The sequence below is a fragment of the Azolla caroliniana genome, unplaced genomic scaffold (assembly GCF_043228905.1).
Source record: "Azolla caroliniana isolate FFs.n. ecotype wild unplaced genomic scaffold, voAzoCaro1.0.p SCAF_17, whole genome shotgun sequence".
NCBI lineage: Eukaryota > Viridiplantae > Streptophyta > Polypodiopsida > Salviniales > Salviniaceae > Azolla > Azolla caroliniana.
In genome coordinates, this window is record NW_028230452.1 from 885350 (window position 1) to 957438 (window position 72089).

The window sequence follows — 72089 nt, forward strand, 5'->3', positions numbered from 1 at the left end:
TCGACTTCCACACCGAATAGTTGGAGCCGGTGAGCTTGAACATGCCTCCCAATGATTCGTCCATTTTCTGTGTCATTTCGCTCTGATACCACTTTGTCAAGAACTACACGCTCCCGATGAACAACGGTCGGCCACAACCAAGCTTAGAATCAAACACAGAAAACAGGAATGACTGCGCAACACAATGGAGAGAAGAGAACACATGATGTTATCATGGAAAACCCAAACTAGGGAAAAACCACGGCAGCCCACAGACTGCAAACTATCACTATATCAGAATGTACAATAGTAAAGCACCGAGGCAACGACCTCGAGCTTGCTATCTTCGCCACATGCGGCGGTTACAACAAAGGCAACGACCTCTTCCTCTCTCTCTCTCTCTCTCTCTCTCTCTCTCTCTCTCTCTCTCTGTGTACACTATTACGCTCTAATCTTGCGCAAACAAGAATGACAACTACAACCTTATTCTCAGTTTTCCCTAAGTCATATTTATACTAAAATGACTTTTCGGCTATTTACAAATATAGCCCCGATGGACTCTCAGAAACATATTTACGAATATGTCCCTTCATCCGGTGAGCACTCCTCACCGGGCTTGCATCATCTGGCGCTTGCCGGGCACTCATCATCCGGTTCTCATCGGGTCTTCCGTTTCCAGGTACTCATCATCTGGTTCTCATCGGGTCTTCCGTTTCCGGGTACTCCTCATCCGGTTCTCACCGGGTCTTCCGTAGCTGGGTACTCCTCATCCGGTTCTCACCAGGTCTTCCGTAGTCGGGTACTCCTCATCCGGTTCTCACCGGGTCTTCTGTTGTCGGGTACTCCTCATCCGGTTCTCACCAGGTCTTCCGTAGCCGGGTACTCCTCATCCGGTTCTCACCGGGTCTTCTGTAGTCGGGTACTCCTCATCCGGTTCTCACCGGATCTTCCGTAGCCGAGTACTCCTCATCCGGAGGGACCTGTTTCCTAACAAGGACAGAGAATCCATTTCCGACACAGAGGGTGACTTGAACAAAGGGAGAGGCTGGCAGAGTAGTCCCAGAACCGAGGGTCAAAGTCGAAGGGAAGGCTCACGTGCTTGTACTGTGGGAAGTTAGGACACTTCCAGAAGAACTGTCGACACTACCAGAAGGACAAAGGCGGAGCTGTTGGTGTTGAGCCGAAGAAGATTCCGGACATCAAGAACGCCCCAGCCATCGCCGCGAGCAAGGAGGAGTTGTTGTTCATCAGTGAACAAAGTGAAGTAAACCTCGCCATCAAAGAATCGACATGGGTGGTCAATTCTGGTGCGTTGTTTCACCTGACCCCCAATAGAGAATGTTTCTCATTGTATATAGCCGGTGACTACAGCTACGTGAAGATGGGGAATGATGGTGCATGTTGTGAAGTTTGCTTACATCAATGGGTGACATAATGATATTGAAAGAAGTGGCCCAAGTTTTGGATATCCAATTGAATCTGATATTAGTCAAACGGCTCGATGACGAAGGCTATAGTGGTAACTTTCAAAATAGCACATGGAAATTCTACAAGGGAACCTAATCGTGGCCCATGCCATGAAGCAAAACACTTTATATGTGATGCATGCACGGTTGAACCAGAACGAGGTGAATGTGGCAACAGACACAACTAGTGAGGTGGGGCATAAGAGGCTATGCCACATGGCTCAAAAAGAAATGCACATGCTAGCCGAAAGAGAACTCCCGCCGGAGGTTAAGAAAGTGCATCTAGAGAAATGTACTGACTGCCTAATCGAAAAACAGAACAAGGATGCCTTTCGTCCTAGGCCTTCAATGAGGAGGAAGAACGCTCTGGAACTTGTGTATACGGATGTGTGCCAAGTTGATACAAAGTCACATGTTGGTGCACAATACTTTGTGGCTATAGCCGAAAGTTGTGGGCTTTCACAATGAAGACAAAGGACCAGGTGATATCCGTCTTCAAAGACTTCCAAGAAAGAGCGTAAAGAGAATTTGAACAAAAGGTGAAGGCGGTTCAGACTGATAATGGAGGGGAGTATTGAGGGCAATTCGAAGAATACTGCCAATCTCAAGGTATCCAGTTGGAATACACAGTATCAAAGACTCCAGAACTGAACGGAATGGCTGAGAGGATGAACCGAACCGTGATGGAGAGAGTCATATTTATGTTGGCACATGCTAAGTTGTTGAAAACCTATTGGGCAGAAGCGTTGAAGACAACGGTCTATGTAATAAACAGGTTTCCCTCGGTGCCTTTGGGTGGTGATGTACCACAGAGAATGTGGGCAGGCAAAGAAGTGTCATATCGACATCTGAGGATGTTTGGTTGCCTCTCTTATGTACACATTACCAAGGACCGGAGGGGCAAACTTGATCCCAGGGGCTGACTGTGCATATTTCTCGACAGCGGCGAAGACAAATTCGGCTACCAGTTATGGGACCCAATTGACAAGAAGTTCATCAGGAGCCGAGACATAGTCTTTATGGAAGAAAAGACTATTACCGATTGGGAAAAGAAGGGATCACCATCCTAGCCAACTGGAAGAGAACAACTGGATGAGATATGCAGTCGGCCGGTTGGAAGCCTGATGCTAGCCGAAGAGCTAAGTGGGCCAGTCGGATTCAGATGAGGAGTTGGATCGGCCGAAAGAGAACCTAAAGCTGGATTCGGACAAGATTTTGAATCGGACTCAGATGAGGAGCCGTCAAGAGAGATTGAGGTAGAGCCGACCGAGGAGAACCAAGGCAGGAGATACCCCTTGAGAAACAGGAAGCCCCCCCGGAGATTTCCAAACCGATGAGGGGGAGCCAGAAAACTTTGAGTAAGCTAAGAAAGATGCCCGTAGCAAAGAGTGGTTACACGTCATACAAGACGAGAGGGATTCATGTTGACAATCAAACTCAACTTCCCTAGTGTGTGAACACCCCACCACCTACTATAGTAACTAGTGTGTCATAGAATCTTGTAGTTCTATGACACATATTTAGCATAGTTAAGACTCCGCCTCTCTTTAGTTAAGTGGTGGTTGTAGAAAGAGAATAGTGGGAAGGTAACTATATAAGTGCTCTCTCACCTCCCTTGTAATTGTTGTTGGTTACTCTTGTATTCTACTCCTTGTTAATACAGTTTTTTACTTGTGTTTTCTATATACGTTGAGTTCTCTCTATTTCTCTCCTTCTCAACAAACACATATCACTTTTGTTGCACATAATCACTCTCATTTCTTTACATGGTATCAAAGCGATTGGTATCCTGATCCAAACTTATCTGTATGTGTTGTGTCTCAGTCTACATTCACGAAGAACCGGTCGATCATTGTAGCAGCAATCTGCACAGTTCATATATTCACAGATCAGAAGAAGAAGACTCCAGATGAATACTCAGATGGGAAGCATTCTTCCTATCGAGAAACTGACAAAAACAATTTTGCGTCTTGCCAGGAATACAAGATCCACCAATACCTTGTCGGCCAAGCCTATTGGGGCTACATCGAAGGAGCACAAGAAACGTAACCCAACCTGACACACGCCGACTACCCAGCCTGGGAGTAGGCTACGAGCCGTGTGTTATACTAGTTTGCATCATGCATACATGATCACATACTCGGCTATAATCGAGAGGAAAAAATGTCGAAGGCAACATGGGGGAACCTCAAGAAAATCTCTGCGGTCAATACGGCTACTCGCAAGCTTCAACTCCGTCAAGAGTTTAACAGTATTCAACAGAGGGACGTGTCAATCGACAGCTACACCTTGAAGATCAAGGAGTTGTGCAACACCCTCGGGTCAATCAATGTTAGCATTGACGACGAAGAAATGGTGCAGATATGTGTCAGAGGCTTGGCACCTCGGTTCGGCGCAATAAGGTCGACCGTTCTCGTAAGAGAGAATCCTCCCTCCTTTTTCGATCTTCGGTCAATGTTACTAGTCGACGAAAACCATGTCCGAATGAGGAGTAATGTGCAAGAGAGACACGTGCTCTATTCGAACTTGAATGGAGGAAGAGGACAAGGTCATGGCAGAAGAGGTTGATTCAGGCAAGGCCGACACAACCAAGGGCAATCCCATGAGCACAACTTCTACTATCGACAAGATGTCACGAACACGCGAAGAGGAGCCATGGGTAGAAGGGGGACCAATCATGTTGGACGCAGCCAAAAGAACAACTCCGTCCAATGCGAATATTGTGGCAAATTCGGCCACTACGAGGCAAAGTGCCGGAAAAAAAAAAGTGAAACAGCATTCATGAGCTGACGACTCACAAATTACGCCTCAAATTCCGACTACGACGATCGTGGTGGAATGTTCCTGATGCGGCATAGAGCAAATTCGATGACAGAATCGTGTTCAACCAGCACATCCAGTTCCGTAGATGTATGGTTTGTCAATTCGGGTGTGTCAAATCATATGATGTTTCATGCAGATTGGTTTCGAGAACTCTGAAAACCCGATTGACCCGGCTATGTTGAAACTGGGGATGACACAATACACCCCATTCAGCATGTTGGCAATGTCTCGTTCGGCGAAGAGGGCAATCAAACCTATATCAAAAATGTCTTGCATGTTCCAACAATAACAAAGAATCTGGTCTCGGACGGCCAGATCGTGGTACAAGGCATGCAAGTTCAGTTCAACGATGGAGGATGCTTCATCGAAAAGGAAGGTCAAATTATCTCTCGTGGTCGAAGAGAAGGCCGAATGTTCATCCTCAACTCTCACGAGATGAAATCGACAATGTATGCCAAGGGTTGTAAAGCCAACACCGACATAGAGTTGTGGTACAAACGAATCACCCACATCAATCTCCAAAAGCTCAAAGGGATGCAGTCGAAAGGAGTCATCATCGGACTCCCGACTTTTACCGAAAAGGAGATGGCAAGTGTATGCGAAGCCTGCCAATTCGGCAAACAACATCGACAACCGTTCCCGAAAGAGAGGAACGTGAGTAAAGGGACCCTGGATGTAGTACATTCAGATGTATGGGGACCAACCAAGATGGCAACATTCAGTGGTTGTCGATATTATGTCACATTCATCGACGACTTCTCCAAGCATAACTAGATTTACCCTATGCGGCAAAAGAGTGAAGCGTTTGGACACTTCCAAAAGTTTAAGAATGAAGTTGAAAAGGCAACCGGTCGGCATGTCTGATGCCTTCGATCGGACAGTGGCAAGAAGTATTTCTTTGATGCCTTCACAACATACCTTCGACAAGAAGGAATTCGACGAGAATTTCGTTACCGACATATATTGGAGGTGGCTAGAGCAATGATGAAGGAAAAGAACTTGCCGAAATCATATTGGGCTAAAGCAACGAACACGGTCGTCTATCTAATGAACTGGTGCACATCTCGAGTCCACGATATCACCCCCTACGAAAACTTTTATGGAAAGAAGTCAAACTTATCCCACATTAGGATATTCGGCTCGATCACATTCGTACATATTCCCGATGAAAAGCAACAAAAGCTCGATCCGAAATTGGAGAAGTGTATCCTTGTGAGGTACTCACTTGAACAAAAAGGGCACAAGTGCTTCGACACATCTACCAAAAAGGTACGAGTGAGTAGGGATGTCGTATTCGATGAATCGGCATCCTGGTACTTGGTCGACTCGGCTCCATCCGATCATCCAATCGAAACCGATTTCTATATAAACTCGGAGTGGACCACAAGAGCCCTCGAGCGACCAAAACACGTCATGGTCGAGTCCAAAGATGGAGAAAGGGAAGGCAAAAATTCCTGAGTATGAACACTCAAATAGGAATAGAATCAGAACAGTGAGTTTAGTGGTTTAGATTTGTCAAAGCCGAGACAGTGCACACAAAGACTAATGAAACACTCTGTCGCGCCACCCGAGAAAAGAACATAGTCAGATGATTCGGCTACAATGACTACATGGCATATCATTATGCCTTTATGATGAAGGTGGCAACAGTCCGAGAGCCGAAAACATTTTTCGAAACCACCAAGGACTCATGATGGGTCGAAGCGATGAATGTGGAGATGCAAGAGCTCTGCAAAAACGAGAGTTGGGATCTCGTTCCCTCTTCACCCCACCAGAAGGCAATCGGTTGTTGATGGATATTTAAGGTGAAGCAGAATGTCGACGACACCTTCAATCGATATAAAGCTCGGCTTGAGGCAAAAGGGTATGCACATACACACGGGGTCAATTACAAAGAGACCTTTGCCCCTGTGGCAAAGATGACTACCATTCGAACCGTGATCGCACTTGCAGTAGCAAAAGGGTGGCACCTCCACCAAATGGATGTAAAGAACGCCTTCCTACAATGTGAGTTGCACGAGGAGGTGTACATGGTGCAACCACCTGGATTCGAGTCGAGTATGCATCCGACTGATGTCTGCCGACTCAAAAAGCCTCTCTACGGTCTCAAGCAAGCACCAAGAGCATGGTACTCGAAGATAACCTAATATATTCACCAAATCGGTCTTAAAATGTCCAAGTCTGATAATTCTCTGTTCATTCAAAACAATTCCAGAGGATAGCTATTCATCATAATTTATGTAGACGACTTGGTCATTGGAGGAGAGCACCTCGGGGACATCGAACATACCAAAAGTCTACTCTTCGGTCGATTCGAAATTACCGATATGAAGGAGCTTCATTACTTTCTAGGAATAGAAGTAATTCGGACCCCCGATGGTATCCTAATCTCTCAAAGACAAGTCTATATCCTCAATCTTCTCTTCAAGTTTGGGATGACAGAGTGTAAGTTTGTAGCAACCCCCCTCGATCGCAATAAGAAGATCGATGCCGACTTTGGAACTAAAGTATGCAAGCCAACCCAGTATGTCAACTGGTTAGCAACTTAATTTATCTCTCCGTCACTCAGCCTGATCTAAGTTATTCAGTTGGTCCCCTTAGCCAGTTCATGCAGACACCACGAAACATCCACCTAGACTACGCTAAGCGAGTATAATTACGCTATGTGAGTGGGACGATGGATTTTGGTATTCTCTACAAATCGGGGAATTTGATTTGACTCAAAGGATATACCGATGCCAATTGGGCCGGTTACAAAGCTGATAGGCGATCCACATCCAGATTCGTCTTCTCACTCAGCAACGGTGTCATGAAGATTTCCGGCTACAGTGAGAAAACCGGATGGAACGGGCAAAGTCGTCGATGTGTAACATGTGCACATGTATATTAGGAAATGTGTATAAGGTAATAGGGCAGGAATTATCCCACATTGTAACGCTAATGACTTTCCAAGTTTTACTAAGTACTGAAAGAAGGGAACCTTTATGGTTTGTTCCCCCAAGGACGTATTCTTCATGTTTCCACATCAACCATCTCGCCGATTACCACCAAAATCTTGTACCTACAATAACAAAATGAGTATAGATTCCTCATCTCTACCCCATGAGAATATGCTTTGGCCCCCACACCATCATCACTCATATTTATCAAAAACATAAAATATGCTTCATTAAGTCCACATCAACCATCTCGCTCTCGCCGATTACCACCAAAATCTTGTACCTACAAAAACAAAATGAGTCTATTCTCCTTATGAAAATATGCTTCAGCCCTGACACCATCATCACTTATCCTTATTGGAATATGCTTCATTTTCCGCATCAGCCATCTCGTCAATTACCGCCAAAATCCGATGTACATCAATTGACCATTCCAATATGCCACAACTACCTCCTCCATATTAACTCATGTTGTTTGCATTAAGAACGGCGTCGGTGGTGGGAACAACCAATGATGTGGAACTTAGTTCCACTTAACATCAACACCTGCATCTAACATGATAGGAATAGACAACCAGACTTGTCAAATTCTCCTTCTTTTCCAGTTAGTTGCATTTCTATAAACCTTACAGCTATCATAATCACCTTTTAACTCATGTTGTTTGCATTAAGAACGACGTCGATGGTGGTAACAACCAATGATGTGGAGCGTAGTTCCACTTAACATCAACACATGCATCCAACATGATAAGAATAGAAGACCAGACTTGTCGAATTCTCCTTCTTTTCCAGTTAGTTGTATTTCCATAAACCTTACAACTATCATAATCACCTTTTAATTCATGTTGTTGCATTAACAACGGCATTGGTGGTGGGAACAACCAATGATGTGGAACGTAGTTCCACTTAACATCAACACCTGCATCCAACATGATAGGAATAGACGATCAGACTTGTCAAATTCTCCTTCTTTTCCAATTAGTTGTATTTCCATAAACCTTACAACTATCATAATCACCTTTTAACTGTATATACCAATGAGTCCCATAAGGACTTAACCTAATCCACAACATGAGTTTTTTCATCATTGTATAGCTTGGAACATCTAGATTTCCAAAGAACCCATAAAGCCAAAGAGGAGACAATTTGCCAAACATAACTCCGCGAGAAGAACTTGATTCCCTACAAGGAACTTGAAGTAGAGTACACCTAAAAACTTCTCACATGTAAAGTCAAGGAAGAATGATGATAATGATAAAAGGTCATTTGTTGATCCAACATTCCCCAGAAGACTACACCCCACGTGAAAATAAACGACGTGTACTTACGACCTAGAAGCCTAAGAATTCGAAACCAAAAACTTTTAGCTACAACACATTCCCAAAATACATGATGCAAAGTCTCAGATGCAGACCCACACATAACACGTGATTGATCAGGCATTGATCCCCGCAGTAAGTCTCCTACAAGCAATGTGTAATGAATCATCAACCATTGAAAATGCAATACCTTGTTCATACACTTAATCGACCAAAATGGTTTCCAGAACATCACCATATGAGAAGATGACACATTACCTTCCCCCCAATACTTTTTTCCAGCAAGTACCGACTCAATTTGATTCTACAAAAAGTTTTTACCAAACACCATAGAATATGTGAAGAATGGAAGGACCTTCGTTTGCAAAGTGTCAGACATGGACAACTTCCAACCATAATCAAATGGATCCCACTACATATCAACAATTGGTATACAGTGTAAAACCCAAATATGAGATGAGTTGTTAGCAATTAATGGATTAGGATCGATAAAAAAAAAATTATGTAATCTAACAATTATTTGCACTGGCAAATGATTTGCAGAAGTATTATATGGCCATGTCATCCTTAGTCCATTAACTTTGGGTCTATGCTTTTACGCCATGCAAACAACATTCCAAACGACATATTTCACTACAAAGTTCATCTACACTACACTCAAATGGATACCACAAGCTACCTATTTTTATGACACAAAGACATTGGACCAAACTCTCGTTATTTCCTCGTATTTTTAATGGTGTAGTCTACTTGCAAAAGTTTGGAATGGCTTCTTACATGGTAGGTTAGAATTGTCATGTGGAGTCTAACATATGAAAAGTAAATATTCCCCTCCCACATAAGGTATTACAACTTGATTAGGTTGGGCAATGTTTACTACATCATTTATACAATTGACTCTCGGTATGGCATATTACTTCCTTTGATACATTGATTAACCATTTTGGAAATAGTGAGTGTCAAAGCCACCAGAAACCTTTAACTATGTACGCACGTCAAGCAATGAGTGTGGGTATCTTTTGCTCACCAATTGTGCTGCTAAGAAATATTGGAATGAGATTGATGACACAAACATCCAAAAAGTTTGTACCCATCTTTCCATAATGATGAGGCTTATTGGTGACATGTAATCTTGACTTTTAGTAGTAGCAAGCTATTGGTTCGACAAGTCTAGTTTGAAAACTGGTTATAAAGCCTATATTCAAAGGTTTTAAAAAGATAGTCATTTTAATATTATTCTTATTACTTTTGAAAACAAATGTGTTGAACTTATCTAGCAACACATATCTTCTTAAACAATAATTGTTTAGAGAAACTTAGTTTGAAAAACATTGGCCTTAAGGACTTATTTAATGAGATTAATGTCCAGGATACAAAATAAAAAAGCATATCAACATGTTTGTAAGTATGTCTATATGCTTGTTGGATTCAAAATCCGAAATTCAGTACAAAAAGTGCATGCATAGGCGTTATCGTGTGCACGAGCATTGCCTTTTAAAATATGTTTACAATGTTTACAAGCATAGAGTGAAACTTTGTACAAAATGCACTATGCTAAACCATCTTTTCAATCTTTAGCTTACTAAATTTTGTTTCATCTTCTAGCCGAATGAGGTTACTAAGATGCCCTTTTTTCTCCATATACTATTTTGTGTTATTGTCACGTTTCCTATCCATTTCTTAGTGTATATATCTAAGAAACAAGTGACTCCCACTTTTGTGTTCTTCATTTGTGAGTGTCACACAATCTTTTGCATAATCTAACTTAGAAGCTAATTATCTGGGTTGGGTGTCTTAACCATTACTATGACTTTTCTTGATAATGTCTCTATATTGCAATGTTGGAACTATGTTTCTCAACCCCATAAGACATCAGAAAGACCAAGACATCTCCTTTCTTATAAATGTTTCGATGTCAAGAATGTGTGTTGCCCCATGTATATATGTCATAGTCAAAAAATGTGAACATGTCCTTAGCCTTATATACAATATATATGCATTGAAATTACAAATTCATGTAAGATTATGAATCTAGACCAATTTCTTTTAAATAAATAATTGAAGATGCTTTCAATTATAATGTTAAATGCATTTACGAATGTGAAGATACACAATTTCGAGACATGAAATTAGACAGGGAAATGACATATTAAGCAAGAAATTTACTTTGTTTTCTCTAGTTTGACCATGAACCTAGAAGCTTAGATAAAACATCGTTAGTCTAATAAGTTTTTAAACCTCAACTTGCTTGGGGGGAATATTACATTATTACATTGAAAACAATTGCATTTCTTGGCTATCTCTCCCCCATCCCTAGTGTATCGTGATCCTCTTCCCCATGCCATATTATAAACTTATGCCTTGTCATTGGATAGTGCATACTTGGTTGGTTGAGTTATGTGGCCCACACTTGCTACACACATGACCTCTTTAGCCACCTCACAAATATGATTAGCATTCATATGAAACCTTGAAGCTCTCATTTGATCAATTCCAATCAAAAGACTTGGTTGCACTAATCCCTCTCAAGATTGTGTTGCTTGTAACACCTTCATGTGATGGGCATTTAGTGTTAGTCTCACCTTCGAGGCAAGATCATGATTTTTGGTTTTCTCAATTATGTGCAAATGTACCTATGTTTACTGTTGTGTGAGTAACATTTACAATTCATGATTGTTATATATTGTTCTCGAGAAAGGCTCATCGTGGGGCAAAAGATACCATCCTCAAATACCTTTAATAAGGCACAACATCAAAAGGGAAAAATATGCCACGCTTTTGACTTAAGGAGTCTTGAGCACGTAAAGATGAGTGTGATTAGTGCAAGTTCACATATTATTACTTTTGCCCAAAACAATTTTGATCATGCTACCATCAACATATAATCTCCATGTTAAACCCCGACAATAAAAAACAATATTGTCTCAAAAAAAGAGTTTCCTGAAAGCGTTTTGTAAAGTCATGAATCAACGACAAGAACTTGTAGGCCCATTTTGATGTCACAAGAATATATGCACATTGACAAAGTATAGAGCAAACAAATAAACAATTCATTGGTATAACAATAGATCCAATAGTACATGAAGCTATATGCACGAACACAATGATGAAAGCACATGGAATTTAACAAAAGAAGACAAATATTTTATAATTTCACCTCAAAGTTGAGTAATCACAATCTCATATGCATATGGCAAGGCCAACTATTTAGGGGTTGAGGGCGGATGTCATTCTATGTAACTATAAAATTTGTAAAAGTGAGACGATTACTACCATCATTTAGGTTCACTAGAACACAATGGGTCTTTGGTGACCCTTTTTGCAACAAAAAAACTAGTCCCACAATTTAAGCATTTTTATTGTCAAGTATCTATGTTGTCAAATATTGTCAAGTAAATCTATGCCAAATTTTTTGATAACGATTGCCTATAAAGTTCTCATTCAAAATTCCATGCATAGTGCTTTGGTTGGCCTCCTGATAATACATCAGAACATCATCAGATTCATCTTTGTCTCTCTCTTACATACAAAAGGAGAAACATCAAAATTGATAAATCAATCACTATCAAATGAGATGTTCAGATGATATACCTCTTTGGTGTCCCAAAGGGTAGATGATCAAAGAATACATCGAAAATCACGAAAACATGGTTTTCCATCAGGTTGGGTGTCACATATTTGAAAATAGTTCGTACTTGGACAAGGATGTCTATAAGATCCATTTGAACAGAAATGAGTTTGATATCATCAATTTCAAATGCGTGAATGTGTGTCATGAGAAGAGCTTTAAGTGGATATTGTGAGCATGTTAACAATACTTGGTTGGCATATTATATCAATCTAAAATAGGGTCCTGTTCATGAGGCAATATTACACATGCTTAGAATTGACAACATTATAGGGCATGCCGACTTTGTAACATCAAAATTAGTCGAAGATGAGGGACATATATTATACCAAGATTGCTTGAGATTCAAACCTATCAAGAGCATAGTTTCCTTCTATTTTCACAAAGAACGATGAGTTCGCAATTAAGCTCTCGAAGAATAAACCAAATCTAGGTAGAGCTCTCATTGACAAGTTTGATTGAGCTACATATGACAAAGAAATTAACTCACAATTTATGCATTTCTTATAGAATCTCTTAAATATTTTGCATTACCCTCATATCATACCATACCTCTTTGGGCGCTCCTAATAACGTCTACGAATATAGAAAAAAATTCAAAAAGTTTATAATATTTGCTAATTCAGTTATACTCAAAAACCACTATGGTTTATTCTCACATAAGCAATATTGATATTACTTATTGTTTTCTATAATAGTAAAACAATTGCCGTAGCCAAAATCAACAATATCTTGAAGTTACATGAAATAGGGACAAACTAAAGGAATTACTTTCACATACGTTCGGGAGTCATAAGAAGAATTCAAAGCGCGAATGAAAACAAATACAATATGAAAGGTTGTAACTTGTGTGTGATAAAAAAAGCAAACACTTCAAATCCCACAAAATTGAGCCAAAATAACCATGATAGATTTAAATGGCAAACCACCTCTAGTGCAATTCACAGGAAACCCTCTTGTACAGTTTGTTAAAAAAGCAAATTAGTGGCATCTCATTGATAGAAAGTCAATTTGGGTTTTCCAACCTTTTATAGTTACCTATGATGAGTTTGATTTACCAATAACCATGATTAGAGTTATAATATGTTAACCATTTCCGTCACCTAAATGTTTGATAGAAATGAACAAAGTATAATGCTAGGGAAAAGCACACAGAAATAAAGAGACTCGTAACACAATGTGAAAAGGTTCAACAACATTGTAAAAGCTATAAAAGAAGCAATCTTTTTACCTTTTCCTTCAGGTTTGGTAAACATGAGCAAGAACTTAAGTCTCTCTTGCCATTTGTATCTCTCACTAGTTATAATCTTAATTAATTTAAGTTAACTTCCCTAATAACCCAAACATCAAGCCTTAATCTTTAAGTGTTTGGGCCCATGTTTGTAACTCTTGAAGAGTATAAATTTCCTATCCCTCAATTGAGTGTTTTGTTGCTTTCCTTGATTGTCTTGTTAAGCATTTTAATATTAATATTTAAGTGAATAAGCATGTTAGATTAAGCCTCACCCCTTGAGAGTGCGTTTGATTAGTGTCACGTTTAGAGTTTGCTTGCTTGTTTATTGATATTTTCTAGTAGGTTTGGAATGTGGATTGACAATAACTTCTGGTTGTCTTACCAATAATAGATGAGTAGATGTTGTCCAAGCTCCATAGATATTACACCAACATTTGAACATACGATAGAGGCTAACCTATACAATACAAGAACTAGAAATAAAATCACCACACTCCAACACATTGTATGAAATCTAATACGAGAAAGAAAGTGTGATATAAAGCCCATTACAACAAGGAAAGCCAATTAAAAATGTCTTGCACCTCCAATGAACACAAAATCTAATGAGCGCACCCGTTACCAAAATGTCTAGACTTCCTCCAATGGGCAATAAAATCAACGGATAAGGGTGCCTCATCCTACTATCATAGACACGAAAGAAAGAAAGAAATATCAGCATCTATCATATACCAAAATTAGCCTATGAGACATGTAAAGAATCGATGATTCTCAACCAGACAAATCATGAATACAAATATGGGTGATAAAAAAGCAAAAATAAAAGCTCTAAGTTTCCAAAAGTTCTATGATCACTTCCTTAGTGCATGTGGTGAATGATGTTTGAGATGATTTATGCACACGAAATGAATAGGTAATATGAATGAGAGAATTGGCAATTAAGGCTTGTAGCAAGGGTTAGTTGGTGCTATGAAATATCCATATGAAGAGGTTTAACAAGTGCATTTGGCTGTCCATGTGTGGATTGAACATGGTGAGCAATGATGTCCATGATCTCATGATAGTTTGACCCATATGCCTCATATAAAAGTACTCACAATCTCCATTGTTGTCGACATTCACCTTCTCTCTCTATTATGACTCCTCAATATGTGATGTTGTTTATGTAGGTAAAGAGCTATGGAAGAAATAGGTGATGCTTGATTGTCATTGCATTTTTATGCTAATGTGATGCTTGATTTCCTATATGCTTTATAAGCTTGTGCCAAATTTGGCTAAATTGTTGTGGGTCAACCTTCTCCATAGTTTATTGCGTGGTTGTGGAGCCCACAAGAGCTGGACGGGACACTTCTTGAAATGATTATGATCAAGGATAAAACAGTAAAATTCATATCTAAGACACAAACATAAAGCAAAGACACACGATTTACGTGGAAACCCTAAAACCAGATAAAACCACTAGGCACTGGGCCAGGAAGATCCCACTATAGTTCAAGAGTATACAAATAAAATTACAAGACTCCCTAGCATACTAGGGTGAAATCCAAATCCCAGAGAATACCACAATACTACAAAGGAGGCAAAGCTCACACAATAGTAGTACAATAAATGGCAATATCTGTTTTGGTATAGGTGTACTCCTAGGTCGTCGTTTGAAACGTCGACTAGGGTTTCAACCATAGTTGTGGGCTAACTAAGGCGAGTCACCGCGTTCTACATCAATATGGTTCATCATACCTCATGTGACATTACAGGAGTTGCAAGTTGGAGAATAGGTAAAAGGAAAAGAAGTGTAACTGTTATCATTATGGAGCTAGAGGACATGGTCACATTCGAATGGAGGATGACATTCTACATTCACTACATATACAATGTCTCATGTCATCTTTTTTTTTGTCTTTCACTACCCTTATTTGTGGTTTTCATATGTCATCATGGCTAGAGCCATTGTAATGTTTTCAGCCTAATCATTTCGTCATCTATGCAGAATTTCTACTAACAAAGAATAAATTTTCAAGAAAAAAAAATACTTATGACATACGAACAATTTGTAATATCACATGACCTATAGGTTTATTATTGCATTGCTACCACGGTACAATTAGATGCATATCCCTCGTATATCATTGCACTCAATATATTATGTGTGGTGTGAACTATATAAGTTTATGACACATGAACAATTTGTACTATCACATTACCTATAAGTTTATTATTGCATTGTTACCATGGTACAATTGGATACATGTCCCACATATATCATTGCACTCAATATGTTATGTTGGTTTCATATAAATCCTTTTTGTTAAGGAGATATTTATAGTCTGGAAAAGGCATTATGTATTTGTCTTGCTTCTCTAAAGGGGCTAAACGACTTTTTTATGAATATCACTCTTAATGTCTTGCCATGATTTTGTATGTGTAAACATGAGGCAAGTCCACATACATTTCCATGTGATATATGTGTGCATATGTATGAATCCATGTGTATTTGTATGAACATGGGTGTTCTGGAAGTGTGAAGATTGGAGTGAGTGGTTTAGTTATTATACTTATTTAATTCAAGGAATAAAACTTAAGATTGATACATTCAAGTATTGGGATAGACTTAATATGACACCATCTTTTGTCAAGAGGAGGGCAAAATAACACAAATAACCTTTTGCGACTAGTTTGAAACCTAAATCTTGGAGTACTTGTCAAAAAAAGAAAAGACAACACTAAAACAACAACTAGAGCTAGAAAAAATAGGAGGAGAAATAAATGGGAAATGTTGAAAGGGCCCGATAGAGTTGCTAGAGCATTTGAGAATATGAAAGGCTCCATATCCCACCTAAAAATGTAAGGCCGATGAGTGATCATGGAGTGTACAAGATGTGGAAAAGACCCAAAGTAGAGCACATGCAAAATCGATTGGGTGCATGACCAAGTTTGGGGCATCATAGGATAATAAGAAACAATCGAAGACCAACTTTAGAACACTTGGAATGTTGCAAGAGCCCAAGGCCAACTCTAGAGAACTTGAGGATGTAGTAATGGTTAGAAGCAACTCATAGAACTTGAGAATTTGGAAGAAAAACCAGAATCAAGTTTGGAACATGAGAGAATGAGAAGAGGATGAAAACAAATTCAAAATCACTTGAGAATGTGGGCGATGCAAGTTTGATTATCTAGAGCACAAGAATGCGAAAAGGCTTAGGATCACGTCTCCAACACCTAAACATGAGAATGCACGAATGGCTTACAACAATCTTAGAGTGCTTGAACAATTGAAAGGGCATAGGGTCATGCCTAGAGTACCTAGTGAAGAGGCAATGATAACTCGAATTGAAAGCGTGATACATTAGGGCTGAAATACACATAGAATGGTGTCACATCAAGTCATGGATCAAAAAGCCAAAAACGAGAAGAAAATGACCCATGTTTGAGGATGTCAAAGGACACTACAATGACAAAGAAAAAAGGTCAAGAAATGCTTGAGAGAAGCCATGGAGAAAATGAACAACCATAAGAGCTAATGAACAACATATGAAAGCTAATTCATGATTGACTTGCAAAAAGGCAATTGTAGCTCAATTGTTAAGGTTATGTAGCAAAAACTAAAGACGCTTACTAAAGGTCTAATTATATGATTTATTAAAGAGGTGTGAAAGTTGAGCCTTGAACCCAAGGGTTGGCTTGTGTTGGTAGTCTAATTACAACAACAAAAAATAGAAGACATAAATTAAGAAAACTAACGGAGTTTGTGAGCCCATGGGAGGGAGTACCCAGGATATAGAGACATACAATGTGGCTGGAGGGATAGACAACAATGGAAGAGACCATGTAAATCGAGGATGAATGCTTTCTATATCATGTGCATGAATGATTTCATAGAGAATCAACCGACTTGCTCATGGAATACTACGAGGATGGATTTGCATGGTCCTGCACACATAAGGAGCACATAAACGTAAGGCGGAGGAGGGTAGGACGAGACAAGCAAGAAACCATAGGTGGAAGGAAATCAATATTTAGAACCTCGGCTATGTGAAACAAACAGAGATGGAAATCAATAAGTTAGTACTAAATGGATTTACATGACCAACAAAGGCCGCACACTCGGATAGATATATCGTATTTAGAGCCTCACAAATGGGTGGGCAAAAAAACGGGACAAGTCGAGAAGAAGAGCCCCCCCCCCCCCCCCCCCCCCAAAGCATCTCAATGTACATATTGTGTGAAGAAACAAACAATAACTGCACACCATAACCAAAAACAGCAATTTGGAGCCTAATTTATTAATTATTTTTTGATACGAATATTGTGAAATGCACATAATAATTTAGTTTTCATGGAGGCTAATTTATTTTAGTTTAATTATTGCTTTGATGCTCATATAATTTAGTTTTCATGGAGGCTAATGTATTTTAGTTTAAATTATTTCTTTGATACAATGTAATGTAATATATACATAATTTAGTTTTTCATGGAGGCAATCTGAGGTCTCTGAGTCAGTTGGGGGAGAGGCATTTGATTGGGTTGGACGAATTATATAAATATATCATATATATATATATATGTATATATATATACATATAACAAAACGATGAAGAAGAAGCAGAAGAAGAAGAGAGAGAGAGAGAGAGAAAGAAGCCCAGAAACATACATACATACATAAAAACGAGAGAGAGAGAGAGAGAGAGAGAGAGAGAGAGAGAGAGAGAGACAAGACTCTCCTCTTCTTCTCTCCCCTTTTCCTCTTCCTTCCCTCCGCTCTGCAAACACGCGCAGAGAGAGAACGACACACACACACACACACACACACACACACACACACACACACACACACTCTCTCTCTCTCTCTCTCTCTCTCTCTCTCTCTCAGAGGAACCATGGCCGTTTGCACACAGTTTCTTTGAGACCCCTCCCCCCTTCGCCTTCTTCTGGTTCCTTATATCCAGGCTTTCTTTCTCTGGAAGAAGACTACTCTGCTCGCCCCCCCCCCCCCCCCCCCCTGATCGCCTTCGAATCATCATCGACGTCTTCTTTACTGTCATCATCATCATCATCTTCTTCTTCTTCATCGTCGTCGTTATCATCATCATCATCATCACCACCACCACTTCACAGTACCACTCCTTCTCTCAGGGCATCGCTAGTCTGCTTCCGATTCCCGGACAGGTGGATCTCCAGGTAAGCTTTTATTTTTGCTTCCTTCCCTCTCATGGAGGGAAATATTCCCAATTTCTGTACATATAGCGCTGCTTTTCTGTTCATCTGTGAGCAAGAACGCCTCTCACACCGGCCTTTTCTGAACTTTATATCCTTGCGATACCTTTTATCTGGAAGAAAGAAGTTTTCTTCCGTCGTGATTAAAAGGCTCGACAATGCTTCCAAACCACAATCTGGTTGGAAAAGTCTGAAGGAAAGGCACCGCTTCTCTCTCTCATACTCTCTCTTTCTCTCTTGAGGCAACCACTCAAAGACTTTCAGAGGCATAGTCTAATTTACAAATCATTACTTCTATCTCAGAACTGCAAACAAACTGACCTGTACTCTGGCTTTCCACAGCCTTGTGCCATAGTTTCACTTGAAGCAGAACTTTCTAAAGCTTCATCTCTCTGTAAAACCCGTAAAGAAATGAACCGTTGAGAATGGTTTAGTTACCAAAAAAACTGTGAACGTAAAACGTTAATGGAGGATTGTAGCACATTTTCTCGTCTCTCATCAAGCATCAGTTTCGAAAAACTTTCTTTCTCCTCAACATAGACAATGGTTTAATTTGCAAAACATAAATTTTTGTTACGAAACTATCACTGAAACTTGATTTTTCTACCTCAGGCAAGGTTGGAGGCTGTGCTATTGTCTCTCTTCAATCATCGGTTTCAGAGGTTTTTCATGGCATAACAGAGGCATGGTTTTGGTTTGCATAGCAAAGTTTTCTTGAAATCTGTGAATGAAAGGTTCTCGAGACTTGATTTTTTCTACCTAAAGTGGATTGTAGTATGTTCTACATTGTCTCTCATAAATCATCAGTTTCAAAGATTTTTGAAAGTTTGCATAGCCAAAAGTTGTTTGAAATTGGAGATTGGGATTTGTTTTTTTTTCCCTTTCCTAAGCGGATAATAGTCGGTTGTCTCTCTTGAGGCATCAGGTTTTAGAGGAGGCTTTCAGTCGAGCATAGATGATGGTTTAGTTTAACATTTCACAGCTTTGTGCGAAACTGTGAAATTTGAGGTTTGCTTCTTCTACTATAGGAGGAAGTTGAAACCCATTGAGCTTACCTAGCAGAAACATGGTGGGGGGAGAGCTTGATTCTGCTACCTCGGAATGCAAGTTCCCTAATGTTCGCAAAACATATTGGCGATCTGCTACATGGAATTCTTCTTCATCCACACTGAGCCCAAAATTACATGCATTTCCTTACCAAGTGCAAATAGGAGAAAGCTGCTCATCCTGCAGTGATGGTTGCGGAGTGACAAATATAGCATGCTCACATGAAAGAAGTCAGCTGACACGACCAAATTTACCATTAGAACTGGCGAGTACATCATGTTCACAAGAAAAGACTCGGATAACACGACTAAGGTTACCTTTACCACAACTTCAGTCTTTATCCATAGAGAAGAAAAACCTCGATGAATGGCCGAGCTCAGAATTAGGCTATAGTGGTGAATGTGCCACTCCAATTACGCCCGGACGCAGAAGGATGAAGAATGGTTTTGATATCAAGCTTGATCTGGCATCGATTCAGCGTAATAATGTAGAACCCACGGAAATACAACTGAAACGGGAGAAATTTGCACACTTTGACAAGCAATGCTCTCGAGTTGCTGATTATCACATTTATCTTGGTAGTGATGCGGTTGCTCGAGATAGAGAAATTCTTCGAGCCAATGGAATTACGCATGTTCTTAATTGTGTGGGATTTGTTTGTCCCGAGTATTTCAAGCATGAACTAGTGTATAAAACTTTGTGGCTGCAAGACAGTCCATGTGAAGATATCACGAGCTTACTCTATGACGTTTTTGACTATTTTGAGGACGTAAGAGAACGAGATGGGCGGGTTTTTGTTCACTGTTGTCAGGGTGTATCGCGTTCAACTTCATTGGTGATTGCCTATTTGATGTGGAGAGAGCGGAGAAGCTTTGAAGATGCATTTCAAGATGTTAAAGCAGCGAGAGGAATAACTAATCCAAACATGGGTTTTGCATGCCAATTGTTACAATGCCAGAAGAGAGTTCATGCGATACCTTTGAGTCCCAATGTAATGCCAAGATTCTACAAACTTGTACCTCATTCCGCTTATGATCCGCTGCATCTTGTACCTAAATTAGTGAATAACCCAGGAGTTGGATCACTTGATTCAAGGGGTGCATTTGTTATACATAGTATTCATGCAATTGTTGTGTGGATTGGTCATTGTTGTGACCATAAGATGGCCCAAGCAGCCATTGCATCAGCAGGTCAAATAGTCAGATATGAGAGTACACATGTTTCGGTCAAGGTTTTTGCTGAAGGTCATGAAGACCCAGAATTTTGGGAGAGTTTAAAAGGGAAGGATGAGCATAATCTGAAAGAGGATCAGGATGAAGTGGGTGCCTGGGAATCTGATTGTTTAGAAGACAAACACAAAAATAAATTTGAACTTGAAAGAATTAGACGACTGGGGACTAGGAAAGTCTCGTCTAATGACAAAGAATACGATCTATATCATACAGCAAGGTTAGGCGGTGTAATTCCACCAGTACCCTTTACTTGTATAGATTTCCCTAATACTCCAGCACACATTCCCATAACAGAAGATGGATGGAGTTTACTGAGGAGAAAGTTTTTATGTGGAGATTTATTAGGAAAAGCTAAGGGTATACCTTCTAATGGTATTGTAATTACCAGTGTTTCATCTCCTGATACATCTATGGGTTCTTCATCACCTCACCTTTCTCCATTTTCTGCACATTCTAGCTGCGAGTCTCCTTTCAGTGAATCTCCTACCTTATCTGAGGATCTTACTCTTGATACTCAGCAAAGCAATTCTCAGCTGTCACGTCAGGTGAGAACTTCTGAAGATTTTCCCCCATTTTTTAGGAGTTCATCAGTGACTACACCTAGAAATCCTTCTGTTGAAAGCATTAGAAAAAGTTCAGTATCACGTTTAGCTTCAGTATCATCCTTAGCTTCTAGGAGAGGTAGCATTCCGCCAACCCTTGTATTACCAAGTTTGGATGAGGATCCTCCTCTGGCACCGAGAGGTACATCAAGAAAGCTAAAATTGCCACCACTTATCACTCAAGGGAAATACAATGCTTGTGATGATTCCAGCAATAAATCTGATTCAGTTGGTGAAATGGAACAAGGTCAAATGGATAATAGAAAACTTCAACCTTCAACATCCTCTTGTTCCAAGGAGTTGGATTCAAGAAATGGTCTTTGTGAAAATAACTCTGATATTGGTAATAGTTCTGCATTAGGTTGCTCGCAATGCATTGTTGAAAGAACTCCTCAAGAATGCAGACAAGCACCATTGTACAGCTGGCCAGGATTCGAACAGATTGAAATGTATGATATTGATGATCTGGATTCAGAAGCTGTGTTTGTCTTGGATGCCACAAAATGTTTTTTGGTCAGTGACCCAGGAATGAAGATCTATGTATGGGTTGGAAAGCATCAGAAACCTTGTGATGAAGAAGAGGTAGAATGGTCCAAAATAGGCCAGGATTTTCTTCATATCGTTGAACTTCCATTTAATGTTGCGATCGAGGTAATTTTGTTTTACCTATCTAATGGCATTTTCTGAGCTTGTATGACAGTATATTCTTTTCCCATTTTGACTTTATTCTGTCATGAGCAGGTTGTAAGAGAAGGAGAAGAACCCGATGAATTTTGGGTGATATTTAATTCATTTAATACCGTGTACAAATGAGAGATTTTCCAGATGATAGATCATTGTAGTCTTTGAAATATAGCCTCTGGAAATGGACTTCCGATCACTTTGGTAAGTTATTCTTCACTTGTTTATGTGCTGGCTATATAGTTTCTTTAGTGGGCTTGGTGGGGAAAGCCTCTTGTCTTTCCCAGACTTTTGGTCAGCTTTTTCTCCTTATTTGAATAGAAGTCATTTAAAGTTATCCGTAGTTGAAGAAATACCAAGAAAATATTATATTTTTGCCCTTTTGCTAAGAGTGAAACTACTAGCCTTTTTCTCCACTTAAGATCATACCGGAAACTCGAGATTGTCCGTGCGCGATTCCACTAGGAAATGAGTTAGAGGGCGAGCTTACTTAAATGAACGAGTTCTCTGATGAGCAAAATAATGAAATCTAACACCAGCCCTGGAAGAGACTTTACTACCAAACTCAAGGAACTTATCTTCTTAACATCTAGAACATCGCAGAACCAAGGGACCCTGCTAAGATTCGTTGGGTGTGCTGTGATATTTACTATCACAAATCCTTGGCTCCCGGCTCTTCTTTTCCTTCTCTTGTTCTTTTTAACCATTTTTGACCTTATTTTTGGCCCTTCTATAACAAAAAGAAAAGTTCAACAAAAAAACCTCACGAAATGATACTAGTTACTATGGAAACCTACCTCCTATGCTGGGTAGTTACTGTTAAAGAGAAACCTTTTAATCAGCTAACGTTTGTTTTGTATTTACAGAGCTCCTAAATGATACTTGCCACTGACATACTTGCTCCTTGTTTACAGAGAACTCCTAAGCAAAACTTTTCGAATGGAAAAGAGCACAAGGAGAATATATACTGATATAATAGTTGGAACAACGTTAAATTGCTCATCTACAACGAGGCCAGAGCTACTTGAGACACAGCACTTTGCTTTGGTTTTTGTACTCTTATGTTATGTACAATAGTCACAACTTGGGTTCTTTGAAAGTGACCAAGCGAGTATTAGCTTTGCTAACCACTTGTGGTCCGTCATCACTGCCCAAAAGGCATATTTTGTTTGTTCTATTTTTTGCCATTGCGGTGATAAGCATGGTTAGATATGAAACTTTCCCTATTCTTCTAACAAATGCTGTAGAGACAAGATCGACCCGTAATGTAATTCTTTCTTTTTTGCTAACCAATTGAGCCTATCAGCATCCTTGCATGATGCGTGGGATGGATTCATTTCTCTTTTATCCTTCATGCTATAATGTAAAAAGCCTTGCTTGTTTGAAGTTCTACAAGCTAGAATCAATTGGGCCTATCAGCATCCTTGCATGATGCCTGGGATGGGTTCATTTCTCTTTTATCCTTCATGCTATAATGTAAAAAGCCTTGCTTGTTTGAAGTTCTACAAGCTAGAATCAATGATCACCTTTGGAAAAAAATTTGCCATCAACAATAGTGATGTGAAGAATTATTTGTGCCTGTGAAATGAGGTTAACTAATGCCCTTTGTAATGATGCAAGATGATAACCATTTTGTATCTTTAAAGATGAATGCATCATGCTGTTCTGATCTTAAAGGTGAATGCATGATGAACTTGGGAGGGTAATATCTCATTTATTAGATTAGGGTTTCAGTTTCGTCTGTTTGTTCTGATGATGTTTTTGCCACTTCAGAGTGTGCTAGGTCGTGGATTTTCCAAGATATATCCTCTGTTCAAAATTTGCTTTTTAGGTTTCAAATTAACTTGCAGCAAAGTTGGACCTGAGTTATTTTAAAAGCTATCTCAACGATGACTTGATTTGATATTGTGTCAAATCACTGATATTCAGATTTCGATTCCAAAAAAATAGTTAGGGGTTTGAATTTGAAAGGATTTTATTTTTACCTGGATTTGGTGTAATAAATGCATTGTATGGCTGTAAGTGTTTAAGCAACTCAAAGCAAATTGATGAAAAAGGACTTGATATGATGCAAAATTCGAACCACAATTATAAGTGAAATACATGATCTGAAATTTTGAGCTGTTGTGATTTTAGAGGGAACTTGATGTGTTAATGCACAGAGTTTATTCTAGATTTGAAGGAACTTGAATCAAATCAAAGTCAGCAATTACTCAATTTGAATTACGAAATCTGGACCACAAATATTAAGGGACTTTTAAATGGCTATGACTTTATGACAATGGTGGGATATTAAATGCGTGCAATGGGTCTATGTTTTAAGTGACTCAGACCCGAAAGGAAACTCCAAGACTTGATTCAATGCAAATTTTGGATCACAAATTGTATATGAAAAGAAACTTTACACAAGTGTAACCTTCCCACTATATGAACATGACATATTAAACGCATAGCATAGCATGGATCTAACCTATTTTTGAGAAGCAACTCAAGGCAAAAAGGGATGCCCAATATGATTGGAGGTGTTGGGAGTCACAAATTTGGGAGAACCTGAGTTGGTTGGATCCTTTGGCATGCGCAGCTAGGCAGGCCCGTCTCTTAGATTGCAAATGGTCTTCGATGGGCGTAAAACATATATGTGTTTGTCTATCTATCTATGTCTCTCTTGTTGGTTAGGCGGTGTATGTACACTATATAGCATCAAAGCCATGAATTTGAGAGAACCCAAGTTTGATCCTTGTGATGGGGTGAGGATCCATGCCATGGATCAATCCCGCAATCGGTTTCCTGCATGCAGTAAAAGGATTATCTATCGATTAGCCCATGGACGCGAGGATGTGCGCCATGGATGGATCGCAATTAGTCTCTTGCATGCAGTAAAAGGATTATCTATAAGTTAATCCATGGGCCCATGGATCGATTGCGATCGGTCTGCTACAGGGATTAAGAAGGATTATCTATCAATGAATCAATGGGAGCCAGAGGAGGCCCATTGGGATGTGTCGGCCATATGGCCGTGATGTGTCGACAATATGGAAACAAACATGAGAACAAATTTTGTAGATATTTCGTTGGAAGGGGGGGGGGGGGGGCTATGGCCCATTTTCTTACATATTTGTCGGTAGTTATCTGTAATCACAATAATACTGCTGAGGAGAGAGAGAAGAGGTTCGACGTGGCCGAATGTCGTACATGTCTGAGAGCGAGCTCCACGGCTATGGCGACACACACACACTCACTCACTCAGAACGATCGGAGAGCAATTCTCTTCTCTGACAAGAAGAGGATGAAGGAAGGAGAGATGGCTATGGCTGAGCTTCGCCTCCGCAGAGTGGTATAGACTGCAAGACTGGGAAGCCAAATCTCTTCACTGAAAGAACGAAGGAACTAAGGAAACCATGTCTGTGGTGGAACATCTCTGCACAGTCTGGGAATTTTGAAAAACCAGGGGTTCTCTCTCTGACAAAATCGACAGCGATTTTGCGGAGCATTTCCTCTTTGAGAAATTGTGAAAGGCTTGGAAGCTTCTGATCTCTGACAGTAATCAACAGGACCAAGCTATAAAAGAAGGTGAAGAAGAAGAGGAAATGGAGATGGCGAAGTATCTATCACGTCACAGAGAAACGGTGAAAGCAGAAGCTTCTCTTCTCTGACAGAATCAACAGGCGCTGAAGAAGAGTCAGTGGTGTCAGAATTGGTGACAGAGGAAGCTTCTGCTCGCTGATACAAGAATAAGAACAAGAACAAGAACAAGAAGAGTTTGGAAAACAGGTTTAAAGAGAATGGCAGAACATCTCTTCGCAGGAAATTTGTAAGAGGAAGTGTCTTGTGCCTGGAATTATCAAACCAAACAGAAGAAAGACAAATGGCAGAAACGGTGAAAGTCTAGGAAACTTCTGTTCTCTGACAGAACATCAGGGCCAAGAACAAGAAGTGATGACGATGCAATATGGAGCTCTGCAGAAACCGTGCTGTTTCTGCTTTTTGTTTTCTTCACACCAATCGCCATCGCCACCTCTTCCTTCTCGCTTTCCTTTCCACACATCCATGACCTCACGCTCACGCCTGATCATCAGATCATCGCCATCGCCAACCTCAATAAACTCTTCCATTCTCGATCCTAAAACTTCGCAATCACTGGATACATCTGAAATAACAAAATTACGAAGCAACGAAAACTCAATGGATTCTTCTGTTTTAGATCCTTCTGATTTGCCATCGTACGATACAGCTGAAACAAGAACTAAACATAAGGAGGAGGAGGAAGATGAAGACCTTATCTCTGCACAACAAACAATGCTCACAGCGCTTCAAGAAAGAAGAACAGAAGAGGCTTGGCGGATTTACGAACTTCTGATGAGAAAAACTTCACTACAGAAGAAGGTGAAACAGACTATTGGGATCGAATATTCTGTTTGTTTGAGCAGGTTAGTCTCTCAGCTTTCTTACGCAGGAACTCCTTCCAGTCTCACTAGAGCTCAGAAAATTGTAGCTTCTCTGCAAAGAAGAGGCGTGGTGGATCTTCTAGACTGTAACTGTTTAGGTCTTCTGGCTATGGCGACAGCTAAAGCAGGGGCAGCTCATTATTCTGCGTCTGTACTCAGACTGATGCTTAAGCTTGGTCTTTCTCCTCATGTGAAAGCATGGAGTGCGGTAGTGAGTAAGCTTGGGAAGAACAAAGAAGATGCTCCTCTCGCTTTGCGCATCTTTGATGATATTTGCTCTCTAGTAGAAGCTCAGAGTTCTGATGGAAGCTCGAAGAAACTTTCCATGGATTCTTTGACCTGCTCCATGAGACCTGATACAGGTGCATTTAACGCAGCTTTAAATGCCTGTGCTAACGCAAACCTTGTAGAAAAAGCCCATCAGATATTCGGCGATCTGGCCAAGTTTGATCTGAAACCTGATGTGCTTACTTTCAACATCCTGATCAAGCTTTACGCTATGGCTAATAACAGAGAGAAGCTCTGCACAATCTTTGATCAAATGGAAGAAGCAGGTGTTAAACCATGTTTCTCTACCATGCATTCTCTTGTGGCGGCATTTGTTGGTTTAGATGACCTCCAGACAGCAGTTTTGATAGTCCAAGCTCTGAGAGAAGAAGATGACATTGGTAGCATTCTGATTGCAAGAATGAGGGAATGCACTGAAAGTGGAGAAGCTCCCATGGCTGAAGATGTCATGGATGAATCTAATGCTATGGATGAAGACGCTGCCATAATCGAATATGCTTTAGATGAAGAAGCTCCCATGGCTACAAATGTTATAAATGAAGCTCCTACGAAAACTACAAGCTCTAGATATGAAGGAACTGATGTAAGGAAAATCACTTTGGAAACTGGAGGCTCAAGAACTCGCCAAAGGAAAACTCCTATGGAAAATAGAAGCTCAGGAACTATTCAATCTTCTAGAAGCATGTCATCCATGAGGAATGTAGAATCTAATGTGAAACCACGACAAAAATTTGGCTTCAAGCCTGATACTCGGATGTATACTATCCTCATGAAGGGGTATATGCAGAAGGGCAGGCTAAAGGATGTGATGCAAATACTTAACGTGATGCAAAGTCAAGAAGACATCAATATTCGACCAAATGAAGTTAGCTATACCACAGCCATATCAGCGTTTGTAGACCTTGGATTGCTGGATGAAGCTCGGGATATTTTGCTCCAAATGTCTGCTCAAAATGTACCAGCCAATGTTGTCACTTACAATGTGCTCTTGAAAGGATACTCCAAGGCCCGACAAATCCCAAAAGGACGCCTCTTACTCGAGGATATGAAGAAAGCTTTGATTCAACCAGATGTTGTGTCCTATAATACTCTTATCGACGGTTATATTTGCATTGATGATAGTGTCTCAGCACTAGCATTGTTCACGGAAATGAGGAATGCTGGTATCGCCCCCTCGAGGGTGAGCTACACTATGCTTATCAAAGCTTTTGGTAATAATAACCAACCTCAATTGGGTGCGAAAGTGTTTGAGGAAATGGAGCAAGATCCAAGAATCAAAGTGGATACAATAGCCTGGAACACTTTGATCGAATGTTATAGCAAGTCAGGGAATGTAGGAGGTGCTAAGGAAAGCTTTAGGAGGATGAAAGAGTGTGGATTTGTCCCAACCATAGCTACTTATGGTAGCCTTGTGAAGGCATTTTCAGTCGGTAAGAAGGCAGGAGAGGCCCTAGTACTCTGGAACGAGATAAAAGAACGTCTAGAGTCAAGCAGTGATGAAAAAATGGTGAAGATTGAACCTGATGCAGGGCTTCTTGATGGATTGGTTGATATTTGTGTGAGAGAAGGACTCTTTCTCAAGGCATTGGAGATCTTGGCTTGTATGGAGAAACACAAGATCCCTGCGGACCGCATCAAGTATAAGAGAATGTTTGTTGAGCTTCATTCCAAGTTGTACACTAGCAAGTATACATCACAATCTCGACGAGATCGAACGTCCGATCCAAGAAGAGCTGTTGAGGCTTTCAAGTTTTGGGTCGGTCTTCCGAATAATTATTATGCAAGTGATTGGTCACCTTGATTCCTTCCATTGAAATATTTGTATACTACCATGCAAATTATGTTGTACATTATGTAGACTCGCTAGAGGCTTGTAGATTTCATGATCATTTGTATCCTTACAAGTGGATATCAGTTGATATATCACCATCATTAATGGTGAGAGTAGTGGCATGAATTGCTTGCTTATGTATTTATTATGTATGAGTATTACTTCTTGGTGAATGTGTTATTCACCATTAGAAGATGGGAGTATTTTGATATGGATCCTGTTGATCCATGGGCATAGCCCCACTACCAAGGTGAATGCGTTCATTAATTTAGCCTACCAGATTCCAAAAGGTTGTCTACACCTAAATTGTAGGTATTGGCTATTAAGGCTACTTTTTACATGTATTGTTTGAAAAACAAATTCAATTTTTTGTTTCGTAGAAAATGCATTAACTTCCATAGAGTTTTCTAAGAATGTGTATAAGAAAAGGAAGCATTCCACCTAGCCACGACAAAGGTGGTTAACCTTGGTTTATGATTATGTTGTTTAAACAATGTGTCCATATCAAAATCTCTTTCACATATAATGATGGACAAGGGGTCTAATGCTCATGCTCCTCAAACTATTGTAAGGATAAGCACGAGACAATGATTCAAACTTGTCAATAACTAATAGCTCTCAACATTGCATACTACGACTCCATGGATTTGGATGTTCATGCACACATCTCTTGCTCTATGAACTCTTGGTTCATCTCCCTTTATTTTTTCGTATCCTTCACAATATAGCTCGAAAGCAAGGCTAGTGCATAACATCTCGCCACATCCTACATCAACAAAACAACCACATGGCAAAACTCCAGGGTTATCTCCCTTTATTTTTTTGTATCCTTCACGATATAGCTCCAAAGAGAGGCTAGTGCATAACATATTGCCACATCCTACAAGAACAAAACAACCACATGCCAAATATTCCTCTTCATATTGGATAGGGTCCATACCACAATAATTCATTCACAAAGAAAATAGCCCCTTCCACAAATTAGAACGTTATGGAACAACCATTTAGCATCATCACATTATAATCTATTCAGCCAAACAAAACAAAACAACCAAATTCTAATGATCATTGTTTAGAAACTTTTACTTTTCTTACCATGATTAACATGCAAGCCATTGATCTGATCTCATTCACTTCAGTGTACGAAATGTGTGGTGTGGAAGAGAAGAAGAAGATTATGATGCTGTGAGACACGCAGAAAATCTCACACACACAGCGCTTTGGAATGTTGGGTCGTGAATTTTCTCCCGGCCATATCTCTGCAACCTTCCATAGCTCTCCCTCACAAGAAGGAACCAAGGATTTCATCGTCCAATCGAAGGTGAGAAGACCTAGACCGTTGCTGCTCCCTTGTAACAATAATAGAACACTATTAACAAGATTTTGCCCTGCAAGGTCCTCTGTTATATGTACAAGAAAGCAAGGATCGCTTATTTCTGCAAAGTTTCTCGATGACCACATGTTCGTGTCAGACAAAGACCCTTTTTGTCCGCAGAATCAATGGTCTTTAGTTACGTCTTTCTCTGGGAGGAGAAGAACTCCTCGGACTCTTCTAAATGTGAAGAGATCGTCTTCTTTGAGTGGAGACTTGAAGACATCTACTACTATAAGCAAAATTCAATATGCATTTAGTTCTGATGAAAAAAGACATGGCCTATGTACATCTTCTTCTATATACAAAGGTGAAGGTTCATATAGTTCTGATGTGAAAAAACCGGGCGAATATACAGTTTCTTCCATGAGGAAAGGTAAAGATTCATATAGTTCTGATGTCAAGAGACATGGGGTATATAAATCTTCTTCTATAAGCAAGGGTCAAGATTCTTACAGTTCTGATGCAAAGAGACATGGCCATTATACATCTTCCTCTATGGATAAAAGTAAGGATTCGTTCAGTTCTGGTGAGACTAGGCATAGTTCATATACTTCTTCTGTTAGTGACGGCAAAGATCTGTTTCAATCCAAAGGTGATCAAGGTCGTAGATCATCAAATAAAGGGTTTGATGTACTTGAAGAGCTTATACCTTCAGTAATAGCAAGTCCAAGGGGTTCGACCTTAAATCCAAATGATGTTTGGCGAAAAGCTTTTGTCAAGAATAAGAGCAATGAAAAAAATTCACAAATCGACATGGTCGATCATATTGAAAGACATGGCACTATATCCTCAGTTAGAAAAGGTAAAGATACATACCAATTCAATATGCCTGAGGATGTCATAGATGATGTGGATAATGAGGTGTTAGTTGCAAATGATGGTTCTAAGAGGGTTTATGTTGAGGATAAGGGAAGGAAAATGCCACAAGCTATTATTCGTGATATGGCGAAAAGATATGGACATACATCTTCCATGAGAAAAAATAAAGTTCCAAACAACTCTAAAAGTGATCAAGGTCGTAAATTGTCGAACAAGGGATTTGATAGGCTTAATGAGCTTATACCCTTCACAATGGCCATTCCTGATAATAGAAACAGTGAGCCCAAGACGTCTCCATTAACTGAAGATGGTGATTTGAGAAGTGGTTTTGTAAAAGATAAGCATAGTGGAATTCTACAAACTGATGTCAAAAAGAGGTCTGGTTTTACGTCTTTCATTGGCAAACGTCAAGGTCTGTATAGTCCTGGTGGTGCTCAAGGTAGCAATTCCCAAAATAAAGACTTTGATGTGCTCAATGATAATAACGTAGGTAATGATCATACCAGAAATCGGGAAATTTTGTATTCTAGCTATGGCTCTACAACTGAAGATGATGATGAAGATGAAGAAGATGATGATCGTGTGGAACAACAAAGCTATGGGAACTCTTCATTGTCATCTTCTTCTTCCGCAAATGTGACCAAATCCAACCTTGTTATAACATCTCCTCAGATCCAATCAAATGAGAGGGCATCTCTTCAGAGCCAATCAAATGAGAGATCATCTCCTCAGAGCCGACCAAGTGAGATACCTCTTGAGAAGGCTATTTTTGGATTTAATAAGGGTTTGAAAATAGACAAGCCTTCCCTACGCGGCCAAGAAGTGTTATGGGCTCTACAACAAGCAGCTATAGAGAAGGCAAAACTCAAGCAAAAGAAACGGAAAGGAACAGTTAGAGGAACTAGTGAAGATTTTAAATCCAATCAAGTTGCTCCATCAATGGAAATAAAGAATTGGGAAGATGCAAAACCTATTGTTATCAAGCAAGAGTGGAATATTCAGATTGAAGACTTGGAAAGACGAATTTCAAATCTAAGAAGCGTCAGAACATCATCAAAGCATAAGTTATCATTTTAGTTGGTTGTGAATATCAAACATGTGAGTCTTGGATCTACAAAGTCTTAGAACATCAACATTTCTTTACCTACATTATGTGATTCGTTGCGTCCATACAGTAAAGTAGACATACCACCATCATTATTTTTGTTCATGCAAATCGCATGTATCAATCATTCTTTTGGAAAATGATAGGAGTCTAAGGCTCTGGAAATAAATGGACATCACCTTTATATATATATATATATATAGGGTTTAGATTGTTTCTATGTGCAACTATATTGGACTATGCTGTACAGTACAGAGCTCTAATCCTAAACATCAAGATTTTTTCTATATGCAACTATATTGAATCATGTTCTGCAGTACAAATTACTTGAAGGACAGCTCAATGGAACTTATTCATCCAGATACTAAAATCTAAGTTTCAATTACAATTGAACTGCAATCCCATGTACTGGTCCAAAAGAAGCAAGATCTATAAAGCCGTGTGTCAAACAATAAAAGCCGTGGATTGATAAAAACCAAGCCGTGTAGTTTGTAAATAAATTTGTACAGTATTATATTAAATTATCGTAACTTTATAACAATGGACAGATCAAAGTGAGGTGATCTTTGCCAATACGATATGAGTCAATTGTTTTAGATGCCAAATCACTGGCAGAGAAAAAATTCTACATTTTTTAGTTGCATTGCATAACATAGTCCAAAATGTGAAAGAATATATTGCTAACACAGAAATAACGGGAAGAAAAAAGACACGGAAGTTATCAGCATTTCATCTTGTGCACCATATTTCTCACATATTGTTCTTTGGACTTTTCTCAACTTGCAACAGCAAATAATGAAGAATAGCACTTTCACACTACGCACTCCATCTCATGGGTCAATATTGGCCTCTCTATGGATGATAAAAAATATTTAATCTAATCCAAGATAAAAACTACAGTTAATAGAAGTTTACCAAGCTGAAAGAATATATTACTGCTCACACAGAAATAACAACAAACAAAAAGGACACTAAAGATATCATCATTTTCAACGTATGCACCATATTTCTCACATACCTATTCAATTTCATTATGGCTCTCACAAATTGTTCTTCAAACTTTTCCCAACTTGCAACCACAAATTGTGAAAGTAAGAATAGCGCACACTACACACTCCATCCCATGGGTCAACATTGGCCTCTCTATGGACATTAAAAAATATCTAGCCTAATCCAAGATAAAAACTACAGTGAACAGAAGTTTACCTAGCTGAAAACATCAAATGCATTCAAGAGTGAGTGATTTTCAAAAACCTTGCACCTTACGAGATTTGGATCCATTGACAGAGCAGAAGCAGTTCCTTTTGTGCAGCACCCTAAAAACCCAGATGCAACTCAATATGTGCAAAACCTTCCTACTTTTGCAGACAAATTTTACATACAAGCATTTCCATTCCACCCAGATGCAAGCCATTCCAAAACCAATGTCATTTCTAAAACGAAATTCTCTCCATACAAAATTGTAGGCCCTGAGAGCATTAAAATAAGCTCTTTCTGGCATAGTAGGCTTGATAAGAATAGCATTAACAATCAAAACTTTGCCTTCCCTTATCATCTTTTGCCTTTATGGGTTGGAATTATAGCCCCCATCACTCTGATAATATTTCGAGGATCTCCAAATATAGAGCCTTTTTTCCTTTGAAAACACCACTCCTTAGTCACTAAAACTGAAAGAGCTTAAAAGTGCTTTGAACCTTATCCAGATTTTTTACGGGCTATATTGTTTTAGTATACAGGTTCTCGTTAATTTGTTAATGAGATCCAACAAAATATGGTACAACACATAATGAAAATAGTTAAAAGGCAGTTTTGCTTCTTCCACGTACTATGAAACGACCTATCGACGTACATTCATGTTTTTACACATAATGGGCATTTCAGAGCATTTGGAACCAAGAGAACTCTCCAGTGGTAATAAATTATAATGTTGGTGGTTGTCTAGAATTTCCATTTGTTTGTTGCCTTTCGTTTATTTTAATCTTAAAGTCCTACACAATGTCCTGCCCATCTTTTGATTTCTGTATCTGTTATTTCTTATCAGTGACTTCTGCATCATGTGCAATTCTTGATCCATTGTCTTGACCAAGTCTCCGATCCGCCTCTTTAATCACTCCATAAGTTACCTTAAACATAGAAACTCAATACAATAACCTAACCAAAATCTAAATATGCAAAACAAATGGGAGAATAGAATTCATATATACCTGTTGTTGCATATGTGTGTGTTTCCTTGCCTTCTTCTCTTTCCATGAATTTCTGACGTGTCTCATAAAATTGGAAATCATCCAAGATGGATGGATGTCTTCACATTATAGCTCTTAAAAATATTGAGCATTTCTAGCCCCTGGTTTAAAGGGACCTGCATTGGAAATAAAACTATCATAAAGCTTGATTTTTTCAGAAGGAAACTATATCTGTGACTCTTTGCATATACAGATATAGATATTTAGTCACATATATATGGCGTAAATTAATGTCATATCCATACTATAGAGTTATGTATGACAGATGCTCATTGTCAAACCAAGATCACAACATATTCATGCAAAATTCCATACCAAAACTACAGGCATGGATATGAATTTGCTACCAAAGGATCTATCCGAAATTTGATCTGGTTTTCCTCCACAAAACATAAATTGAACCTTCCAGTTACAATAAACTACTTATTCATCAGCGAATCTCACTATTATGAAACTCCTTCGACAAAATTGCATATGAACTAGCCATCCTATGTTTGATAGCTACTAATGTAAGATTGATTGTGCACGTCTATTTTAAACATTTTTTGAGAAATATATATACACAATCCAAGTGTTTTTATAACTCTGACATGTGCTTGGATGATTGAAAATGACTCAAACAAAACTCAATACAATAGAGAAATGAGCCTCTTTCAATAATGGAGGATTGCTATATGTCAAATATTTTATGAGAGAGACATAATGGGAGTTGTAATATACGCATGAAAACCCCTAATGAGATTGATCATGTCAGTCTAAAGCCCTACTCGCACAACATTCACAATCCTTGCCTTGTGAGTATGAATAATTTTATTTAACTTGGGAGTAACCACATGTAATAATGTTACATAAACATTTAGATGGAGAAAGAGGTTTAGAATTACTAGCGTTAGGTTAGGTTAGGTTAGGTTAGGGAAAAAGGTTATGTAGGTTGTTATAGGCTCTTCAGAAAAGCATCCAAACCACAGGTCAGGTCAATCCATAACATGCAAAATACATTTGTTTGTTCCATGTTCCCACCCACTAAGGCACCTGGCCTGGCTTGCCTCTCTCTATATATGTGTGTGTGTGTGTGTGTGTGTGTGTGTGTGTGTGTGTCCTTTCTTCGATTGAAGAAGACCCATGGGATGGATGGATGGATCAGGTGCCCGAGACGAGACGATGACTCGTGTTGTTGATCCTCTTGTCGCATGCCTCTAAATAGATTAGGTTCTCGCACAATGGATGTACAATGATCGTGTATTTTGATACATATACAAAGGAAAGGAGCAAGACAACTTCGCCTTATTGCCCAATGCAAGTCCTTGCCCTTCTCTATCGATGAAGATTGGCTTTTCTAAATGCAAGGCAATAATGAGTTGATAATGTCGTTGATGAAGATAGACTCATTCGCTACTGGCCCCTCGAACACTAAACATTCACAAGTAGATACGCAATTCCTTTTCGTCATTTCCATGTCATTACTACATGTATACCCTGTTGAAGATTGATCTCGTACTATGACATACACACGGGTTGCCATATCAACACCAATCCATACTTCTTATCACATGTTGAAAATCGCCGTCACCTCAAATTTTAATCTTTACATCTTGCAATGCATATTTGAGCTTTGAATTTTTATATGCTCCAGACACGCAATTACACAAGACAAAATGCAGAATGGAATGAAAGGTTCAAACGTTCTATGATAATCCCTTGGAATGTGGCCAACTTTGTCTTTAGACCAATGTCATTATCATGGCCAAGAGTGCACTCTGTTCAGTATGAACACCATATTCTATTCAACTTTTGTAGCAGTGCATGCTTCATTCTAGCCACTAAAATCAGACAAGATATTGTACACTTCATGGTCAATCATATATAAGATGGGGTGGGGCATAACCCATGGAATCATTTTAATATGGGACAGGAAGAGGGTTAGTGACCATGGTGACGTTGAGCTACCAAATATTCGACACGTACGCATAGTTTGCACTCTTCTTTCAGAGAACTAAAATTGAACCAAGCCATGTGGTGTTTTTGACAGGCCAGACTAACCGGTGCGAATAAGTTTATCAATTTCCACTACATAAGTAGCATAGTTAGGGTTTAACCAATATATATATGTAGTGCTAGAAGTATGTTGTTATGCTAGAAGTGTGGGTCCAACACATGCATGTCTTCTCATGTCCATGCAAACACATCCTTGTACTTATGACGATCAAAGAATTGGCGGTAAAGTCACATGTGCAAACCTCTCACTATACAGACAAGATGAGGATCCTCAACTAAATCCCAAGTTGAATTCTTCCATTTGTGTTTAGATGGGGAATAGAGATCGTGCTCAATCATGAATTCCTCCATATATCTATCTAGTCATGTTGTTAGGGTTCGAGGGAGCATAAGTTTTGTTGTTGTCTATCATAGCGATTGTGGGTCGAGACAGACAATATTGATCCACCATTTACAACATATGTAGCTCAACTAGGCCAAGTAGTTTCAAACATCTGCATCTTCCATATTGTCCACGATGTTGACATCATTGACATGCTGTTGCAAGCTGATCATTGGGTTGTTTAGGATATTGTTCAGGTGGGGAGTTTGACATCACTCGGTGTTTCCAATCATGCTTGAATTTCGTCCTTGTGCAACCAAGGTAGGCCTAGAAAGGAATGTGAAGGAAGGCCAGGACGAATGCTGGGGACAAGAACTTAGAAATTTGGAAAATGTATGCATCAAATTGACATGGATTATGCAGAGCAAGTAGCAGAGAAGGAATGGTGGAGTCGTGTGTTTTGAGTTTCCGGCAAGTGTCAAATGTCCGGGCGGATGAGTGTGAAAGCGGACATCGGAGGTCCCGCGTTACGTGTGAACGCATGGCTCTGGCTAGGGCACTCCCACTGCTCCCCGCAAATCCTTCGTAATCCTCGTCTCGCTTCCTGTTTCTCTCCTTCCGTTTCTGCCTTCTGAGCCCTTCTTGTCTTCTGTTCTGCGTGCTGCAGAAGTGGAGGAACCCACCCTGTAGACGAAGAAGAAGAAGAAGAAGAAGAAGGAAGCCATGGGACACGCTGCTGTTTGGAACTCTCATCCGAAGAAGTATGGCGCTGGATCTCGGGCCTGGTATGCATCATCTCAATTTCTCTTCTCAAAATCCTCTCTTTGTCTTGTTGGATCTTTTCTTTTTGTTTTGCTTGGTGTTGCGCCTCTCCCTGACTCATCATGTCTCTCACGTTGGCAATTCTTTGGCTATAATACACACTTTTCTCTTGATTCTGCTCCTGTTATGTCTATCTCAACTAGTTCTTCGAACCTTTCTCTTGTCTAGAGATTGTAGGCATTGTGCATCTCTGTCTCTGTCTCTGTCTCTCTTTACAGTTTTATGCAGTCTTGTCTTGCTTAGTTTGTGCTCCTTGTATGTGGAAATATTATCAATAACGGTGTTTATTCCATTAGCTCTTTTATCTGTTTCCATGTTGAAACGACGTCAGTTTTTTACGCTTTAATCATCTGTTTATTCTTAAGACCTCTACTACCAACTAATCTATTTTGTAACCCTCTCTATTCGCTGTTATAATCCAGCGATTTATTTTCAACTTCCCTTGTTTCCTTCTTTGATATCCCCACCTTCCGTAATTCTTATTTTCAATTGCAAAGACGCATGATCTTATCATTTTTACAGTAGGTTCTCTTGATGTGTTCCGGATTTTATTTTCTTTGTGACGCTAGTTTCTGTTGACATTCTCAAATTTTGTTTTTACTAATGAATTGTTTCAGTCTCGTTAATGTACGAGCTCCATACTTAGCTCAAAGGATGCATGTCTGTTTTATATTGACATGTACTCTTGAAATACCGTATATTATATGTGTATGATTATAATTGACCAAAAGCACGTCTTACGCTTCACATTTTATAGCAGAATATGATCTGAAAATATCTATTTTACGAAAGTCAAGTCGAACGCTTCATAGTCCTTAGCAAAATATGGTCTGGAAACTTATATCTCTCTCACAATGTTCTTATTTTCTCTTGATCCTGTCTCTTGCGTGTCATTTGTCTACCGGATTTGGCTGCGTATTTCTCCTATGATGTCTGTTCGGTAATCTAGTACCATCATATCAGTGTTTACTGCTAACTATGTCGTGTAGAATTCTCTTGAATACCCTGCAATGTTTAATTGTCTTTCTAATACCCTTGGGTCCTTCTTTATTTACCTGAAAGCCTCTTCCTTTTAATTATCTGTTTGATTTCTCGGAATATAACCTGAAAAAAGGTAATCATTTAATTGAGCTCATAATATCTTCGAGAAAATTATGATATTCCCCTGCCCTCTGCTTTCCAAAGAAGTCTGCCATTCATTACTTTGCCAAATGCTTCTTTCTTTCTATTCAAAAAGGAGAGGAAGAAGGTGGATAAATCAAGTTACATTTTCTGGATAGCTCTGTAAACTGTTAATGAGTCTTACATTTTTCTCCTCATTCTCTGCAGTTTTTGTTATTTCTCAGAATGACCGTGGTCATCAATGTAAAGAATGAAAAATATAAAATCGCAATTCATCTAGCACACTCTTATTAATTTGCCTTATTTTTTGTTGATTTCTGGTATGCTCATCAATTCCTCAATTGTATTTATTTAGCCGTGTCTGTGGGAATGTCCATGGCCTTGTACGCAAGTACAACATCATGTGTTGCAGACAGTGCTTCCGAATTTACTCAAAGGACATTGGGTTTATCAAGGTATATTCTGTTCTCTAGCTTCTCAAGTTTTTTTGTCCAACTATTTGCAAGCTATTCAGAAAAGAAAATCTTCACTGTTTCCAGATTTACGTAACATATTTTATTTTTATTATTTGATGGAAAGTTAGTAATAATTGATATTTTTTGTGCCGGGATGTCTTTGTTTATGTAGAGTAGTGTATGAAAATTTGCGTATTTTTATTGATTTTTTTCTATAAGCTCTATGGTTGTTAAGCCTTCCCAAATTTACTGGGCATAGTGGTATTGGTCACATTAGTTAAGCACTAATTGTGTTGTACGAGGTTTAATTTTGAACATTGCTATAAGGACGATTGCTGCATTCATCTATCAGCAGTTACAAATATTTGCACTGTTTGCTGCTATGGAAAATTGTTTTAGATTTTTGATACTTTCTGTCTGACTTATTCATGATTCTTTTCTTTTATTTCTTTTTGCAGTATCGGTAAATGGTGATGATGGAAATTTTGGATTTCAATATCCAAAAGGCAGTTTTGTTATGTTTATGTAGCATGTTTTTTTTTGCAAACTTCAATTCTAGTATTGTTCTGAAAGAATGTAATATCATTCATTTCTAAACATGGAACTATTTTTGAGTTGTCTCTTTTGATTTTTTATATTTAGTTATCTAACTTTATTTTTTGTTGCATCTCCATCCAAGCATTGGTATGATTTTTCATTTGCAACTCTGGCATGATTTTTTATAACAAGTTTGTATAGCATTGAGATGCTGGTGATAGCGTAATTTCACCATCATCATGTGCACATAGAAGATAAATGATGTATACGGACAAGATAACGATGATGACCAGATGAACGCATATAATTGGCTACTAGATCATGTGTATGTACAATATAACTATTAAGGATCAGATGTAGTTAGATAGTCATATCTTTGGCTTCTAGCAAGCCAGATGAAGACATATCATTGGCAGTTTATGATAAACATATATGTTTATGTACATATAAGTATTAAGGACCAGATGTAATTAGATAAAGTCATATCATTGGCTTCTAGGAAGATAGATGAAGACGCATCATTGGCATTTTATGATCAACATGTATATATTTACAGGACAGTGAAGAAAGAAGACATTGAATTATTTGGTGCAATCTATCTTGTGTGAGCCTCTATGTCGGAGGCTAATTAGTCATATCTAGTTAACCTCTTCTGAGTTTATAGGTTATTGTTGATTGTTTTATGTATATATGGTTGAATTTTTTTGCTTGTATTTTATACCTTGTTATGTCTCATAGAAGGTGTTTGTACATGTGTTTCACAATGAGGCAATGTAAAATTTGTTATGTTTGACTCTTGGTGTAGAACTTACCACAAGATTTATCTTCTTTTTCTTATGAACTCCATGAAACCATATTTATTAGGGATGGGTATTTTCTTATTTACAGGTGTTTTTGTTGTCAAGGATGTGGGGTTTTTTGCGTAAAAAATCCCATTGACAATGTTCTTCTATGAAAATGTGTAATTTTAATGATATGTTGACAAAATACGTGATTTCAGGCTCTTTTTTAGTCTATGTGTAGATGATAAATGACATGAGTTCCCCTCATTTGTTGATCAGTTGTATGTGACAACACAATAGGCCAACTGTTGTGCTTAGTGAGGATTGCGGAAGCTGTCTCTTCAGATGGCTGCCATGGAGACGTGGAGTTGAGGGTCATTGGCAAAGGAGCCACTGGATTTTCCACTTGTTCAGTCCTTTCTGTTAAAATGGTTTAAGTCAATATCGTAAGTCACAATAGGGGGTAGACAACGTAGCAACTTTACTAGGTTTCAAACAAAAGAGAAATGGAACATAAAGAAACACAAACCCCTTGTTCTGGGACTTGTCCCTACGCATGTTTTCTATTTTGATTAGATCTGGCATGCAATATCAAGCATATCATTGATTCATCGGCGAATCATAACAAGGAAGCAAATGGAAGTTGAAACGAAAGTTTTCATTGTAATGAACATTCTATTTGCTATTAAGTCAGTCCTTTGCTAACCAAACAATGTGAATGTTATGACTTATGTAGTGCAATGATGTGTTCAACACTCAAGGTGGTATAAAGGAAGGATTGTAAGCCATTAAGCTTATTAACGATGATTCAGGTCTCATCTAAGTTTTTTTTTCCAAAAAAGAGCTGCTTTCCCATTATTTAGGAGAAGTCTCATCTAAGTTATTTTTACCCACATTGATATAATAAGACATAATCTTGGTCACATTCTATAGTAATTCTCTTGGATCGCATATTTCTCCTGGTTCCAAACACCAGTGAACCGAAAACAGAGCCTTGGCTGTAAACCCCTCATACTGACTCTAGATCAAGTCCTATACTTTCATAAACCCAGAACCCATAAACAACACGAGAGGGAGATCGCATATTTAACTTCCCTATGCTTCTGAGTTTTCTATGGATTAAAAGAGCAAAATTTAGCTATTTACTCACCATTAGCTATAAAATGATTCAAGGAATCCCAAATCACAAATATGTTTTATCGCTTGTTCTTGATAATTTCACTCCCATAGAGTCTAAAACTCTAGGTCTCATGAGAAAGAAGAATTGAGTTTTTTTCTTTGTAACATCACTGTGCGTTGTTTAAATTCACCTAGTGTTACATACGGATTATATCCAACTTTATTTGAGATCGCTTCAATAAAGTTTCACCTTATTACGAACAAACATCAAGAAGAAGGATTGAAAAGTAGAATCAAAATAGAGGAGAGAGAGAGAGAGAGAGGAGATGTTATAAATCAGAATAAGAATAGAATTGTAATGAATAAATAGACGGATCTTGATTGGACAAGGAAACATGATCTTTAAATATATATGCAAAGCCTTTTAAATCTAAAGAGATTTCGGCGGGACAATCCTTGATCATAGGTATTACATTAAAAATATTGGGCAAAACAGGAAGTTATAGAGCTCAAATTTTAACTAGTGTAGAGACATATTTAATTGGATAGGATAATATGTTGACAGTTTTATTTGTTTGAACTAAAATTAGAGCTACGAAAGGAGATATTTTGAAACAACCTTTTCGTGTAGACATACGAGTGTATTAAAAGCTTGATGAAAGACATGATCCAATCTAAAATTAGAGGCAGATTTTGCTTTCTGATTGGAGTTCGATTATATCTAAGCACGAAAGAAGATATTTTGGAACAGCTGAGTGTAAATGTCTGAGTGTATTTAAAGTTCAATGAATAAAATGATCCAACCTAAAATTAGAGGCTGATTTTGTATCTGATTGGACCCCTTGCTTCATTGAATTTTGCCATAAAATCAGGTAACAAAAAACATAGAGACACGATCATTAATTTTCTGGTTTCCCCTAAAAGAGAGGGGATCTATTTTTAAGATCTTTGGTTTTCAGAAGTAACCCTACAGTTTTCAGTTATTTTACACGTTACGCTTCTTAGAGAGACAAAGACAGAGCTTTGAATTGCAAATACAGAACAGTTCCCCGGCAGGAGAAATGAAGTTCTGAGTGAAACAGTGGGGAATCGGATAAGGTTAGATTTGATATTTTAATAGATTTGATATTTGGACCCCATCGATGGATATAATTATTACAACTACTATTTACAGGAAGGGAAGACAGAGAGAGATAGAGTTGCACCCATGCTTGTGGCATGTACAGAAGGAAATGTAATGTATCTACGCACGGAAAAGCCTTTGATCATATGATGTTAGCACTAGCTTCTCGAACTGTTTGAATAACACATCACAGCCACTGTCTGACACGAATCAATATAGACAATCATATATTTCACTTCTTTAAATTTGAGTTCAATAGAGAGTAAGAATTTAAGACAAAATTATGCATGTAGACACTGCTACTGAACTGCAGGAGAATCATGTACTGATTGACATTACAAATAAAGTTGAGTTAGAGAGATGGATGAAGGTTTTCCATGATACCGAAACCCTGATAAATAAAAATGTCTTGTATTATGTAGTACATCTTGCTGTGGCCAGCTTTTATTGCTAATTTCATGATTCTGATACAATAACTGGTCTGTGTACATCTAGTGAATCTAATAAAGAACACCATATCTACCTTCTTTATTATTCATGAGTAAGTAGAACAAACAGTTTAATATATTCCCTAAAGACTGGTTACTAATAACCATTGAGGATGAGATGTGTGTGATGGCTCTATGTGTGTGTATGTCTCACGAGACATGAGACTAACAATGTATTACGTGCTGATCAGTGAATGAATATTATGCAAGAAATCCAACTGATTTCCACTGCCCAGGGATAATATGAATGTTAGCTGAGACAACTGACAAGTATTGGTTGGTTTGTAGATAGATTGTTATATAGTACTTATAGGGTATTCTGAGCAACTGCTTGACATAGTTCATCTTCATTAAACAAAACCCTGTGAGAAGCCATAACTAGACTCCTCTTTGGTTTTCTGAAATGTTTGTTATTAGGGATTAATACTGCTTCTTGCTGATCTTGTTGGAAGAGAGGCGGAGCAAATGGTCGTGTGTCGATCTGGGAAAGACGAGATTCTGCAGGTTTTGAGATATGTCTAGGTGCATTCGGAGTAGGAGGCCGAATAAAACTCTCTGTCAATTTCCTGCAAAAATACAAATGTCAAATGCTGTTTACAATTTCTACATCGGACTATTCAATATAAAACTACAATGACGAGGAGAAATACTCCTTGGAGACCTGTATAAATGATTTTGCATCTCTCTCTGAAACACAGTATGCTATGATTTGTTACTTATGGCTTCTTGCATTTTCATAGAAATGATGAACGAAGCCATAGGTGATAAATCATAGCATATTGAAAGTTAAATAACCTCGTACTTACCCTTGAGACCCTGGCTGTTCTTCATTACAAGGGAAAAGTTGTGATGTCTTCCCATTTCTCTCTCTGTGGGGTGTAGTAAAGCTGAAATGGAAATGTCGAGCAAGTACAACCTACAAAATTGTGAATGACAGATAAGATTTAAATGTTTCAGAAAGAGAGTTCACAGAATATCCAACTTTAAGATTCATAAACTTACAGCCTTCCTCATACGTTTGCACACATGGGCGACTGGTTTCAAATCATCATGTTGCAGACAGCAAACTATTCTCAACTGAAATAAGACACAATAACTTATAAGAAGTATACACCAATGGTATCAAAATTAAGAGAGTAATATGGTATTGCCATAAAAATCAAATTTGTGATACTGACAGCATTTTTAGTAGAAGTCAGCTTACCAGCAGATCCAAAGGGAGAAGCTCAAGCAAAGAGTCTCCTCCATATTCTGAGTCATCAGGTGAGCTTGGTACTAAGCTTAGGTGACAGGTATTTGAAGAAGGAGTCTTTGGAGCGAGAACACCACTTGGTGTGTTGGAAAGCCGATCCAGACAACTGGAAGGAGTCCTTGGCGAAGCAAACCTCTTCCTAGGAGTGCATTCAAAAGAATTTATCGAAGATGATGGAGTGTTGCAATCAGGAAATACCTCATTATGAGATGAGGACTCATCCATGACTACAACTCTCTTTCTCCCAATTGTTGTGCAAGAACATGTTCTCCTGAGAACACAGCCTTCAACAGCATAGGTAGAGTTATCCTGACAACCATTTGTATCCATCAGTATTTGCTTCTCTTGATATAGATTCTCAAGGGAATTTCTACCATCACTATGAACCCCAACCAGAGATCCTGAACTTAAACTAAACACTTGGCACGGTGTCTCCCTTCTTTCTGAAGAGAAAATGCTGACTGCTCCATTCTGAGCACTACCGTTTGTTTTCTCTGGCTTAGTTTTCCTCCTCCGACAATATGAAGACACCTGTTCACTGCACGATACATCTGGTAAAGATGAAGCAGCGGAGAGAGGTGTAAATATAATGAAGTTTGTGTCTAGCAAGCTCGAATCAGAGACCAAATCTGCAGATTGTTGTTTCTTATGCTCCAGAGAAGGTGATGAAGAATTAGAGATTCTCAAACTTCTGCGAACGCCTTTGGGATAAGAAACAGGACTATTTGAAGTCCGAAGTTGCGCTATCTTCAACCTGCATTTGAGGTTCAGTCGGTCAATTTTCACAGTTGAAGAGAGGAAAAAATTATTGAAAGAGGAGAGAAACAGATTTATCTTCCTCTAAGTTACATAGGAAATACACTGTTATCAAGGACGAAACAAGAAAACTGATCGTTTTTAAAAGAAAAATAAGCAGATGAAGAAATAAACCTTATCTTTTAAATGTAAGAAACTCACACGATTTCCCACACTGACGGTACAAATTATTTCGTGCAGATGTTCAAACATAGAGTTTTTTTGTAAAATCAAGACAGAACACATACACAGTTCAAATTAAGTTCTAGGATACATCACAAAAATCTAATACCTATTTTAGCAGGAAACTCAAGAAAACGAACATGACATCAGCGAAGGAAAAAATAATTTTCGCAAACACACTCAAAATACTAATAACAAATAGAGCATAATCAGGTAACAAATATTTTCCTCAAACTGTAGAACAGAAAAACAAGAAATACGCCAAATTCGGTGTTAGAATATACTAAACGGCGAAAGCAAATCCTTCACTCGCAAACACGCACACATGGTTTTGAATGATGAATTTAAGAAGAAACGTCCTAAAACCTGTTTTGTTTGACAAATACAAAAAAACTAAAACGAATACAATGGGAGAGATAGCTTACTTCATTTGTAGAAAAATGCGATGAGCAGCGACGGAGAGAGAGAGAGAGAGAGAGAGAGAGAAAGCTACAGTATCTTCTTGATATTGTAGCTCTTCTGCTTCTCCTTGTTGGTTATAAGGTTAGGGTTTCTTCCTTTCTACCTCCAAAATCTAGGATTTCTTTTTCTTCAATGCAAATTTAGGGTTTCTTCTCATCTGCTGCTCCGCCTGTGGAAATTTAAGTTCACTTCTTCCTTCTTTGTATTTCGTCTTCTGTTCAAAGCTAGGGATTTGTCTGCTTCGTTTCCTTCTGTGAACAGTTGAGGTTTCTTCTTCTTCTTCTTCTTCCGTGCAGAACTGAACTGTGGATGGAGAGAGAGTGAGGAGTGGAGGGAAAACGAAATACGAAATTTTATCGAGAGCGAAAAAAGAAAAGAAAAAATTTGAGGAGTGAGAGAGAGAGAGAGAGAGAGGGAGGGATGAAATTTGGCGAGAAATCGAGGGCGGCTAATTAAAAAGGAACGAAAGGAAGAACAAGTAGCCGGTCATATCTCTACTTACAGGTGCCGGTTAGCCGGTCGCCAATCTCGACCGCCCGGCTTGCAGAAGAAGCTTCCCTATTTCTTCTTTTTTTGAATCTTTTTTGTTTTCCATTTTATTTTTTTATTTTTCATTGAACGTTATCTTTTTCTCCTTTCTCCTTTTCCCCTTTTTCGTTAATTTATATTTGTTTTTTAAAAGAGCGTCGGATTATTATTATTATTATTGCTAGTATTTTACGGAATATTCAAATTTAGTGACCTTTGAAAATGCATGTGTATGTTCTTCTTTATAAAATAAAATAAAAAGAAAACCTTGTCCTTTTCACACTTGTCCGCCCAAAACACACGCACACAAGTGCCTGACGATCCATCGAAGGTAGTAGTAGCAATAATCATCATCTCTGCTCGGAATGTTCACAGAAAACAAAAACCTCATCCCTCTTATGATGAATCATGATGGGAAAAGAAGAAGAAAAAGAAAAATCAAAGCTTCATGTTCACTATTTTTTACAATCCCCACGTGCCTCCATCTCAACCGAACTTCCAAGAATCTATACATCTACACACACACATGCACATGTGTGTGTCTATGATTAAGCTTTTTAACAAATACCCGGAAACTTATTCTCAAGACCCGATCCATACCCCCCCCCCCCCAAATTTAGGGATCACACTCGGCTTTTCGTAAATACATAACATGCATGCTTCGTTTCTATGGTCTCGACACTTAGCAAAATCATCCGATTTTCGTGCTTCTCCTTCCCTTGCTTCACATTGTATGATGCTCTCTTTGGATGGGTTGAGCATGGTTGTATTTCTCGATGAGAATACTTGGAGCACCCTTTCCCCATTGGCCAAAAGGAATATGATACTTTTCTTTCCAATAGTTCCTGTCATCTCGAGGAGTGGTCGCAACCTCCTTAGGAAAAGCTTGTGAGTCGAGAGAGTTCATCTTAAGTATTTAGTTTCCCAAGTGGAAGTGACGAAAGTCGGGAAAGCTCACCTTTGGTAGCTCACAAGTTGTCATTTATTTTATAAGTTGATAGTTGCACGTTCACACTAAAAGATCAATGGTAGATATGATTAGGTCACTAGCTTCTCGTAAGGTTTAATTCTTATTTTTTGTGCAAAGTATAAAGTTGATGATTGCACAAGTATTTAATAGAGTTTGTAAATTCCATATACACATATTAAACATGCAAATTCAGCGTAATTAGATGGGACACCTATTTGAGTGCTAAACTCGCTTTTATAACGCGCACATCCATCTTGGAAGGAGGCTCACAATTTTCTCCAACTTGACTTAAAAAATATACATGACAAACTTTGGAAAGCCCCTATAAGTCCAATGGGTATTAATAACTTTGAGTAATTTGGGTTTTGATTGGTTGTTTATGCATGGGAGAACTATAATTGTTGATAGTTATTCCTTGTTGTGTGTGTGAGATGTCTAGATATCAATTGCTCTTCTCCTTCATGACCATAAACAACCAATTAAATGTAAAGGTGACGTTTCATCCACCTTAAGAGTGTTTTCTAAAGGAGATTTTGTGACAATCTATTGTGGTAAATGAAACTTCAATCTTCCTTCGCCATATTTCTTTCCAATTTGAAGACTTATAATTCAGCATGCACTATCTTATGACCTTCCATCAATCTAGTGTCAAATTTGGCCTTATATGGAAGGCATTGTATGTTTATGAAATTTGAATGAATGTATGATCATTCTACACATGCTCCAAACCATAACTAGCAAACTTGGATTAGTGTTAAACGAATAATGTTTCTTATAGTTTTAGTGCCTTCCTTTATTGGTCCATTCATTTTGTAATTTGGCTCACTTTCTTGCAAGATACAATGTTTGTTCCTGGAATATATCAAACTACCAAACTACTTTGTTTGGGATATTTTATTTGTTCCTTGATCTATGGCCCATATGTGTCAAGTTTACACGCACTAATTAGTATGAATGCCTTCCATCTTGTTATGTTGCTCATCGTATCTTATATCTTGTTGCAATTTGCTATCAACTTCTCCTTTTAAAATCGGGTTGTTGCCAATCATAAAGTGGCATCTTTTAAGAACCATTCACATCAAATGTGCATGGTTATTGTGATATTTGAGAAGAGTTTAAAAGCATTGGTAAATTATTTGGCCTTTAGGTATGAGAAAATATGCATGGATGGGAAACTAGTCACGACAAATGACATAGCCATAGAAATCACCTTAAGGTAACTTGATGTCTTGTACCAAATATTTATTGTGCATGTTTCCCTAAATGTCTTACTAAAAAATGTCTTACCAAATATTTATTGTGATCTGTACGACAAGGATGCCCATTGGCTCCATCCTTATTTCTATTATACGTCGAAGCACTCTCTAGCTTTCTCAACTCGCGCCAACTAAACCTACGTGGTCTTCGTGTGCCGCATTCTCACTAAAACCTCCTGGATATAGAATTTGCAGATGACACCGCAATCTACCTACAAGGCAACTTGAAAAATCTACAAAAGCTAGAAAGTGGTTTAGACGTATTTTGCAAGAGATTCAATGCCATGATCAATTGGCACAAATCCTGCGCAATATGGCTTTCTCATGAAGCACATATTGTGTGACACCCCCATCCCGCTTTCAAGTAGATCAATCAAGGAGTGAGCACCAAATATTTGGGTTTCCAAATTGGGTTCAACATTCCTCCGGAGACTATGATTGCACCAATTATTCACTCCATTCGACACAAGTCAATACATTGGAGTTCGAAAAAACTCTCATTAGCGGGGCGCATCATAGGGGCAAATCAGGTATTACTTGCAACAACATGGTACAACATATCATGTTGGACAATCTACAAGGGAAGTATACACCTGATTCAACGATTGGTACGCAACTACATTTGGTCTGGTAAGGAAGATCATGCAACTTGGGCCAAGGTGGCGTGGCCTATACTCACATCACCTAAGTCGAGACGAGGATTGGGTCTTATTGATCCCCTCTCACAATCAAAAGCCCTACTCGCCAAATTTGTGGTGTGAGGACTCCAACCAGGGAATGATTGTTGGAAAATGTTGTTGCGGTTACATTTCGCTTACTTTAAGCCAAAAAAGGGGCCAATTGGGACCCCCAAACTAGATGGATTCTAAATATGGAGCTCAAACCTAGTTTCTCCCACCAATTGGATTATAGATTCAGTGCATCCATGTGGAAGGCATGGTGTGACGTTAGACGAGGGCTCAAGTGCGATCAACCTAACGTTGAACCTGCTTGGCTCAGTCAACATATCCTATGGAACCCATGTATCATAGATGAATCTAATCCACTAATTGTATCAAGTAAGGGCTTGTCATGGGGATACATTGCGGAAGGTCTAGGAAAAAGTATAGAATGTTGGAGACGGTTTATGTCCTTGCCAATACAAGACCAAGCCAACTTACTCCATGGAATCAGGGGCGGATGGGCTATGAGATCTGAAATCATTAACGCTTTACTGATTAGAGAAGTTGCTAATCAAAGGATGACAATAGAGAAATGGATAGGCTACGAGGTAGCCTATCCATTTCTCTTTGATCCCAAGAGGTAGGTAATCACCAGACAGGATTGCAAACTCTGAATTGCAAGACAATGAGACACCATAGAATAAGGCAATTCGAGTACTAGCGTATACTAGGCATAAATGGATTGTAGATCCTGATCCTATCAAAATACAACCAGATTGGCACATATGTACTCACGAAAACACATGGCTACATAAGGTTAGTTGGGACCCTTTGCAATGGACATGGCATCATCCTTACGCGGGGCAAGGAAGCAAACCCATCCCTTTCTTTCAATTCACAACTAGATTGGGTCGCCATATTCTAGCTGCTCAAACCGCCCGAGAGTTGGCTGCTACAAAGGTCTGGCACAAATATCATGTTCCTCACACAATTATCACCAAGTTTGGAAAAAAATCTGGAAACAACAACACGCATGGCGAATCACCACTTTCCAATGGCTATTAATACATAGCTCACTACCGGTTGGTGCATGGCAACATGGGAACCTTAGCTCTCCTAATTGTGTAGCGTGCCCAAATGCAATAGAATCAATCTGACACGCTTTGTGGGACTGCCCAGAGTGCCATCGAATATGACATGAGGTTGGCCGCTTATTACAATTATGCCCGATGCAAGGCTTAATCAAGTGGGGAAATATATGTTAGCTATCATGGCAGGCCCCAATTGACTGATACGAGCATCATGAGGAGGGGATGGCTTTGGTGATAAAAACATAAGAGGTTTTTTTCTCCACCATCGACAATGTCCACTCAACTCCTATCAATGCCAAATCTCAAGTTGTGTCGAGTTGGTCAACCCAATAACTCTTTGGACTCTATGGAAACAACGATGTAGACGGGTCTTCTCCAACGAAACCGCGCGGCCAATAGTGTTAATGCAAGAGATATGGAGTGAAGTTGTAGCCACTCTAAAAAGCCAATATGATGGCCTCAAGTGCGACTCCGATGGAGTTGAAAGACAACGACTAGACTTCATCCAACAATGGTCGACCTCCCCCTTTATTGAGTTGGTGGGCATCCACATAAGATGGACCTATCGCGTCCCTACAAGGATTTGTATATATTAATCTCATATGTAAAATTTTATAACTAATGGAAGGAGTTTTTTTGGGGGAAAAAAAAAACAAAATTATATACCTAATGCCATGTATAAGAAAATCTTCCATGGATGCGATACTGTTCAATTAACTATGCATTTAGGAAATTATGCCTCAAAGGTTGTGAAAATTTGAATATAGGCAATATAAATTATTGATGAAAGTAAAAAGGTTTACAAAGTACTATATGCCACCGAGTTGATTAATATTGGATTCTTCAAGCTTGCATATGTCACTTAATAATATTCATGTGGTCAAGTCGTGTATCAAGGAAATAAATAATCATTGTCTCCATTATTACATACATGCATTGCCTCAAATCAGCATCGTAATTTTGATAGCATCAACATAACATGCACAAATATATTATGTATTCATTTGGAATTCAGGGAAGGCTAGGTTGAGGTAATGTTGTTATGTATTACTTCTCGGAACACGAGATAAAATAGTTTAGTGAAAACATCACGAATTCAACTTGGTACGTAAGTGAAGACATTGTAATATATTATGTGAGATTTAAAACTAATTTGATGCAGATCTTCAATGAGTGCACGAAGAATGAAACAAAATCTTCGTAAATCTTGTTTGTTTTAGTTTCACTCTATGACACACACACACACACACATAGAAATGTGTTTGTCATCCCTTGGTGTTCTACCTTGATGCTTAAGATAAGGAACTTTAAATCATGAGGTCATGATTTCAATAACCGATATGGGAGGCCTAATATTCTAGTGTGCACAAATAAATGAACATGCACAATGTTGCCTCCCAAGCATTGAGACGAGGCCAAACGGCCAACCACACCATTAACATCCATGCCATACCCTCGAGTGGTAGAGGTTGTACTGAAAAATGTTACATTGAGAATGAAGATTGCAATTTTGCTTATAAAACAAATATGTGATAACATCAAAGTCAACAATAGTTCATGTTGCATGATCATCATAGAGTTCAACTACCATGGGTTGTGTAGGGTGTTAGCAACACATAATTGGTGGAATCCACTTGTTGCATGAAATGTGTGTTTTGTATTTGTGTTTTTAAAAGCAACTATGTTTGCCAAATACGAATTAACACTAGCGCAAATGCATACATTGGTATTCTTTGCTAAACACACAAAGAAATATGTAGTTTTAATGCAAATTGGCATGTTGATGTCTTTTTACACAATTCAATGTCATTCTATAGTTGAGACTATGCATCACCTTGGATTTGGAAACATCATTATTTCCTATGTTGGCAATGAGTTTTGTCAATATGGAATTAACAAACGCATAGTTCTTAGGTAAGTCAATCCATCAAAGTTGTCTTCTAAAATTTGTTCTCTTTAACATTGTTTCACATCTTCAATTCATTTATATGAAACATTTCATAGAAAGTGGTGTATTTGTCAACTTCTAGAGGGAAAACTTTTATTGGTGAAACATATATGTACATACATATAAATGTTTCTATTTTTTATTTTATTATTATTACTATTATTTTTTCAAAAAAGGGTCTACTTTGCCATTAGTTAGGAGAGTTTTTTTTTACATAAAAGGCTATACAACTGCTCAACTCACAACAAATGTATTGGTCGTGTTGTACGTCCCCTCATCGCCGGGGGATCGGTTCATGCCAGCCAACGATGGAGGTCACTATTTTTATAGCTCTATGTACCTACAATATGATATACGAGGTGAGTATAGGTACTCTATAGATGTTTCTATTGTTTTAGCTACAAACAATACATATTACTCACAACAAAACATACAAGTGCTAAATTTGTTTGATTTAGTGGCTATGAGATTAAGGATAAATTTCAAAATGTTAAAACTTCTTCCTTTACATCACATTCTATGTCTATTCGTAGAGACATGTAGTGTAAGCCACTATGTTGGCCTTACATATTGGCTATCTTTCAACATGGCATACCTTGGCTAAAGCATGAGTTTAACATTTAGCAAAAAACGTAAATGAAAATTTACAAGATTACATGCTATCCACTCGACCACTTATTGTTATAGTGAGAAACATGTTAACAACATTTATTGATTAGTTTCAACTCTTGATGACACTCTTTGCTTGGCCTAGCTAAAACATTGATAAGCTGATGTTAAAAACATCCAATTGTTTTGGAAGGTGAGATGTCATGTGAACAAATGTTGTGTGGCAAGTACGAAATGTAATGCCCTCAAAGTATGTAAAGGACATGTATGTTAAATTACATGAACACACGGTTGCCAAGAAATTGCATTGCTACTTGACTTTGATGAACAAAAGTATTCATGGACATGCATGCTTGTAGCCTTTTTGTGTAGCCATGTTCGTCTTGTTAAATGGATTATTGTGTAACAAGAAGTCAGCCTTGGTCATATTGAAGGTTTTGTGTAAAGTGTCCCTTTTTACTTGTTTAAGAGGTACTTGGAAGAAAGTGCGACACCACCTTAGGCAAAGATGGTGCAAAATAACAATCGGTAACGGTTCGGTTCGGTTTGAGAGGGTCCAAACCGAACCGTTTAGAGATGTTGAAACCTAAACTGATCCATTAAAAATTTCCAAACCGTTAAGCCATTAAACCACAGTTTCGTGGTTTGGTTTCGGTTTTTAGCGTAGGCCGAATTTTAAATTTTTTTAAAATTTAAAATTCTCCCAAAATGTGAGAATAAGGCATGAAAATGAAAAGGTTATTTAAAAACAATTTTTAATTTGTTTTTGAATTAAAAAAGAAAAACGGTTAAATCGTTTAAACCATAGTATGAACCATATGTACCATACGTGCATTCGCAATCGCGAATGATTTAATCATTCGCGAAAGAAAAACACCCTCAAAGAATGATAAATATCATACTTTTGGATTAACTATTTATTATGAGGTAGATAAGCCTAAAAATGAAAAAAAAAAGACATTAAAAAAATGGGAAAAAAACAAAAAAAAAAAACACAAGAATGTTTGGATAACATTCACATTCGTTTTCCAACGTAGGAAAACGAATGTTATACTAGACGAACACGAATTTTACGTACTATGGTTTAAACCGCACTTTTTTACTGTTTAAACCGTTAAGCTGCGGGACTCTATGTGAATAGAAAGCATACATTAGAGAGAATATATTTCCAAAATCCCTAGTGGTTTGCCCTCCATGAAAAGCTAACTACACGTGCACCAACAAAGTATATGCAACATTCAGGATTTCACACGCTAATGGAAATATGTCGGACCTTTTTTTATGACAAAGAAGAAATATATTGGGCAAGCACCATAAACATATTTGGTGAGCTATATTCCTTAAAGTCCTAAAGACAATCACGTCCTTCTACCATAACCAAATGAATAACAATCCATTCGAGATTGATAAATACTTGGATGGCCTTTCTTGTTGATATCAACTAGCAAAATCTTTGGTGGTCTACAACTATAATCACACACTATAATTGGAAAATGTAAAAATATTTGGTTTTGCATAAATCAAAGTTAAAATATTTTTGGAAAAGTTTATTTTCACACAAGGAAAATGTTTTCTTGTCAAATTTTTTGCTTTGAACTCATGACATCTCATTTGCAACGTGTATGGATGTGGATGCATTGATTGAAGTACGCTATATTTGATGTGGAATTGGCTGCCTTTAGTTTATGCCATATGGAATATGTGAGACTTCTAGGTTCTTCAGACTTGTATTATAACTAGTTCTACATTTTTACCCCCCTTTGAGATTTTCCTTGTAATGTGATTTATTACAAAAAACAATCTTTATCGCATCAAAAGCATTACATTCAAAATGTTCATTCACACTAAATGGAGGAAAGAACATTTGTTCTTCTATTTTTTTGTCCAACTCCCACCATTGTGTGTTTCTAACTTTCTAAGCACAACCAAAGCAAAAAAACTCGCGTCTACTACACTCTCGTTGATTTTGATTGTTGATTATATTGAGGAGAGAAATAAATTTGAAAGGATAAAGAGAGACAAGGGAGAGTATGTGCTTCTATGTGAGTATGTGCAAGTGTTATGAACCATGGGAGAGTAAGACTAATTCTACTAAGAAGGTAGTATATGACATCTTTTTTACAAACATCATCACATAACATGTGACTCATAAATTCACGAGCTTTATCCAATGCTTAAACTTTCTTACATCTGTGTTGCTTCATATCCCAAATACTGCAGCTAAATATATCCTTAACCTCACTTTATAATTTGTATTTTGTAGTGTAATTTGTTTTGTTCATAGCAAAGGAAGTTTGACACGTAGTAGTGGAGTAATCATATTTGCCTTGGGTATAATTTACATAAGTATGAAAGTATGCAAATTTGGAAATTTGTAGAAGGCAAGGACATGAGGCCGCCAAATTTTGCTTCATTAAATTTCCAAGCTGCCCTATCATTAAACGCGCAAAAGTTTCCTTACAATATTCCCAATTCCCAAGTTTGTCATTGGATGAAACATACTACACAAAAACAATTAATGTGAACACAATAAATAGAAACTCACTTTCGAAATAAATGTATATTCACTTCAAACTATGATAGGAACAAGAAATTGGGCTTAAGTCCAAAATAAAAAAAATGGACAATTTGTTCATGACAACGTACAATTTTTAGAAAACTTCCTTGTAAATTTAGGATTTGCAAAGATTGACCACAAGAAAGAAAAAGGCCTTTATGAAGTAAATGCACGAAGTGCTAATTTCTTTGTCTCCTCGACCATATCAATCACTTATATTGGTTTGAGCAAATCAAGATACTTTTTTTATTTAAGTAAACATATCGCCTCAAATAAAGAACAGTATAATGTATATGATGGGGCTTAATGTCCACGTATTCATCCAAGTTCTTCAAACTTTAACAATAACATGGTTTTATTTTGTGTGTAAGTTTAATACTTGTTCCTAATCAAGGAAGACATGAGTGTCAAATATTCATTGCTTGACAAATTGTTTATATGAAGTAAACCAATTACATACTATGTGTGTATATACACACCTATGTGATTTTCTTGGATGTTTTTAGGTTATTGAGTATAGGAGTCCTGCAGGTTTCTTATATCTTATCCATTTTGCTACAAGCATTTATAATTTATTCTTCTTGTCATCATATTGTGCATCCATGCCACCGTGCACACATTGACCATGTGATGTCACATGTGTGCTTGGTTATTTTGAAGGATCTATTATGGCGTGGCACTTGAATGCTAGGCTAAGCAATTGTTGAAAGAAGATGTTTACAAAATATGAATGAGGAATGCATAATTGGTCAAGATGAGAGTTCTAAGTGATTGGAAAACATATACTTGAGCACAATATCCTAAAAGCACTAAAGACGTCTCATCCACAAAAGCCTGCTCCAATAAAAAAAGGGTATTTGCGTAGTTCAAGATTCCCTTTAATGAAAATATAACAACTTTTCCAAATTTATGAAAAAGTTATGGCTTAACATGCACAATTGACCTATGTCGTAGGATTTGGCAACAATTCGCTTTCATCTTAACCAGTTTGGCCTTGTCCAAACCAAACCGATTTGGGACTTTTCAAACTTGAACCGAACTGATCCCTAAACCAGTTAAGGCTTAAGTGGTTTGGACAAACCGTTTAAGCCTTTACCGTTTTGGGAATTGGTTTTGCCAAAATTGGTTTGGTTTGGTGTATCTCAAACAGATGAAGGAAGCTCAAGCCTAAATTGAGTTGACCTAAACTTAACTGCCAACATGCCAAACTGTTTAAAAACGATTTAACGGCTCAGTTCAGGCTCGAGTCGAGCCATATTCGTGAAAACACACGTGTGTGTGCTACTCAAGCGGGACCACGGGGGTCTTAGACTAGGGAGGTCACAAGGGTTGAGAAGGTGTGGATGATAGGTCCTAGACTTGAAGGATCCTCAAGCTCGAAGGGAGTGCATACTTGAACAAAACGCAAACTCAAAGGGAGGCAATACTCGAAGGCTGTTGAGATGTAAAGGTTGTAAGACATGAAGGAGAGTGATGAATCAAGTGATGATTAAAACGCAATTAGGATTGAAACCCATGATTAAGACAAAAATGTTGACAAAAATATACAAGGGATCTCTTTACAAATTTAGGTTTACAATGCTTAGAGATAGGTTACCATGATTTTAGTGGTTTTTTACAAAATGTTCATACGATTTGAGCACAACACGAAAAGGAAATGAACTAAAGGGGAACTATGGAGTTTCTGGTGAAGGTGAGTATTTCAGTGACTTGCCAAGACCACGACTACTATCGTTGGCTACGACGCATGGATGATGGTGTAGTGTTCAAGTATCACTTTGTCCTCCCTTCAACGACTGGAGTACGAGGTATCCTAACCATTCTCTCAAAATTGTCAAACGTGTAGTGTTCTCCGTTGTGGAGAAAGAAGACCGAACTTCCGAAGTAGATGTAAGTAGGTAAATAGTTCAAAAGTCGAAATCAGATAAATATCAATAAGAAACCCTATTACCTCAAGTAGGTTGAGGAGAAGAAGAAAAAAGAAAGAAACCTCTAAATGGTACACCCCCAAACCAAAAATGGCCCCCCTGAACTAAGTCCTCTTCTCCTCTATAAAAAGAGGCACCTAATTTCGGCATTAAATACACCTATTCCCTTTTCTTTCCCTAATCCATGCATTAGAGTCAAATATTTGAACTTTACACCCTTTTCCTTTTCAGCCTAGCGAATAGTTCTAACCACTAGGCAATTCACTCTTATTTATATTAATGTATATATTTATATGACTGTTTGTGGGCCTTCCCTTTTTCCCCTTCTCTACCTTTGGCCACACCACAACATGACACCATTGTCGGATTCCTACTATCTAGTAAGCTATTTTAAGGAACAATGTATAAGAATCTTCAAAGAACTTGCCAACTAAGATGATGGTGTGTGCCCAAGCCATTGTTTAATACATTTTCATGAGAAGCAAGAGATATATTGAATGATGGCGCATATCGCATGTTGCAAGAAGAAATAGGGTTTTAGAGGATAATACATTCCTAACCTATTATGTAAATATCACATTCTAGTGTGCCAAGCCTTCTGTAAAGAATGAGAGGCGTATATGGTGCTATGCAACGGAAGTGAGCTTTGTGTGAGTGTGTGTGCATGTGATGCAACACAGAGAGAGAGAGAGAGAGAGAGAGAGAGAGAGAGAGAGAGAGAGAGAGCTCTAAACAAGAAAACTGTATATTACCTCCAACAACAACTAAGTTACAAAGGGTTGGTTTAAATACCAACTAGTCTAGGGCAAATGCCCTTTCTACTAATTACAGAAATGTCCTAGTAAGTTGTCCACTGCCTAGTGTGAACACTATTCCTATGGGAAGTTGAGTTCGATTCTCAAGACCGTCCCATCCAATTATGTTTCCTTTTTTACCATCTCTTGCATTTCCATTTGAGGTGTTGACCAAATGTAACTTTGTGGTACACAATATTCCAATGACCAAGCAAGATCAATTTCATTATGAGCACAAATTGTCAATGAACAAAAAATACTATGAAGATAAAGTTAATATCATATTCTCTTTCCCCAGTTGATGTGAAGGCCATTAAGGAAAAGATGGTGCAAACATGCCTCAAAATTCATTTTTAATATATGCCCTCATAATGAGATACACTACATGATGCTCTTGGTAGAAGAAAACCACACGAAGAATAGAAACCTCTAGGATGGGAAATCAAATGTCATAATCACACATAGACAATGGTAACCGTTGTGGTTGAGGAACAACACATATCATGGAATCTTGTTTTGTTGATGCTATGACAATTTGAACTTGTTCAAATTGTATATGATTGGGTGTAAACCAATAATAATCCTACTTGATAGTAATTTAAAGCTATTGGTGGACTCTGCGTTCCTCATTCACAATTTGTGCATCATAGGAATCTTGATCTACTTAACAATCACCAATTTGGATCTTAGCCACGTGGTCAACTTAGCTCATTAATGAAGACGTTGCATGTTGAGCACTTGCATTGGGTTGAGTGGATGATGCGAGACATCAATGAACATTGTGGGTCGCGTCACATATCCATTCATTGTCTGACCAACACTAAGTTATTTGTAATAGTGGGAATACACAAAACATTCTTTATGTATTTCCAATTCCAATTATCAAGCTTGAATGAAACATATTTAATGTGGCAAATCGGTTGCATACATGTTTTGTCGCTTATCTCATATATCTTGACAACTCGAGAGTTCGCAAGTCACAAACCATTTGCATGACACGTGTTATGGTTACATTCACTTGAGTCAACAAACTACACATCACTTGCCATATAGTCTTCATAGGCATGGTCGGTCACGACGTAGTTTGTGTGTTTTTGATCGTTGGTGGCATGATCACTATTTTCTGTGAGACAATTCACCTCGATGTGGTCAAATTGTTTCATTAACTATGATTTCAAGATCATTTTTCAACTTGGGGCACAACATGGGAAGGTTGATATCATTTTTAAATGGTAAGATTGAATCAAACTTCACCTAGGGGATGACTCTAATATTGGATGCTTAATTGGATGGGAACGCTTGTACTAGGGCGAATTTTGTTAAGGAACTTCACCTACGAGACAACATTGGAAGTTTGCAAAGGAATTCATCAAGATTTGAGGTGTATTTCTCGCGCCAAGGGGGGTCACCATCTCCATCAATTTTATCACTAACCTACCACACTCAATATGTATAACTTGGTTATGGTGATCATCGACAAGTTTATGAAGATGGCTGAATTTGCTCCATGTTTAAAAAACATCTCAAGAGCGGAGATGACATAGTGCTTTTTAAAAATGTAATTCAACTACATGGCTTACCAAATGATATCACCTTTGATTCCATGTCTTAATTCTTTAGACGACTCCTTTAGACATTTGGCACTTCTATGAACCTTTCCTCCGAATACCACCCATAAACCAATGGCCAAACCCAAGAACAATACCTATGGTGCACTATCAAACCAACATGTGGATTGGATCGACTTTCTCCCAATGGTTGAGCTCGTATACAACACTCTCCATGATTCCATGGGGGCCACCCCATTATTTTGTAAATTACGGTTTCCATCCTCGCTGCAACATTTCCGTATGTTGGACGAGGAACATGCCCACATCCAACATAGTGTACGAGAGGGATTGCCCCTACATCCCCACCTCTGCAAGATGTGGAGTTGAAGAGTATGAAGTTGACAGGATACTCTAATGTCATATGTGTCATTGACAACAAAATATCGTCTTATGGAAAGGATATCCCATAATAGAAACTGATCAAACAATTAATCAAATGCACATGAGGTGATTCGTAATTTCCACCTATAATACCCAAAAAAGCTAACAAACGCTATGGGAAGCCGACCCCTAAAGGGAGGTTAATGTCACAATAAAGATTCAAACTTAAACTTTTCCCCCACACAAGGATAACCTTAACCCCTTGACTTCACTTTTTTGCACATTTTACATTGATAGTTGTTCTTATATATTATAGAATCCATGAGGGCATGCACATCTTTAGAACTTTCTTTCTAGAATCCTCTAGAGTATGCACGTCTCTAGAATTCTATTTGCATGCGTATACAATGTGTAAATATGTGTTCCTCTTTATTACAATCACGGTTAACAACACAAGTTACAAAATTCATGGTTCAAGTCATTTGTTCTTGATCTCTTCCTTCTTAATCATTTGACATTATATTTTCTTCTCTCTTCCCACCTCACTTGATTTGAGAATATTGACCTTTCAAATCTCATATCTCCCTCATTTGGAGTTGGAATCAGACAAGGTCTGAGTTGTTTTGGGGGTTTTGGTGCCGTTCGGATGCATTGAGCATGTCATATTCACTCAAATATGAGTGGAGTGCAGACTTCAGGACCTGCCTATTTCGACCTAAGTTGTGAGACACCATGTTTGCTCATCTGATTAACTTTGTTAGACCTCTCTACATTTCAACACATAGTAGCAGTTCTACCACATTATTGTTGTCAAGGATGGCTCAATCATCTTCTGTATGGAATAAGAAGAGGAAGTAATAATAAAAGATCCCGTAGATACAAAATGGCTTCAGGATAGTCTAATAGAGGACTTTGCATAGCCCAGAAAGGCATGGGATGGGCCTTTGCCAAGCAAGACATTTACTATCCCATCACAAGACTTGTTCAATCCTTTAAAAGTGTACATGTCAAATGCTATTATTATCTTTTTCCTTGGGAAGGTTCCTTCTGTAAATGACATCGCTCAATGGATAAATGCAATGTTTAAAGTCTATGTAGTTAGTGAGTTTATTTTGTTGTTAGAGGCTTTTACAAAGTGTTGCTATCAGAACTGAAGTACAAAACTCAATTACTTGAAGAATCTCCTTTAACGTATAGAGATCAAATGGTTCATGCATTGCCATGGTCGTTAACAAAAGACTATCAAAGGCTAATTCATCACAAATGTCCTATCTAGGTGGAAGTGCTTGACTTTCCACGAAATTGGAATCACTTATTACCTACAATTGCAGATGGAATGGGGAGAGTAGTATTCCCCCAAAAAACTACAAGTACTTTTAATAGATTTTGCATTCTTTGGGACACAAATGTTCCGATCTTGGAAGTATCACCCTCAACTCGGATGATCCAACTATTGGTGCAAGACGTTTCAAGCTGAAATGGGGCAAATTTGCAGGTGCATATTACACATGTTGTCATGATATGGCAAGACTTGAACCCATGACCTTATGTTACATGGGTCGAGCTCTTCACCATTATAGCATCTATTGTAATACGAAAAATATTATGTTCATTTAAGTTTTATTATAAAAAATTGATGTATATTCCAGATTTCTCTGGAACATTCTAGAAACTTCAGGAGTACTCCTAAGAACACTATAAAAGGAGGCATAAGGCATTATTTCGAACCAAATCGGTTCAACGCCAGTCTTAAGCCTCCTTGCCTTCCTTGTATATTCTTCTCACATAATAGATCGTTGTCATCATCATTTTCTCTCCCTCGATTTCTCTCTCTCTCTCTCTCTCTCTCTCTCTCTCCTTCTCTCGAGTGTTCTACACCCTCTATTCCTCTTAGTACTAATATTCCTCTCTTAGTACTAATTTCTTCTCTGTCTCAGTACTATTCCTGACAGTTTGAACTGATTTTCCCTCCTCCTTCCGTCTCCTCCTTTCCTCCTCTTCTTTTTATCTTCTTACATATCCCCTTTTTTCCGGTCTTCTTTCCGGTTTCCCTCATCTTCTTACCCCTTTTTTCCCTTCATACTAATCCTCTTATCCTCCCTAGTAATATGGAAACTGTTAGCTCTCAGGAATACCAATCTATTTTCTCGGAGCTCTAGTGCTTAAAAGAGAAATTTGTAGCACTAGAACAAGAAAATCACCGTTTGTTGGGGGATCAACAAATAGTGCTGGAAAAACAACAACACAGGGAGCTAATGTTACGTGTACAATAACTCGAAGTGACTATTGTATCACTACAACAACAAGGATCAAGCACTCAAGGGATTTACAAAGAACCCAAGATTGGTCTTCCTGCAAAATTTGATGGGACCCGATCACAGTTTAGAGGTTTTTTGAATCAGATACATTTAGTGATTCAAATGCATCCTTCTCGATATCCCACCGATGCATCATGAGTGGGACTAGTAGGCACTCTACTTAGTGGCTCAATATTGGCATGGTTCGCTTCGTTGTTAGAAAAGGAATCTCCATTACTAAACAATTTTGAAGAATTTATAAGCAAGTTTAAAGCATGTTTTGGAGATACTAACAACAATCAACAAAATCCGACGATTACACTAAGGTGATTGTCCAGCCTCCGCATACACTTCAGATTTTTGCCTACTCGCCGCCGATATCCCTTGGGATGATCAAGCATTGATGGAGCAATTTCGTTATGGTTTACACAATGATGTCAAGGATTTACTCTTGACCTTCCCCGAAGAACCAAAGTCATTAACAAAAGCAATCAGTGGCGCAGTGAGATGTGACACCGCCTTTTCGAATGACGTTCGGAACGGCAATTCCAGATGCCGAGGGCAAGATCAGAACCCACCTACGCCTCAATGGTAGCGAAACCTTTTCCGAGGGAGTCATATCATGCGTCTCTAGTGAATACTCCGACTTCGATGGAGATTGATACTACATGTCGTCGCGAACCATTATTGGAAGAAGAAAAGTAGCAACGTCGAGCAAATCGACTATGTCTTGATTGCGGTGGACCAGGGCATATTGTAGGTAAATTGTCCCCATAGGCCAAGAAGACAAGTAAACCAAATAGTTGCTAGTTCTAATTGTACTAAACCCGAGTCTATTTCAATAGGAATATCTGATAGTCCTAATAGTACTAATAGCCCAAATCTAGTGAACAAATTTGATGTCCTTAGTCAGTTAGAAGAAGAGTTAAACGACTAAGTCCAGCCAAAATAGGAGCCGTTTGGTTGGACAACCTTAGATTTATGCAACCCATTAGTGGTTCTATTCCCTCTAAGCAAGTTAGCAATGTGTTCGTAGCCCAAGTAACAGTTAGTACTAAAAGTACCCCTCCAGTACATGTCTTAGCACTTCTAGATTCCGGAGCTAATTCTTGCTTCATGGATAGGAATTTTGCCCAATCTCATCAGATATCTCTCAAAAAACTCCTGTGTACATCCTCTGCAGTAGTCATTGATGGTCATCCCATTGCTTCCGGAAATATCATAGAAAAGTCAGAGCCCGTTAATATTTTCCTAGATGTCATGAACATCGACTCGAATGTGAACCTTAGGCCCTTGCATATATATTTCTCCTAGACAAACTTTAGACTTCAAACCTTTGTATAAAGAGTGGTATGTAAGACCTAGTATGTAAGACTCAGTATGTAAGACTCAGTATGTAAGACTTTGGCATGCAAAAATTAGTATGCTTGATATTATAGTATGTAAGACTTGGCATGAGCATGCTTATCATGCATCACTACATGTATAAAAAGGGTTGATCTCCCTTGTTAACATCAAGGAGATCAATACCAGTCATGGAATAGATATTTTTACTCATTGTCAGCAACTTCTCGATCTCCCTATCTCATCAACTTCCCCATCTCTTTACCCCCAATTGTTCATCTGTGACAGATTGATCTCCTTCTTTCCTTCTTTCTCAATACACTATCATGTCAGAATCATCTAGTAATCTTGAGCAAATTTTGGCGGTCGTGCAACAACTCCAACATGAAAATGCGAACTTGCGAAACTTTGTTCAAGAACTTCAGATAGCCACACCGGTTATACCTCACCCGATTGTTGACCCTTATGTTGTAGAACCCAATGTCAGCTTGCCAGACAAATTTGATGGAACAAGGCAACGACTAAGAGGTTTCATCAACCAAATCCGCCTTATTATTCTTCTTCAGCCTCGACACTATTCCGATGACTTTCAACAAGTTGGGCTCATCGGCATGTTGCTGACAAGACAAGCACAAGCTTGGTTTGCCCCTCTAGTGGAGACCTCTTCACCTCTCTTGAATGATTTCCAAGCATTTCTTACCGAATTTGAGGCAACTTTTGGGGAGACCGACAAACGACGAGCCACACTCAACAAACTATATGCGTTACAACAAGGCGATCGTGCAACATCAATCTATGCATCCGAATTTCGTCAACTCGCGTGCGATGTCGAGTGGGATGGACAAGCCCTCCTCGATCAATTCCGCCGAGGATTATGAGGTGAGATAAAAAATCTTTTACTTAATTTTCCTGAGCCCACATCTTTAAATGAAGCTATTTCCCAAGTTGTGCGTTGCGATAATCGTCTCTTTGAGTTCCGGCAAGAGGAATGTCCTCACCGGATCCATCCACCTTGGCTAGCCGCTATGCGAAGTCACCTACCATGGTTGATGACACCGCCTCCCATGTCATCCTCCACTTCATCTTCAACTCCCGCCACAAATTCTAGCTCGCCAATGGAGATCGATCGAATTCGCTATCGACCATTGACTAATGCGCAACGACAACATCGACATGCCAACAATTTATGTCTCTATTGTGGCAGCCCTGACCATTTGATCCACTGTTGCCCAAAAAAGGGACCCCGTCAAACACCACACGTGTGGATGGGGTTGACATTTTCGGCCAACAGGAAAACTCCAATGTCCAGTTGCAGTACGGGCTGTGCATCTGGACCACAAGAGTCGACAATTATGTCAAGGGCCCAATCAACCGACTTCCTCGACAACAAGTTTCATGATTCTGATCACTCTTCGGTTTGACTCTACCACTCTAAAGACATAAGCTTTGTTGGATTCTGGGGCTACGTCGTGCTTTATTGACATCATGTTTGCACGGAAACACAACATTCCAAGCAACAAATTAACTGTCCCGATTCCAGTTTGACAAGTGATTGATGGTCGAATGCTCTCTTCTGGTGCCATCACAAATACAACAATTCGTCTCCACATAGGAGCCCACCAAGAAGAAATCACTTTTAACCTCATCACATCACCTCAACATCCTATCATCTTGGGGTTATCATGGCTCGAAACCCACAATCCAGTCGTGGATTGGCAATCTCGCTCCATCAATTTCACCTTGAATTTTCACTCACAAGGTATTACGTCCACCCTTCTTCGAGCCAATGCTCCGCCATTTGTTTGGCCGCCTACTCTGGTGAGGACCGTCTCAACGGTTGCTCCCACTCATGTTTTGGGGACAACTCCCGTTTCTGCTCCAGTGAGAACCACATCAATGGTTGCTCCGATTCTAGTTTCTGCTCTAGTGAGGACCGCATCAACGGTCGCTCCCCCCCATTTTTCAGGGGCAACTCCCATTTCTGCTCCGGTGAGGACCAGGTTATCGGTCGCTCCCATTTCCTCTTCAACAAGAACCATGTCAGCGGTTGCTCCAATAGAAACAACATCAATAGTTAGTCCTGTGTCAACCTCAGAAACAGTTCCAACTCTTGCTCGGGTAAGCGATACAATGTTGATTGCATCCATTTCTAATTCTAAGGACATGGCGGTCATGTCCACTCCAGATACTACCCAATGTACTAGCTCTTTTCCATCAAAATACAATGATTTCTCTGATGTATTTGAGAAGAAAAATGTTGATCACCTGCCCGAACATCGCCCATATGATTGTCCAATTGACTTGAAAGATTGTGCTTGTCCTCCATTTGGCCCTATCTATGGGTTATCTGAACCTAAACTCAAGATCCTCAATATATACATTGAAGAGAATCTCGCAAAGGGATTCATTCGCCACTCAAAATCTCCAGCAGGTTCTCCTATTCTATTTGTCAAAAAGAAAGATGGAACGTTGCGCCTATGTATCGACTATCGCGGGCTCAATCGAGTCACGGTTCGAAACCACTATCCACTACCTCTAATCCCCGAACTCCTCGATCGACTTCGAGTTGGGCGTATATTCTCCAAAATTGATCTCAAAGGCGCCTACAACTTGGTGCATATCAAGCCTGGAGATGAGTGGAAAACGACATTTCGAACCAGGTATGGGCATTTTGAATACATGGTAATGCCATTTGGTCTCACAAATGCTCATGCCGTTTTCCAACATATGATGAATGACATCTTCCGAGAATATGTAGACCAATTTGTGGTCATCTATCTCGACGACATACTTATCTTCTCACGGGACTACATAGAGCACACCAAGCACGTTCAACTTATCTTGACCAAACTTCGGGAACATGGACTTTATGCGAAACCCGAAAAGTGTGAGTTTGATCAAACCTCAGTTGAATTCCTCGAGTATGTCATTTCATTTGATGGTATCACTATGGACGAGAAGAAAGTCGAAACGGTTCAACAGTGGGAAGTCCCCACCAGGGTCAAGGATGTGCAATCATTTTTGGGTTTTGCCAACTTTTATCGTCGATTCATTCAAGGATTCTCTACATTGGTGCAACCACTTATAGCACTCACTTGGAAGGATTCCCCTTTTTGCTGGACTCCCACAACCCAAATAGCATTCGAGACACTAAAAAAAGCTTTTACCTCGACTTCGGTACTTCTACACCCAGATCTGACCAAACCATTTATGATCGAAACTGATGCCTCTGACTTCGCCATCGGTGCCATTCTCTCTCAATCAGATAACAATGGGATTCTTCATCCTATTTAGCAATGGGCACGGTTCGGTTTGGTTTCAAGGCAATAAAACCGAGCCGAACCGAAACCGAACCGTTTATTGAAAACAAAAACCAAACCAAACCGTTTATGAACTCTCTCTATTTAAACCAAACCATTTAAAAAAAAGTTAAAACCAAACAGTTTAGGGAAAAGTTGAAACCAAACCGAACCATTTAATAAAAAAATTTAAACCTAACCACTTAAGTCAAACTAATTAAATATCTAAATAAACAAAAATACATTTAATTAAATAAGTACTCAAGTTAAATCTATTAAATAAACAAAAGAAACTTTAATTGAACCATTAAATTAAATAAACATTTAAGTTAAATTAATTAAATCAATAAAAATCATTAATTAAACCATTAAATCAATAAACTATTAACGTAAAAGATAAAAAAGTTAACCAAAAACCTTTAAACCAAACCTATAAACCTATAAACCTATAAACCCGAGTTCTAGAACCAAACCAAACCGAAACTGAACCATTTATCGAAAATCCAAACCAAACCAAACCATTAAATTTTTTTGGAACCAATAAACCCTTAAACCATGGCTTAACGGTTCGGTTCAGCTTGAGCCAAAACCGTGCCCATTGCTAATCCTGTTGCCTTTTATTCTCGAAAGTTCACATCTCCTGAGATCAACTACCCAGTTTATGACAAAGAACTCTTTGCCATTATTGCAGCCTTTGAAGAATGGTGTCCTTACTTAGCAGGCGCCCAACACCGTGTCCAAGTGGTGACCGATCACAAGAACCTCGTCTACTTCACCACTACTTGCATTTTGAACCGGAGGCAAGCGTGATGGTCGACCTTCTTGGCTGACTATGACTTTCAAATTATTTTACATCTCGGTGCCCAACATGATAAAGTCGATGCCCTATCTCGGCGTTCAGAATTCGAAATTCGACCAGGAGATGAGACCTACAATCAACAATCATGTTGTCTCCTACAACCACATTAGATTCAGCTCTTTGCAGCTTATATGGGTACAGATGAATCATTACTCAATGCAATAGCCACAGATACTACCACCGACAAATTTGCAAAAGAAATTAAGGATAATTGAGTCAACAAATCAACCATAAAGGAGGTACGAAATAGTCAAGAACAATTTATGTTTCGAGATGGTTTTCTTTTTCGGAACAACTTAATGTATGTCCCAGATGGTCCTTATCGTATCTGTATCATGAAGGAATGCCATGATGACGCCCTGGTGGGACATTTTGGCGTTGCAAAAACTTTGGAGTTAATCTCTAGAAGTTATTGTTGGCCACAACCTTGGAAACTTGTTAAACAATTTGTGAAAACATGTGATACATGTGCCCGCGCCAAAGTAGTACATCATCGTCCCTACGATCTACTTCAACCTTTGCCAATTCCAAGTAGGCCATGGGCCTCCATCTTGACGGATTTTATCACCGACCTTCCCGACATTGAGGGATTCAATTCAATATTAGTGGTGGTGGATAGATTCACAAAGATGGCACATTTTATTCCATGTTCTAAAGCAATTTCAGGGATGGAAACAACGGATCTATTGTTAACAAATATTGTGCACCTTCATGGTTTATCGGATGACATTATCTCTGATCGTGGTCCCCAATTTATGTCTCATTTCTGGAAGCGCCTCTTGGAACTTCCACAAAATTTTCGACAACCTTCCATCCTGAGACAGACGGCCAAACGGAACGAGTAAATCAGATCCTAGAGCAATATCTCCGATGTATGATAAGTTATCAACAAGATGATTGGATCAAATTTCTTCCAATGGCTGAGTTCGCCTACTACAATACTCTCCACACATAAACTAGTGTAACACCCTTCTTCGCAAATTATGGATTCCACCCACGCTTTAGTATAGCTATCCCTGCTGGTTCTATGAATCCATCTGTTGAAGAACGAGCTCGTCTAATAAAGAAGTGCATCATGACCTATCCCTAGAACTCTCAATTGCTCAAGAACGACACAAAGAGAAGGTTGATCAACATCGACAGGTTGCGCCTGATTTTAAAGTCGGTGACATGGTATGGCTATTACGTCAGCATATTCCGACAACTCGCCCATGCAACAAACTTGATAACAAAAAGTTGGGGCCATTCCACAACATTGATAAAGTCAACACTGTGGCTTTCCGTCTTGCTCTTCCATCATACTACCGAATTCACAATGTCTTCCATGCATCACTTCTTGAGCTCTATCATCCATCCTCAATTCCAGGAAGAAGCATCGAGCCACCTCCCCCTATGGCTTTGGCAACCGGGGATGAGTATGAAGTCGAGACCATTCTGGACTCATGCAAGAGCCAACGAAAGCTCTAGTATCTGGTATTGTGGAAAGGATATCCCATCTCTGAGGCTACATGGGAGCCCGCTAGAAATTTACTAAATGCCCCGGAAGTGGTTCATGATTTTCATCTCCGATATCCTAATAAATCCGAACCTTCTTGAAGTCGGCACTTAAGGGGAGGATAATGTCATGAACATCGTCTCAAATGTGAACCTTAGGCTACATGGGAGCCCGCTAGAAATTTACTAAATGCCCCGGAAGTGGTTCATGATTTTCATCTCCGATATCCTCACAAATCCGAACCTTCTTGAAGTTGGCACTTAAGGGGAGGATAATGTCATGAACATCGTCTCGAATGTGAACCTTAGGCTACATGGGAGCCTGCTAGAAATTTGCTAAATGCCCCAGAAGTGGTTCATGATTTTCATCTCCGATATCCTCATAAATTCGAACCTTCTTGAAGTCGACACTTAAGGGGAGGATAATGTCATGAACATCGTCTCGAATGTGAACCTTAGGCTACATGGGAGCCCGCTAGAAATTTACTAAATGCCCCGGAAGTGGTTCATGATTTTCATCTCCGACATCCTCACAAATCCGAACCTTCTTGAAGTTGGCACTTAAGGGAAGGATAATGTCATGAACATCGTCTCGAATGTGAACCTTAGGCTACATGGGAGCCCGCTAGAAATTTACTAAATGCCCCGGAAGTGGTTCATGATTTTCATCTCCGATATCCTCACAAATCCGAACCTTCTTGAAGTCGACACTTAAGGGGAGGATAATGTCATGAACATCGTCTCGAATGTGAACCTTAGGCCCTTGTATATATATTTCTCCTAGACAAACTTTAGACTTCAAACCTTTGTATAAAGAATGGTATGTAAGACCTAGTATGTAAGACCAGTATGTAAGACTCAGTATTTAAGACTTGGCATGCAAGAATTAGTATGCTTGATATTATAGTATGTAAGACTTGGCATGAGCATGCTTATCATGCATCACTACATGTATAAAAAAGGTTGATCTCCCTTGTTAACATCAAGGAGATCAACACCAGTCATGGAATATATATTTTTACTCATTGTCATCAACTTCTCGATCTCCCTATCTCATCAACTTCCCCATCTCTTTACCCCCAAGTGTTCATCCGTGACACTAGATAATCTAGCGTGTGTAGTATCATTTAATATAATTAGTATCCCAGAGCATCCCATTGTTTTAGGATTACCATGGTTTGAATTACATAACCCAGACATAGATTGGAGAATAAGAGAAATGCGGTATCGACAAGCCTGAGGATCTACTCATAAGATTGCAACCATGTCGCTACATAAGTTGCGGGAAGAAGGACACAAGGAAGAAATGTTTCTCTTCGTAATATCAATAAAACCCTCTGACACCACTAAAGAGGAGTCCACCGTTCAACTTCCAAAGAAGTATCATCATTATGCCGATGTGTTCGATAAAGTACAAGCCAATACGCTTCCTCACCATCGACCATATGATTGCCCCATCGATTTACAACCGGGAAAAGAGCCACCATGGGGACTATTCTAGAATTTGTCACCAAACGAGCTAGAAGTCCTATGAGTCTATATAGAGGAGAATTTGGAAAATGGTTTCATTTGGCACTCGAAATCTCCAGCCGACGCACCCATTTTCTTTGTCAAGAAAAAGGATGGGTCACTTCGTCTTGTTGTAGATTACTGTGGCTTGAATGAGGTTATCATCAGAAATAGGTATGCACTTCCCCTTATCTCAAGTATTTTAGAATGGATCAATGGTGCAAGGTTCTTCACGAAGATCGACTTACGGGGAGCATATAACCACGTACGGATCCAACCAGGAGATGAATGGAAGACCGCGTTTCGCACCAGATATGGGCACTTCGAGTATATGGTCATGCCGTTCGGCCTCACTAATGCACCAACAGTCTTCCAGCACATGGCAAATGATATATTCCGAGATCTCTTGGATGTTTGTTTGATCATCTATTTAGATGATCTACTGGTTTATTCGAAGACCCAAGAAGAGCATGATTCTCATGTACTGTTAGTACTAAAACGACTTCGAGAACATGGTCTTTATGCAAAGCTGGAAAAATGTAGTTTCAGGTGCAACCAGGTGGAATTTCTGGGCTATGCCATCTCCTCGGAAGACATCTTCATGGATCCAGCTAAGGTCAAAACGATGGTAGAGTAGCAAACTCCGCGTTCATTGCGAAATGTGCAATGTTGTTTAGGCTTTGCCAATTTCTACCGCAAGTTTATACAGGATTATTCAAAGCTTGTTCTATCTCTCACACAACTTACTAAGAAGGGACAATCGTTCGTTTGGTCTGAAGAAGTGGACAGGGCTTTTCAGAATCTTAAGAAGGCATTTACATCGGCTCCTATTCTAGCTCATGTTGATCCGGAAAAACTATTCATCATGGAAGCGGACGCGTCAGATTTCGCATTGGGTAGCATTGGGTAACAACAAGGTAATGATGAAAAGCTACTGTATCTTGTGGCTTTCCACTCACGCAAGTTTGACGCAGCCGAAATCAACTATGAAATTCATGATAAGGAGCTATTAGCAATAGTGGACTCTTTTATGCAATGGAGGCATTTTCTAGAGGGATCCTCTCATCAAGTCACTGTATTCAATGATCACAAAAACCTTGCCTACTTTCAGAGTGCCGCCTTCGAGTAGTCCAAAACTGTCATGACACATATACAACTGGGCATTTTGGTAGTACTAAGACATTAGATTTAGAACAACGATCATTCTGGTGGCCCTGTATGCGATAATTTGTCGAAGATTTTGTTCGGACTTGTGATACATGTTGTAGAGCAAAAAGGCCAAGGCATCA

The 72089-nt window shown here is 38.8% G+C and overlaps 4 protein-coding genes and 1 long non-coding RNA gene across 6 annotated transcripts; 3 read left to right on the plus strand and 2 right to left on the minus strand.

Moving 5' to 3' along the window:
* The first annotated feature begins 18429 nt into the window (after positions 1-18429).
* LOC147852636 (uncharacterized) lies at positions 18430-29109 on the plus strand. Its single transcript, XM_087333271.1, has 8 exons — positions 18430-18563; positions 19212-22131; positions 22222-22292; positions 22405-22455; positions 23239-23428; positions 23533-23721; positions 23808-23863; positions 25941-29109. Exons 2-8 carry the CDS (start codon positions 19666-19668, stop codon positions 28693-28695), a joined length of 5778 nt encoding a protein of 1925 aa, XP_087189397.1. The 5' UTR covers positions 18430-18563; positions 19212-19665; the 3' UTR covers positions 28696-29109.
* Positions 29110-29894: 785 nt separating this feature from the next.
* LOC147852637 (uncharacterized) lies at positions 29895-32212 on the plus strand. 2 transcript variants are annotated; one of them, XM_087333478.1, is made up of 2 exons: positions 29895-30326; positions 30375-32212. In XM_087333478.1, exons 1-2 carry the CDS (start codon positions 29951-29953, stop codon positions 31994-31996), a joined length of 1998 nt encoding a protein of 665 aa, XP_087189604.1. In that variant the 5' UTR covers positions 29895-29950; the 3' UTR covers positions 31997-32212. The 2 variants fall into 2 exon arrangements, with proteins under 2 accessions (XP_087189604.1, XP_087189605.1); XM_087333479.1 differs by having other exon boundaries at positions 29895-30046; positions 30221-32212.
* A 1608-nt stretch (positions 32213-33820) lies between these two features.
* LOC147852638 (uncharacterized) lies at positions 33821-35155 on the minus strand. The gene is made up of 3 exons (XR_015531299.1): positions 34988-35155; positions 34229-34383; positions 33821-34147 (listed from the first exon to the last, which is right to left on the minus strand). It is a non-coding gene; the product is annotated as an uncharacterized LOC147852638 (long non-coding RNA).
* Positions 35156-37233: 2078 nt separating this feature from the next.
* Positions 37234-39597, plus strand: LOC147852639 (small ribosomal subunit protein uS14-like). The gene is made up of 3 exons (XM_087333239.1): positions 37234-37369; positions 38884-38983; positions 39442-39597. The coding sequence occupies exons 1-3, from the start codon at positions 37308-37310 to the stop codon at positions 39448-39450; spliced, it is 171 nt and encodes a 56-aa protein (XP_087189365.1). The 5' UTR covers positions 37234-37307; the 3' UTR covers positions 39451-39597.
* Positions 39598-42925: 3328 nt separating this feature from the next.
* On the minus strand, positions 42926-46057 carry LOC147852640 (uncharacterized). Its single transcript, XM_087333612.1, has 5 exons — positions 45688-46057; positions 44237-45038; positions 44035-44109; positions 43839-43948; positions 42926-43598 (listed from the first exon to the last, which is right to left on the minus strand). The coding sequence occupies exons 1-5, from the start codon at positions 45690-45692 to the stop codon at positions 43340-43342; spliced, it is 1251 nt and encodes a 416-aa protein (XP_087189738.1). The 5' UTR covers positions 45693-46057; the 3' UTR covers positions 42926-43339.
* Between the last annotated feature and the right edge of the window lie 26032 nt (positions 46058-72089).

Coding starts and splice junctions, on each gene's coding strand:
- LOC147852636 (XM_087333271.1), top strand. CDS start 19,666: ATGGTGGGGGGAGAGCTTGATTCTGCTACCTCGGAATGCAAGTTCCCT. Junction 22,132..22,221: donor CATTTAATGTTGCGATCGAG/GTAATTTTGTTT, acceptor TGTCATGAGCAG/GTTGTAAGAGAAGGAGAAGA. Junction 22,293..22,404: donor TTTAATACCGTGTACAAATG/AGAGATTTTCCA, acceptor CTGGCTATATAG/TTTCTTTAGTGGGCTTGGTG.
- LOC147852637 (XM_087333478.1), top strand. CDS start 29,951: ATGTTGGGTCGTGAATTTTCTCCCGGCCATATCTCTGCAACCTTCCAT. Junction 30,327..30,374: donor TGGAGACTTGAAGACATCTA/CTACTATAAGCA, acceptor ATGAAAAAAGAC/ATGGCCTATGTACATCTTCT.
- LOC147852639 (XM_087333239.1), top strand. CDS start 37,308: ATGGGACACGCTGCTGTTTGGAACTCTCATCCGAAGAAGTATGGCGCT. Junction 37,370..38,883: donor GGCGCTGGATCTCGGGCCTG/GTATGCATCATC, acceptor GTATTTATTTAG/CCGTGTCTGTGGGAATGTCC.
- LOC147852640 (XM_087333612.1), bottom strand. Junction 44,110..44,236: donor TTCTCCCTTTGGATCTGCTG/GTAAGCTGACTT, acceptor GTCTTATTTCAG/TTGAGAATAGTTTGCTGTCT. Junction 43,599..43,838: donor GAACAGCCAGGGTCTCAAGG/GTAAGTACGAGG, acceptor GTATTTTTGCAG/GAAATTGACAGAGAGTTTTA.